Here is a 72,089-nt window from a genome sequence, read left to right as displayed (position 1 = left end):
CTCGGATTGATAGATACCTAGGTTGATGGGCTTAAGACTCAAAATCCCTCGGTTTTGTGCTTAACGGGTCTATATTTGATGCTTTTGTATTTTGGGCGTATGAGTTTTGGGTTAACGGGTTCCTGCTTCAAGATCGATAAATCTCGAGGTGTCTGTTGATTGGTTTCATAGTTTCAATCCGCTGAATACGTTATTAGATACAAATAAGTGTCGAATAATGAGTATTTCACAGGTTTCTCGCGTTTAACGATCATTTTTCCTCTTTTGGGGCTAGTAATTCGAGAAAAAAATTTCTTTCTTCATTTTGGCAAGACAGATCTCTTCGGAATTTATTCAGAATCAACCCCTCATCCATTGGTGTCGATGATCGGTTGGAAATTCAGGTCTCTAGAGAATTTTCAATCAAAGAATGTGATCTGGCCCCACTGTGCGTGCGCCGCTCTCGGCGCCCGCACGGAGCGACACGGAGAGAGAGAGGCGTCACGGGAATCATATTTAATGTAAGGAAAGCAAATTTCCAGTAGATCCATACGCACGCACGCACGCACGCACGCAGTACGCGCATTAGATATACGCGATGTAATTACGATCCGATTTCCATTTTATAATCGCTGCTCGTCCGTACGTCCGCGAGCGAGCGAGTTGAGGAATTCACGTCTATCAATCATTAGATTCGATATGTACGTCCATGAGAGCGCCCTTGATTATGGACATTAGCAATTACGCGGTAAATATGACTGTGTACGTGTGTGTGTGTGCGCGTGCGCGCGCAAACATATGTACGTGTATTTGTGTACGTGCGTGCGAATACAATTTACAGTGTACCCAAAATATTCATATCATCTGAAATGCGTTGACATTAAATGCAATTTTATTCGATACACAAAATCAGCTAATTGAAGTGCGCGTTATATATTAAAATGGTTGACACTGTAAATGTATGAAAATTAAAACAAGCCTTGTTTACGTGTATCGTATCGGGCTCGTGTAATCACGAGAACCGGCGTTAATATTCGCGACAAAGAGAAGGAAGAAAAGAGGGAGAACGGAAAAGATATAATATTAATTTCGCGCCGATTATCGCGCTATATTTGATGCGTCGTCCCGCTAATGTCCTCGAGTGATTTTCTCGCTCGTCGCAATAGCATTCGAGGACCCTCGCGGTCGCGGGACTGGAGACAGAGACACGACGACGGAGAATAGAATGTCGGCGGATAGCATCTGCGTTAAGTCCGCGGGCAAAGATCCTCTTTTTCGCGCGCAAGGCGCAAGTCTCTTACGATATTACGGCGGCGAAGTGCAGCCGTGAAATAGCCGGCAGCTACCGGCGCGGCGGCTAACGTCGTTGTGACCAAAGAAGATTAGACGACGGAAAAGTGCCCATAGGACTGCATCGTGAAATGTCGCTATGTGCAATTTTCAGCCGCGAACCGACGCACAGTGGTTCGAAATATTCGAAATTTGTGAAGAAAAATATTTATTTGATAAGTATTGTAAATTTATTAATACTTTATTTACATTTATTACTATAAAAGTAGGGAACTTAAATGCACTTGACTGGAAAAATTGTAATTCTTTTTAAAAATAATACCGCATATTTAACTGAACTGTAACATATAAGATATATTACCATTATTATTATCATAATAACTAGATTATTTTTATCTCTTTAGCGGTATCTCGCGCGAGATAGCGCTCCCCGCAAGAGAGACGTCGCGGGCGTGAGCGAGACGGCGCGAGGCCGAGAGAAACAACGCGATATTAGCGCGCGTCGGCATCGAAAAGTTGTTGTTACTTGAAAAGTTGCTAGTAACTGCAGCCAAATTAAAGTTACCTATTTCCTTCGAACATTATATTAAATATTTATAATAACTTTTTTCATTCTTAAGCGTTCCTTCATTTCGTACGGAAAATTTAGTTCGAAAATTGTTCAAGTTTTCAGTACTCTTATTATACATAGTGTTGTAATGCATTTAATAATAACACAGCCCCACAAGAAAAAAAGTCGTCGGTCAAGTAAACCTAAAACCGGACAAGTAGTATATTCTTATGTATTTTGGTCCGCTGAATTCGAATCCGAGGTCAGAATTGGACAATTGCTAGCTTTATCGTCCCTGACTTCAGAAAACTGATCATAACTTTACTTAACAAAATTAAGCTGTATATGGTTGAATTCAGCTTAAAAAATGCTACAATTCTTGTCATTGCAAAAATTTTCAATTTGCAAAAATAAAGATGGTGGGAGGGGGATATAAAAATATATAATATTTTTAAGAAATCCAACTACACAGTTGTGTAAGGAGCGTCAGAAACTATTTGCGCTGCGCGCGCAAAGTCGACGAGACGTCGCGTTCGCCAGGCTGTATTTGTTTTTGCCCTACAGAGGGAGAAAGCGAAGAGCTGTCCCGAGGCGGCAAATCGCGCGCGGGCGCGTTGTGTACACAATTCTTATAATCGTGAGAAGTATAATTCTTTGTTAAGCGTCTTCAAGTGAAAAATATGTAATACGCGCGGCGAGTTTATCCCGCTCTGCGCTCGCCGCTTCGCTCCCACTAATCTTGCTTAACGCTAATCGTGATTTAACCGATTCGCCGTCTCCTCCGACATTTCGTTTGTGCAAAGTGTCCGTTGAAGTACGGTTACAGCGGCATCTGATGTTCGGCGGCGAAAACCCTTACGCTACGTCGTTAGGAGCTTCTTACAGATCTTACGCTTCCTGCACGGAGTGATACCGCGTATATGGGATTTCTTGCAAATCCGCTCATAAAAAAGGCGTGTTATCCGGTCCGGGCCGAGCGGGATCGACTCGAAAAAGTAGTTTCATATATCTGTCTCGTCCGTGCTTCTTTCGCGAAATCCCCCGTAATCGAAAACTGGGCTGTAATCGTCCAAACGGAACTTGTTGAGTTCGCGAACGGTTAACACATGCTCGTATCGACGCGAGTTTTTCTTGTCATATCTAATCGGCCACGTTTTTTGTTTCAGATCTGTTTGCACGAGACGATCGATCCCGAGTCTCCGGCATTTCGATGAGTCGGAGAAACACAAAAGTTCCAGGAGGCGAGTTTCTTCGTCGGTCTGCGCACGAAATCAATGCGATTTACTTGGTTCGTAGATTTTCCCACGCACACTGATGCACATGTTTCATTTAACATAACGGAATATTTGACTCCGGGCCATTCGTTCTCATTTACAATCCTCCGATTGTTTCGAGCGGTATAAAACGCCTACCGAAATTGCGCTCGAGAATCGCATTGTTACACACGAAATTCGTGACTACCAACTTTGCTCGCGATAAATTTTGCAACCGTCGCGTTCACCACTTTAATGTTTTACGCCTGGCAGGTCATAATGCCGTCTCGAAATCGCGGCTAAATTCGCTGCTCATTATTTCAAAAGTTTTAATTTCCGCAAAACAAGAGCTTCGTTAGTCAAAATATAAACGAACACGTGATATCTTTGCCCGCGCTCTCTCTCCTCTCTCTCTCTCTCTCTCTCTCTCTCTCTCTCTCTCTCTCTCTCTCTCGCTCTCTCTCTCTTTCTCTGTCTCCCCCACGGTCTTGACGAAGAAGCCTATTTACGATTTTTGCCGCGCAATTCGCAACGCTTCAACATAGTCTCGAAGCTTTAAAATTGACTCCGAATCCTCGAATCGTTAAATCGTTTAATCGGTAAATTGTCAAGCGCCGTTCGAAACGCGACCGCAGTCGCGAGCTCGGTTAATAGTTCGGTGAAACGAGGAGCAATGACGACGTGCGATACACGCTCTAGGGGCTTGCCCCTGGACTTGAACGTCGGAGAATATCAACGTCGGAAGTGAGTGTTCGGTTTCAACGCTCACAAAGCGTTGTATTACGCAATACACAGTGTAGTTTGGCCGTGCCGTAAATCGCATTGATCGCCGACGAGAAAACTCTCATCGTGGTTGTCATGAGCAACACGATACCGAGTGCGACAGAATCATTATGTCGCGTGTTTGCGATGCGTAAAAAAAAATAGAGAAAAAAGAAAAAAGGACGACAGCATCTAACACCTGATTGTTTCAAACAAAAAACATATATTATATGCGGAGAACAAAAGGAGAACAACATGCGCGCGTCGTATAAGCGCGTTGTCAGCCTTTTCCTTTCTCCTCTCTCTCCCTCTCTCTCTCTCTCTCTCTCTCTCTCTCTCTCTCTCTCTCTCTCTCTCTCTCTCTCTCTCTCCTCTTATCTCTCTTATCTAATTGTATTCAGTTGTAACAAGACAAACGGTGGACGCGCAGATGTATATGAGAAGAATGAAACGTTCGCTCGAGAGGCGAGATATTACGTAACGCACTCAAACCGCCCGCGCCGGATGAGATCGCGCGCGCGTGATACAATACGTGGGAAAAAAGAATTAAACATAGGAATATGCGATATGCGCGCTGAGAGAATTATACTTCTCGCGTGACGCCCCGCCGTTACGTAGCGCAGCGTAAAATTGCGTCTAACCTGTATTTTACACGTCAGCCGTGGCTCTATAGCGTGAAATGTAATTGTGTCCGCCGGCTAGGCTATTACTTATACTAGGAACGTTGTGTGTGTGTGTGTGTGAGAGAGAGAGAGAGATTGAGAGAGAAAGAAAGGAAGAGAGGAGAGAGAGAGAGAGAGAGTGTGTGTGTGTGAGTCTGTGTATTGGACGCGCGCGCGCAAGTGTGACGGAGAGATATGCGGCATAAAGCACATAATACACGTTATCGAATAATACCGCGATTTAACGCGGTCGGAGGAAGAGGAGGGTGAGGAGAGCGACGGAGAACGATGGAGAGCGACGAGAGAGAGTCCGCGGGCTGGCCGTGAATGAATGAACGAAGCTTCCTCTCGTCTCGTGGTCTCGTGTCATTGCGAGCGTGTCGGGAATACCAAAAATAAACGCAAAGTACAATTAATAATAGAACAACGAGCCTCTCCGAGGTGGTGTAACGCGTGTTATAATCCGTCCCGTTTGCGCGTGCGCGCCCTACGGTGGCATATGTCTAACGCATACGATCACATAGGGCTCTATTAGCGACTTCGCGAGCGGGGTTTTAAGTCGAGGGGGAATTTGCATTCGGAATAATACGGCGGATGATGAGGCGACGGAAACGCGACATAAACGAAACGCGACGAAAAAAAATAGAACGATATGCGATTGAATAATTAATCGCCGCGAAAACGCTCGCTTCCTTGAAAAAGGAACGATGTTTCAACTCCCTCCCTCCCTCTCTCTCTCTCTCTCTCTCTCTCTCTCTCTCTCTCTCTCTCTCTCTCTCTCTCTCTCTCTCTCTCTCTCTCTCTCTCTCTCTCTCTCTCTCTCTCTGTTCTATCTGTCTCGATGTCTCCCTCCTCCGAAACGTCGCTGTCTGCGAAATGGGAAATTGTCGTCAACGTTGCGTACATACACTCGGTTTCAATACGATCTGGACATGTTTTTCCTTCTGTTTCTGTTTTCGAAGCAGTTTGGAATGCAAGCGCGGGAGTGTTCGTTTTCGAATGTTCCTCCGGTGATAAGTTCTCTCGGCTGTGTTCCGAATACCGGATACAAAAATGTGTCCCAATCATGCCGAGATTGAATGTATATACGTGTCAGGAGCCTGCGAAAGTTAGTCGGATTTTTCCGTTGATTAACACGCTTTGATTGTTAAAATATTCCTGCCCTTTATTATCACAATGATTATTGTTTGTTATGAATGCTACTTATTGTTATCGTTAATTGGCGTGTTTTTTCCTTATCAATTATTATGCAAGGGAGGTAATTGAATGATTCTGAAAAAATTCAATTATGTACATAGCCAATGGCAGGTCGAGATGAAATCCGCGGAATCCGGATGAAATATGCGCGAATCCCAAATTACATTTATTTGACATTTATTTACCATACGCAAACAGCAATTCGATCATCAGTGTGCGCTTTTGTACACTTTCGCAAACTCTTGACGCGATGCTGGCAGTTATCCCCCTCCCGCCACCCTTTCGCCCCTGCGTCTCTTGTAGCGCGATTTTCGCGTCGGAGAGAATCGCATCTTCTCGAGAGACAGATAACGGCGCCATTTCGGAAATATCTCGCGCGCCGGATTAGTCGGCGGACCGCACGCTCCGATAATTAACGACGTGCGCGTGTGAGAATGTTTTCAAAGAAATTCCAAAGCGTATACACCCGCGGCACATAAGAGACATAGCCGGTGGCCAGCGGCCGACTGTTTTTAACCCTTTTAGTGCCGATCGAAAAAATTGTACCTAAGCGAAAAATACTTAAACCAAGTTGATGTAATTTAGTAAGGTTTGAGGAAAAAGTATAAACATAAAAGTAAGAATGATATTTACCAAATTCAAAAGGAACATATTACGAAATAAAGGGAGAATAAATTAATGCCGAATGTATTTCAATATTTGTTAAAAATTGTACTAATAACGTTTATTCAAGATCATTAGGAAAAATGGAAAAATCAGTTATTTTTTATAAACAGTATTTGCAAATAAGAAGAATCGTCGTTTGGTTATAGTTTGATGTAGAACACGTAGTATTGTATAAAGCATGAATACTGCATTTTCAATTATTTGTAACAAAATTACTAATATCAAAACACAAAACTAAATGATAATCCCATGATGCACAGCAAGCATCAGGAGCATCGCAGAATATAACAGAAAGTTAAATCCATAAACAATTTTTTCAATTCGTGGAACATCTCACATAAGACTTCTGAAGAGGAATTCGACCATTTATAATGTTTTCTAAATTTATTTCGAGACAGAGTTCTCTCGCGATACGAATAGTAAGGCGCATACGCGATCGACATGCGATCGTCGTTGGCACTTTTTGCTAACAAGTATTAAAGTTAGCAGGTATTGCTAACAACGATATATCGTTGTTCGACACTATAAAGGTTAACCGGAGGCGCTGTTCTGAATATGTAATTATGGGCTATATATATACAGGGTGCTAAATTTCAAACGTAACATGTAAAAGGTCTCGAAAACTATGAAAGTTATTAAAAAAAGCTAAAACACGTGTTTCATGATTTCGAAGGGGAAAGAGAATGGCATTATCAGTTTTTTATTTGGAGGGCATTTTGAAGGGCAAGGTCAGTTGAAGGTTAACTTACTTTCTTAAAATAGAAAGCCCAATTTTTTATTATATCTTCTTTTTCTACCAATTAATTTTAACAACTTTTGTCTGAAACATTTTTTGATCTGCCCGATATATTTTGAAATATTTAAGGAAAACCTGGTAATTTTTTCCACATTTAACTCTTGCTAACTATTCGTCGAAAGAAAAAAAAAGTATTAGACTTTTTTATTTTATTTACTATCAAGAATATATTATTATAATAGTGCCCTAACTTTTGTTAACTTATCGACTTTTGGCAATTTCAAAATTATTAAATTAACAAAAGTTAGGGCACTATTATAGTAATATATTCTTGATAGTAAATAAAGTAAAAAAATCTAATACTATTTTTTCTTTCGACGAATAGTTAGCGAGATATCGTAAGTTAAATGTTGAAAAAATTACCAAGTTTTCCTTAAATATTTCAAAAAATATTAGGCAAATAAAAAAATGTCTCAGACAAAAGTTGTTAAAATTAATTGGTAGAAAAAGAAGATATAATAAAAAATTGGGCTTTCTATTTTTAAAAATTTGACCTCCAACCGACCTTGAAAATGTCCTCCGAATAAAAAACTGACAATGCCATTCTCTTTCCCCTTCGAAATCATGAAACACGTGTTTTAGCTTTTTTTAATATCTTTCATAGTTTTCGAGATATTTTATCTGTTACGTTTGAAATTTAGCACCCTGTATATAATTGTAATACCCGGTAATTGTAGGCTCGCTCGCGTGGCTCTCTCTCTCCCCCGCCCCCCCCCTCTCCATACGTATGCGCGTTAAGTGAAATTTAGATGAAGCCGAGGAAATTGGTCCGCGAGCAATAGATACCGTTCAGTCTCGCTTCAGTCTCCGTCGGAACTCGCCGCGAGAACGTGTCAGATTAGCGCGCGTCGCGCGGCCTTCCGCGCGGCTGGTCATCAATCCCGCGCGTAGAATACACGTTGCAGCGAGCGCGGTGTCAGATTATGCCAGAACTCGACCCCGGTTATTCTCCCCGTCGCCTCCTGGACGTGTTCTACCGAAATCTCGTAAATCCCGCTCGCGTGCGCCGTGACAAAGCGTGGCGCATTAGCGTACGCGCGAATCTTCCGTCGACGACGGAATCCCATCGTGCGATCGCACGCGCGCGGTGAGCTCGAGCAAATTTCAGGAAATAATTTCATGTCCGCAAGAATGTTTCTTACTGGGAGTCTCTCTCACACTCTCTCTCTCTCTCTCTCCCTCTCTCTCCTCCGTCTCTTTTTCCCGTCGTCGCAACCGCTCTTATTAAACTTCAGCCGCCAAGGCGACCACACGACGTGGTGGTGCTCGCGGCGCTCCCCGGCAACCCTGGCGGCTTTGGAGAAACAAAAAGTCGAGCCACTTGCTCGCGCTGATCGCACGACCGCCTCTCCGCGGTGCGACAGGCATGCCGCATTCTTCGTCCCACGTCGCACAGGTCGGCTCTTTAATTAAAAGTCGGGGAATGTCGTTTTCGTACGTCGAACAGCGATTCCCGCTGTGAGCTCTCGGGGCCGCTACGATTCATTTTAATTTCGCCCTCCTCTCGTGGAACGCGCACGCAGCGGAGACGCGCGATATCACGTGATCGAGCATCATTCATCATCCGAGTTGATCAACTTCCCTGCCCTTTTTGTCACCCTTCCCCCCTCCTCTCTCTCTCTCTCTCTCTCTCTCTCTCTCTCTCTTTCTCCTCCTTTGAATTTCTAATTCCGCTGACACGGAGGTCGCGAGGCGGAACGTTTGCGTTAAGCTGGCAGACTCGGACAAAAGTTCGTGATGAGAACTAAAGTGAAATTAAGATTAAGGATTAAGAGGCTAATCAGATGCTGCTTGGCCGCTTCTCGAAGGAGAACGGAAACGCGTCGGAACGATCAGAAGCGCGAAAATCCCAGCTTTCCAACGAGCCCTCTCTCTCTCTCTCTCTCTCTCTCTCTCAGACCTCTACGACCCTTAGAAACGAGAGGAGATATCGGGCTGCTTCGAGCGGATCACTTTCCCCTCGATTCGATCTCTGTCATAGATATTAGTGGTGCCAGCTTAACAATTGCGTGTCACCGGCCCCTTTCCGCTTCCGAGCGTAATCCTGCGTACGAAGGTCACGTGGTCGGCCGAAGCGCGTGATTATGACGGAGCGACGGCCATTCGGCCGCGGACCTTGGCGGAATAATATTCGCGTCTCGCCGGAAACCGTCGTCCTCGCGATTTCGTCGCCGCACGAGGTAGAAAAAAAGGCGCGCAGTCGAAGCGACATTAATCACGCGATCCTCTTACTTCCCCGACTACTCTCGCGGAGTCGGAACGAAGACGGATGTAGTTACTCCGGAATTAGGCGTCACCACTCCGGGGCTTTCCGCGGCTGCCGGCCGGAGGGGGGGGAGGGGGGGTGGGGTGAGATCCGGCCCCGGCTCTCTCAACGACACGCGGTGAATTTCTCCGCGGGACAATGCCGACTGCGAGAGAGATACCTTCCCTCGTGCACGTGCAGAGATATCAACGTGTGTGGAAGGACGTCATCCATCCGTCCGTCCGTCCGTCTCGTCGCCGCTTCCACGGGTCGATAGCCGCGTTACCGTGCACGCCGTGCAGCGCAACACATTTATCCTCTTCCTCTTCCTCCTCGCCAACTTTTCTCCTTCTTCTTCCTCCTCCTCCTCTCGTGGATGCATTCACTGTTTCACAATTTTTCCGCCGCCGGGAAGCAGAAATGGCGGGCGGGGGGCGCAGGGCCGGAGGGGGTGGGGGAGGGGGTAGGGCCGAGGGGCAGGAGACGAGGGGGAGGAGGAGGAGGAGGAGGAGGAGGAGGAGGAGGAGGAGGAGGAGGAGGAAGGGTCACGAGCGTCCGCCTTTATCGCGGAAAACGGGATTAAGGCGCGGTGGAAAGCGGGCTTCTGTGGTTTTCCGTGGGTTAGACGGGAGGATAAGGAGGATGGATGTAGGTCGTCCCGCGCGAATCTACCATCTCGATCCACCCTCGACGAAATAGCGAACGGTATGGCGGCTATATTTTTCAGTTTTTGTCGCGCAGACAAAGCAAAACGTATCTCCCTCAGCGCCGTGGACGGGGCAGAAACGCCGTCGTGTGCGATCATTCGAATGCCGTCGAATGATCGTTGACCGAAGTTGGCGCAGGCTCACCGCAGGGAGATCGTCGGCGATGTTAATACCCGAGTCGACATTTTGATCCTACTTGCGACCTCGATATTCCACTTAACGCTAGTTTAATACTCTGAAAAGCCCGTATCAATCTCTTTTGATTGTATTTAACCTACAAGTTCGCCGAGAGGTCCTCCGGGGACTCCCGGAGCGGCAAATTGCGCGTCTCCTGTCATTTATAGACGCTCGGTAGGATTTTCCTTTCTACATAAGTGGAATCTCCGCGCAAGTTGGTCCTCCGCAATTTATAGATGTCGGACAAGTTTGGGTCAAAATTTATCGATTCGCGTGTCGCGCTTACGTCCGACCGTTTGTCACGATTCATCATCGTCGCCCACGTAATCTCGCGGAAAAATATTGACGCTTGTGAGAGGCGAAGTTTAGCAGAGATTGTACAACACTTGCTATAATTTTGCAAGCTTTCTCGTAATTGTAACAACGAACGGTATAAAGGAAAAAAAAACATACATATCTCGTGCCCCCATTTTCATCACGTGCGATGACGCGAACGAAACATTGCAGTAAAAATTAAACGTGAAACCCATATTCCTTTTTACAATATCTTTTTACAAAGCCAGATTATCAGTATTGTCCCATCGGTATCCCAAACAGTATATCAGATATCAATATTGGTGTCACCCCGAGCCGGAGCTCAAAGGGGCACGTTTGGATCTAAACGCGCAGCCAGAATACGGAGCGATGATGATGATGATGATGATGATGGTGACGTGAGCCCGGCGGAAAACGACGTGAAACGTGTTTGCGCCGCAGCTGGCGGCGCTGAAGTCGTAGAATGGGCGTGATAAAGCTGAAAGTGTCGGCCACAATGTGGTGAAATGGGGAGCCACGAGGAAGAGCCGCGGAATTGCGGTTGGACGGTATCGAAATATTATGCCTGGCGATACGCGCGCTGTGTCTGCGGGATATTTTTCCTTTTCTCCTTTCATTCTTGTAAATTTCCACAGAGAATTCACGTGGATCTCGTCGCGACGGGCGGCGAAAGCCCGATTGAAATCTGAGCGCGCGCACGTGCAACGTAAGCCGGAAAGAGAGTGTATCGTTAATACAATAAAAATCCCTCGGGCCATTCGATCGGACGGTGCGCGGCGCTCTCTTTTGTAACCTCTGATCGGTTGTGTAATTGGAGAACTCTATCAATGTCCCCCGGATATTAAATTACGCGTCGTTCGCGCTCGCGACGAATCTTTAACGCACACCACCCTGCCGCGCGAGTTGTCGCTCTCGAGTTTTCGCAACGTGCTAATAATCAATCTCCGCAGAAACTCGGACGAAAAGACGCGCGCGTGATGTCAAAGGCGCGCGAGACCGTTTTCTTTTCTTGGCGAGCAGTTTATTCTCCAGAAAAGGGACGGGACGGCAACGAACATTAACCGCACGGAGAGAACACGATTGGCGAAAAATGCCGGCTACTTTGCGCGGCTGTTAATTTAACGAAAATAACAGCGTAGCGCGAAAGAATCGTAAATTCTGCGCACAGTAAAATTGCGGTCGGGAAGGGTCGAAGGGGGCGGGGAGGGAGAGGTTATAAACGCGGTGCGCAATTTAGCGGCAAGACGCGCGCCGGCCGAAAATTTTCAACTCGCCCGTATCGGAAAACGAAGAAATGTCCAATCGAAATTTCCACGATAATATATATATTTTCCGCGTCGGCAGTTTCGCGCGCGAGAAAGCTCGTGTAATTGATCGTGCAGCGCGTTGGCGCAACCAGCGCGAAAATATCTCGCGCCTCTGGAACGACCCGCGGCCGTTCTTTCGCGCTTAAATCTCGCCCCTTCGTCGCACGTGCACGCGCGTTACCGTTTGTATAATAGGGCGAACGATACAATCGTCGACGTCTTCTCTACCGTCATTGGCCGGGCGTACAGGGGGCAGAAAGATTTCATTGCTGAAGAGAGCAATTTCTCGGTTCACTTCGCTTTCTTCAGCTTGATGTTATCTCCGACAAAGTAGATTTTTTTAATACTTTGGCGTGTGTATAGTTGTTCTCCGCTAATAGACCGAAGGAACGTTGTTCCCACAGCCCCTGCCAATGACAATAAAGATATCGATGATAACATCGCTCGCCCTAATTGGTAAAGTCACATGTGAGTCATCGAGACGACGACGACGACGACGATAATAGCGCGCTGGCAGCGCGCAGGTCGCGACGAGCATCGCGAGCGGACTCGTCGCATTGGGCTGACGCACCTCTTTAATTCAACGGATCGTGAGGGCATATGGTAAACGGGGAAATAATGGGACGAGCTCCCAACGGGGCAAGAGAAATACGAGCGAGGCGTGCGCAACAAACAGCTCCGCGAGGCCGATGGTTAATACTCTTCGATCCGCTCTTGCGGAGAGACGCGACGGGGTGCACGCTTTCGTTCTCGCGCGTTTTGCTGCCGCGCTGCTTATATTTTTCAATTTCTCGCGCCCGCCGCTGCCTCAACGACATCACGCAGGAGCAGGCAACGAGAACGTGGAGACGAGGGAAAAGAAGAGAAAAGCGTTCTCTCTCCACTCTTCTCCTTTGCCATCTTCTCGTACCCTCCTCTGCTGCTTGTTCAAACATCTTCGCGCGCGCTACGCGAGAGAATGCCGCTCGACGCCGGTCCTCCCCGCGATAGCGACAACGTCGTCGCGTGACGAATTGCATCGCCGCCGTCGTATGAAAAGTCCTAAATTATCGGGGTAAGCGCAAGCTGTACATGTGACTCCTATAATCCATATATATTATCATATGTATTCCAATATTATACAGTGTCTTAAAAATATACCGGAACCCCCGGGATAACTTTGCAGGATCAAGTTTTCATGAAAAACTTTAAATACAAAAGTTGTAGAAAATCGAGTAACGGACTCGATGGTGGACCTTGAATTTGACCTTGGCCGTGACCTTCAAGGTCATTTGAGGTTGCGTTTTTTAAATGGGAACCACTATTTTTTATTACACTGTTTTTCTTTTCTACCAATCAATTTGAACAACTTTTGTCTAAAACATTTTTTTATTTGCCTAATATCTTTTAGATATTTGAGGAAATTTGATAACTTTTTCCATATTTAACTTACGATATCTCGCTAACTATTTGTCGGAAGAAAAAATCGTACAAGACTTTCTTGCTTTATTTAGTCTCAAGAATATGTTGTTACCATAGTGCTCTGATTTTTGTTAATTTGATGATTTTGAAATTTCCAAAAATCAGGACACTATTGTAACAATATATTCTTGAGACTAAATAAAGCAGGAAAGTCTAGTACCGCTTTTTCTTCCGACAAATAGTTGGCGAGATATCGTAAGTTAAATGTTGAAAAAGTTATCGAGTTTTCCTCAAATATCTAAAAAAATATTAGGCAAATAAAAAAATGTTTTAGACAACAGTTGCTCAAATTAATTGGTAGAGAAAAACAATATAATAAAAAATAAGGGTTTCCATTTAAAAAACGCAAGTTGATCTCCAAATGATCTTGAAGGTCATGGCCAAAGTCAAATTCAAGGTCACCATCGAGTCCGTTACTCGATTTTCTACAACTTTTGTATTTAAAGTTTTTCATGAAAACTTGATCCTGCAATGTTATCCGGGGGTTCCGGTATTTTTAATATACCCTGTATATGTGGTATATAAGTATATAATTTTTATAATTTTATTGTTCTACATGTAATTTGCATTGTGATATATTATGTATTTATGTATTGTAACATCTGTAACAAAATGTATTGTAACATGTATTGTAACATCTGTAACAAAACTAGAAGAAATATCTTTTTATACAATAAAGGATTATATACAGATTTTTCTTTTATTATCTTCCCCCTCCCCATAATATCTTTACTTTAAATATCCTATGTTAGAGGAAAAGATAAAAAAAATTTCTTTAAATTATTTTATTTCCTCGATTTTTATATTTTCCTGATACATATAGTCCAATATTCCCGATGTAATGCAAGAGAAGTATTTTGGTATCAGGAGAACATAATCGGCAAAGAGATATTCGGGATTTCTGGCGGGAAACAGGAAATTTCCATTTTCTCGATTTCGTATCAGGAACACATGACAACTGAAGAGATATTCCGGACTTCTGGAATTTTCTCATTTCCTCAGTTTTCTCATTCTCTCAGTTTTCGGACTTTTGTATCAGGAACACATAATAACCGAAGAGGTATTCCGGACTTCCAGAATTTTCTCAGTTTTCGGACTTTTATATGAGGAACACATGATAGCCGAAGAGGTATTCCGGGCTTCTGGAATTTTCTCAATTTCTCAGTTTTCGGACTTTTGTATCAGGAACACATAATAACCGAAGAGGTATTTCGGACTTCCGGAATTTTCTCAGTTTCTCAATTTTCGGACTTTAATATTAGGAACACATGAAAGTCGAAGAGGTATTCCGGACTTCTGGAATTTTCTCATCTTCTCAGTTTTCGGACTTTTGTATCAGGAACACAAAATAACCGAAGAGATATTCCGGACTTCCGGAATTTTTTCAATGTCTCTGTTTTCGAACTTTTTTATCAGGCACACATGGTAACCGAAGAGGTATTTCGGACTTCCGGAATTTTCTCAGTTTCTCAGTTTTCGAACTTTAATATTAGGAACACATGATAGTCGAAGAGGTATTCCGGGCTTCTGGAATTTTCTCATCCTCTCAGTTTTCGGACTTTTGTAGCAGGAACACATAATAACCGAAGAGGTATTCCGGACTTCGGGAATTTTCTCAGTTTCTCAGCTTTCGTACTTTTGTATCAGCAACACATAATAACCGAAGAGGTATTCCAGACTTTCAGAATTTTTTCAATGTCTCTGTTTTCGAACTTTTTTATCAGGAACACATGGTAACCGAAGAGGTATTCCGGACATCCAGAATTTTCTCAGTTTTCGGACTTTGGTATCAAGAACATATGATAAGCGAAGAGGTATTCCGGACTTCTGGAATTCTCTCACTTTCTCAGTTTCCGGATTTTTGTATTAGGAGAACATAATGACCGAATAGGTATCCGGGATTCTGATCCGGGAAATTTGAAATTTCTCACTTTCCCAGTTTCGGACTTTAGTATTAGGAACACATAATGACCGAAGAGGTATCTAGAATTTCTGGTGGGAAATTTGAAATCCCAACTTATTCTCTACCGAATTTTCAGATTTTCGTATTAGAAAGATATAAATGGAAAGGTAATATAAATAAAAAATTTAACTGATTCAACAATTGAACGTTTTTTATTGTTCTTTACCTTCTTTAATACAATATTATATATGATATATATAATATAATACATTATGTGCGTGTCTCTCTCTCTCTCTCTCTCTCTCTGTGTGTGTGTGTGTGTGTGTGTGTGTGTGTGTATGCGTGCGTGATACAATACAATACCAAATTTTCCAAAAGTAACGGACCTCCCCACCTATCTCAGAATCTATGCATTATAGGAAAAAATGACCCGAACAAAAGTTTTGGAGTTCATAAAGTTCTGTTTTTTTGTGACCTCAAATTTGACCTTGACCTCGACTTTGAAGGTCAGTTGAAGGTTCACTTGCGTTTTTTAAAAACCTTCTGAGAACCTCTATTTTTTATTACACTGTTTTTTCTACCAATTAAGTTGAACAACTTCTGTCTAAAACATTTTTTAATTTGCCTAATATTTTTTTAGATATTTGAGGAAAACTTGATAACTTTTCCAATATTTAACTTACGATATTTCGCTAATTATGAGCCAATAAATGAGCCAATGAAAAGAATTTTAAGATATGATAAGTTTCTCGGTCACGTACATTTAAAGGAAAACGAAAAATAGTACAATTAGATTATCGTACAATATAAATTTAGAAATTTATGCACAGATGTCAGAATATTTGAGATGTCTCAGGGACACGTCCCAAAGACGTCTCTTTTGTTATAAAAAGAAAATATTGCAGACACTATGTCTTCTTATTCGCAATACTTACGACGGCTATGGTTTGCTTGCATCGAGGAGCCAATACGGGTCCAGCATGGCGGTCATAATCCAGCCAATCGGCAAGTGGAACGCCGCTTGCGCTTTTCTGATATAATTTAGGGGTCTAGTTGCACGTAGCAAGCCAGCCACGAGCCGGCACACGTGCCGTTGTAACGATAATAAATCAAAACGATCGGACGCGGGCGGATGCTCGCCGGTACGCAAAGCAACGGGCGATAACTTACGATCAGGGCAGTAATCGGGAAGAATGATCTCTGCCGAAGGCGGCCGCCGGGACGTGCGCGCGCGAGCCCCTGGAGCAGCGTTGACCAAGTGAGATCTATTTTCGACAGCGGCCCGGGCACGCCTCGCCTATTTTTCTTTAGACGCGTTTATGCTCCACACGTATGCTATATCGCGCGGCTCGATGGCGAGGGCGGCCGCACTAATATTTTCGCGTCACTTAGGGGCGGCGGCGCGAAGACGCTTTATAAATTTTGGCTCGATCCCACCTGTCGATTTCTTCGCAATCGCGCCGCGCGGCTGTGTAAGTATCCAAAGACAAGCGATGACGAAGGAGGCGACCGACGTTCCGATCAATGCGCGAGGATATTTCGAGGAGGGAGAGCTCGGCATTTGTAACTGTTATCGCCCGGTGAGGAAATTACAGTCAGGAGGGAGAAAAGGCGTTTCTGCGATAAGTACGATAAAATTACTTACTCTCTGTAGAAACTTTAAGAAAATGTGCAAATGATTGTATCTCATAACTGTAATTGTTTTTCATTTCTAGAAAGCCCCACCGCGCTGGTGACAGTACTTTTTTTTTTTCTTGAAACAAGGAGAAGTGCAGTCAACGCGAGGAATGACTATAATTTTAGCGACGTTTATCGACTCAGGGTTTACTCTCCTCGTACGATCGGAATTTGCGTATTAATCGTTGAGGCCGCGCGCGCGCGCGAGAGAGAGAGAGAGAGAGAGAGAGAGATTCCGATTGATAATCGCCGAACGAGCTTCAACTTGAGAATAACGAACTTCGACGCGCGCCGCGCGACCGGTAATTCTTAATGAGACGCTAATGATTCCGACGAAGGATTCCGTCTGGTAGTTCTTGAGAAACTCCACCGGCGGAGAGACTAGGCGGGGGACTAATTGTAAGTAGTAGGATAGATGCGCGCAGAGTCACGAGCGGAGCGCGCGCGTTATTCATTGTTTCGCAAAGAAGCTGCCGGCTGAAATTCCTGAGATAATACCCGTGTGAGAAAAGCGCGGCAGGCTAATTTTGCATCGCTCTTGCATCCTCTTTGAGGAATTATTTGTCGCGCGACACGGAGGGGGGAAATAGGGAGAGACGGAGAAGAGTATGTATGTGTGTGTGTGTGTGTGTACGTTACAATCGCACAATCGGGATAATCAGGAAAGCAGTCAATTGCCAGATTGACGGAAGGGAAGAGAAAGAGAGAGAAAAAGAGAAAGGGAAAGAGAGAGAGAGAGAGAGGGGGAGAGAGAGAGAGAGAGAGAGAGAGAGAGAGAGAGAAGGTGAGAGTTCATTAAATAAATCTACCGCGTCGCGCAACACATATATATGATAATATACACATTGTGACGTGGCAGCCGGAAAGGCGCCCGTCCCAGGCCGACCTTTCGGCCCTTAGGCGAGACTTTCGGGGGGGGGTGTCGCCTTGCACTCTCCCCCGTAATAATTAGTGTCAGCAAGCGAAGCGTGCAGGTGGAACGATCCCGCGTCCTCGAGCTCTGTGCCCCTGGACCTCCCGCGCCGCCCATCAGGACCAAAGGGACAGGTGGAGGAGAGAATAGGACAACGCTCTCAGCTGGACCGCCACCCCAGGTGAACGCAATCTTTTTGCACTACTATTATCGGTTCCGTATCGTTGTGAAAGGTTCTCGCGACCGCTTCCGTTGTCCACAGGCCTGCAAGGATATCGCGCCGAACGGTCGGCGTTCCCGTGCTTGGCGCGTGAACGCCGGCTAGACAAAGCCAGCCTAAACACGGAGACCGGGCGAGCGTGAGCAAGAGAGAGAGAGAGAGAACGAGCAAGAGAGTGAGACCGAGCACCCGTCCCGCGGATCGAAAAACAAAGATCCGCGGAAGGATTCCCGTATAGGGAGATTACCGAGGAACGGGGAAAGACGGGTAGCACGAGACAACACCAACGGACAAGAAAGCCTGTAGGGAGAAGGAAATAAAAAGAGGAGACTCCCATTGTCGCGCTCTCTAATATCGCCGACCTGCTTCCGAATATTACCGGAGAGTTATCGACTGCCGTAAAAGAAAAGAATAAGGAGATTGGTGAAGATTGGCGTTCGCGAGTGGAGGACTCCGGACGTAGCCCCCGCCCTAGAAGGGAACGTCAGTGGCAGCGCTGCGCCAGAGAGAGCGTGAGGGGGAGAAAGGAGGAGGACCACGTCGCCGGGAGGTTCCCGAGTTTGTAAGACCTTCCACCTGCGTTATTATTTCGGTGTCGCGACCGTAAAGAGTCTCGTCCAAGTTATCGGCGTAGCGCAAAATCTCGAATTCGCGAGGGCAAAGCGGAGTGTATCGTATCGAGGGGTCGGACCGTTCCGATCCCCGAAATAATAAAGCTGAAGATAGTCGAAACGCGCCTCGTCATTCTTGTGTTTTCCCGGTCGTTCCCGACTTCCGACGAACCCTTCCCGTCTACCGACTTAAATATCGAAGAGCTACCGGTCCCGTCGACTTCGCGTGTCTCGGCCCTTTGGTGAGGTGTCGCGTAGCGTTGGTGAACGGTGCAGCCCGTTGCACCTGGCGCCCAACCTATTTCGTGAGAGCTAGGTTGGCCGAGACGCGCGGACCGACGGCAGTTTGCCGGCGGCGAGCGAAAATCGCGTCGCAACGTAACGTAGGAATTTGATATTAACGAAATAATCAACGCGTGCTTTTATACGACCGAGACCTAATATTTGCGGAGAAGTATTTGTTCGGTCGTTCTCGTGCCGGGTATCGCTTGTTCCCCGATATTTCTATCGAATAGCATACCGATGGGGCTTAATCGTATCGCGGCGCTATTCAATATTCCACGTAAACATAGCATCGCGATTACATAATGCAACGGCGCTGCGGCCAATAGTCGGGGGAAATGAAAATATGCGGGGGTGTGGGCGGTCCCCCGATGCCGCGAGCCAAAGACGAAAGCATTTCACCAGACCGGCCAGAGCGTCCGAGAAAGAGAAAAAGATCGAGAGAGAGAGAGAGAGAGAGGAAGAGAGAGAGAGAGAGAGAGAGAGAGAGAGAGAGAGAGAGAGAGAGGGAGGGCGTGTGGGAAAAGGGAGGCAACGCTTTCCGAAGCGAAGCCCGGAGTTGCTCGCTCATTTTCCCGCTCGACGTTACACCATAGTGAAGCTAACCGAAGCGCAGGAATTTGTTTGAACTCTAACAAGGAGCAATTTTGCCCGAATTTTATCGCAGTAATCCCCGAGAGAAGGATCGGGAGGCGGGAGGGGAGCGCGCCGAGCGGCTGCTGCGAGAGGCAGAAGGTACGCGCGCGAGCGCCCGCTCGTTCTAAGTAAATTTCTCAAACGCACTAACTTTGACGGAATCCTTCATCCGGCTGCACTTTATTACACACCACTCGCCGAGACGTTACGCATTCGCCGCGCTTTGCCATTTAATTAGCCGACGCCGGGGTGTCGGGCGTACACGCGCGACTGGGTCACGCAGTTTAATCTCCATGCCAAAGCTCGACACAGCGCTGGACTGTCGCGCGTCGAGTAATTTCGGAAAAACGGAAGCTCTGTTGAGAAGCTCCGGGGAGGACGGGGGGAGGAAGGGAGAGGGGCAGAGGAGTCAGCCGAGCGAGGAGGTGCGAAGCGAACGCGTCTTCGGCGAAATCCAATAAAACCACCCCGACCGCCAAGTCCGCTCGAGTTTCGCGCAAACATCCGCGATATAATTATCCGGGGCGCGCTCGGCTTCTAAGTTTAACGCGGTATTAATTCGCGACGCGGTTCAAAATGATTCCCGAGTTCCGCGCGAGCGAACGCACGCGCGCGCACATACGTGTGTGTCGCATCGAGTATAATAGCAGTCATTATGCGCGCAGTCGGTGCTCTCGTATCGTATAACTGTATCTGTAAACGTGTAAGGAGGTAATGCACGTCGGACCTGTCGTACGCAGCACGCGAGGTCGGGCTAATTTAATGCTGTACTACTGTAGCGCGCTACCGCTCGCTCTTGCATTCGCGTCATCCTCAGCGCTACGCCGCGCGCGATTTCGTGCCGCGATTTTCACGATACATTTCCCCCGGCTGCCGAATCGATAGCTCCGTTCCTCTCCGGCGACGTGTGTGTTTCTCTCTCGCGCACTTCTTCCGCGTGGTTTTCCTCGCGCGAAAAGGAAGGAAAGCGATGCGTATAGTCTGTTCAACAAGAAAGTGTGGGTGATACTTTTGTAGAAAATCGTAGTAGCACCATCTACCTTGTTCACCGTTGTTTGAATCTTGAAACTATCTTCTTTTGCGCTGTATACACCAAAAAGTTGCATTGAGTAGTTGCATTGAAAGTAAACATTGTTTTAAAAATAAGTGTAAAATATTTGAAGCGTTAGGAGGCGGTGTTTCTTATTAATCATTCTAAAGGACCCAAATTAACAATCGCAGCAAGCTGCTAGAGCAATTAAAAAGTCAGAGGCTTCCGTAAGAAAGTGAGTAAACAGATTTTAAAACCGCTGGAAATGTTGACGACCTGCCAGATAGAGGGCTGTCTCATGCAACGACTCCGAAGCAGGACAAAGCGATCTTGTGTCTCCTTCGGACGAATCCAAGTCTTATCCTGCGTTAGGCCCAAGTAAAACTCCGCCGAAAAGGTCAGCATATCTCGCTCTTAATACCAGCAGAAGCCGTCTGCATGTAAATGACGTGGTATCACCACATTTCGGTCCACCATGAAAAAACCGCTGCTGTCAGAAAAGCTCGAAAATGGCATAACTATGATGGATTGGCCGGTATTCTCTCCAGACGCAAATCTCATCGAAAATGTGTGGCCGTACCATAAGATGAAACTTAAAGAAAAGCGTGTCTTTGCTTTGGAGCAGCTATGCACAAAAATAAAAACAATATGGCATTCTTTATTAGAATAGGCCGAAAATCTGGTCGAAAATATGGTGCAAAAACGGTGCCAAGCAATAATTGACAATGGAAGCAACTGGATCAAATATTAGATAATTGCGCATTACGAAAAATCTTATATTTTCGTTTAAAAACACAACTTGACTTTATCTTTTATTCTTTTCAGATTATCACCAACACTTTCTTGTTGAACAAACAAGTATATCTCGCCGCGGTTCCGCGCCTGCGGAGGGATTGCGCTTCTTCCGCGGGTTTCTCGGCGCCCAGGAGCGGATCCGGGCGGATTCCGAGATCTCGGCGATCGGGAAGCGACCAAACGGATATCGGTGCTTGTTCCCTCTCTTCGCGCGGGCTCTTTCCAGACGTGCAGATTCTCAGGGATTATTGCAAAGGGAGGACGCGAGCGTTCACACGACGCGCGCTCGTCACGCTCTTCGGTTATTTTCTTACAAGATGGACGATCGCGAAATATCATTCTCGTTTCTCGCTGTCATGAAGATAAGCCTGCCGCCGCAATTTCGTCCCGACTTATAATATGTATTCATAGTCTCACTATGGTCGCGTACCAACATGGTTCAAGGCTGTGCGATAACACTATTTCCTACGTACACACGTGATAGTGGAATGGATGGCTTGAATCGAAGCAATTTCTGGCCGCGAGTTACGTCAACTTTCGGTGTATCGCGCGCAAGTTCCGCACGTGACGCAGCCCGGAGATCTCGCAAGATCGAATAATTCCGGGGAGGTTTGCGCAACGCGACAAGGATAGCGTCCCGATAGCGATAGCTCTTACCTTTCCGTCTGTCGACTTCGCGATGTCCCGCGATCGGAATCGTCGGGCGCGAAGAACAATGGCGAATTCTCCGCGAGAGAGGGACCTCGACGTGTCAACGTTGAAAATTTTACGTATACTTTGATGAGCGACGCAAATCGATCGCAAGATATTATCTCGCAATCAACTTGGACCTGATTGAACTTTTGCGTATTTGACACGCGAGATTCAACAATACACATATCTGGATGCATAATTCGCTTCTCGTTTTTCCTCCCCCCTCCCCCCCCCACGCGCACTGTTCCTCTTTTTGTTTCCTTGCTCTCGATGCCGCACGCTGATGTGTTTCGCCGATCGTTCCGCGACTGAAGGATCCCTTTCGCGTAAATAAACGAGGATCAAATAATGACGAAATAATCCAAAAGCGCCAGACGCGACAACAAAAACGAAAAGAAAGAGACAAAGGAGAGGGGGGGAGAAAAGAGGACGGGAGATTCCCTGGCTGTCGAGCTTCTCCAACGTGGAGAAATCGACTTGAAATTTATCAAAGTGAGTCCGTGTGGCTGCAGGGACATTCCCGCTGGTCGTGGAATATAGATTGCATAATAAAAGAACATCTGTGGCTGAAAGTGCATTCGGTAGTGCACGCAGTGATATAGGCGTCATTAGGTCACATTTACATACATATATGATCCGTATTCACGTATAAAAATCGAACCGCGCCGCGCGCGAGTCCACTTTTGTGCACGTATAGCGCGCGCGCGCGCGTGCCTTACGTGTCTCACATATCAGATGATGAATCACCATGCAAGACAAAACGCGAACAATCATCGTGCCGAGGTCGAACAAAGGATTCCATTTACAAATCATAATGGCGTGCCGGCTGCTGCTGCTTGATAAGTGCCGAAATTGGTTGAATACCGTCCGTTTCGAACCTCTGAACATCGTATATATCCACACACACGCACACACATATACAGGGTGTCCCATTTTAATCCGGCCGGCTGAATAAAATTCGAGGATGATATTTTCCAGAAAAAGATGTCAGACAAATGTTGCTCAGTTCTAAGGGGGACATTCGATGCTATCAACGATTTTGACCTCGGGTGAAGGGTTCAAGGTCATTCAAGGTCAACTTTTTTTTCTTAAATGGGAACCCCTATTTTTCACATCGGCAATCGATTCTACGTAAAAAAGAATGAAACTTTTGTCTGAAGCATCTTTTTTTTATAGCGCAAACTAATTTCACTTATTCAGCCTCCAAAATTGAAATTTTCAAACTTTCTGAATTTTTTACTCGAGAATGGTGGGGTTTGGGGGGAAATTGCAGAAGACAAAAAGTTCTTGGAATGCTGCAAGGAATTCACTCGAATTTTCGAGTGAATTCCTTGCCGAGGGTACTGGACATGATGAGATAAAAGATTTTTTCCAAACATTGGCGGAAAAAGGTGCACGATCAACTATGCGAAAATTCGAGTGAATTCCTTGCAGCGTTCCAAGAACTTTTTGTCTTCTGCAATTTCCCCCCAAACCCCACCATTCTCGAGTAAAAAATTCAGAAAGTTTGAAAATTTCAATTTTGGAGGCTGAATAAGTGAAATTAGTTTGCGCTATAAAAAAAATGCTTCAGACAAAAGTTTCATTCTTTTTTACGTAGAATCGATTGCCGATGTGAAAAATAGGGGTTCCCATTTAAGAAAATAAAGTTGACCTTGAATGACCTTGAACCCTTCACCCGAGGTCAAAATTGTTGATGGCATCGGGAATGTCCCCCTTAGAACTGAGCAACATTTGTCTGACATTTTTTTCTGGAAAATATCATCCTCGAATTTTATTCAGCCGGCTGGATTAAAATGGGACACCCTGTATATATGTTATGTACATATTAATGTACTATTAATACATCTCTCTCTCTCTCCCACGCGCGCTCGCGCCATGTACAACGGCGAATATCGTTTTACTATCGGCACTATGGCGTGCCGTGGCGAAAGACAGTGCACGCGCGCGGAGAACGCTACCGACTTCATTCGCTCTCCGCTCCCAACGGTAATTACTAGGAATTACTTGTAACGAAAGTGGCTATAACGAAAACGAATGCGAAAGCGGAAGAAAAAAAAGAAATTTGCGAAAACGAAAGATCTACTTTCTTTCTACCGAATGATGACTGCAAATGAGTAAAGTAGTAACTTCCCAGACAACACAATGTCCAAAATCGGGACATAAGACGTCTTAAAAACGTTCTATATCCCGATTTTGGACATTGTGTTCTCTGGGTTATTATTTATTTTAGTTAGATAAAATACAATAAATAAAATGTATTCTTGCAATGTAACACAGAGATAGATCAGGTATAATGTCATAAAGAAAAGAAAAGTTAATTTCACAACTACCTTTCTAACGAAATTAATAAAACAAAATAAGATAAACATTTAACTAGTAGACAATAAACATTTTAACTAATAGAAAATAAACATTTTCTACTAGTTGAAAAAAGAAACAATTCAGAAGCCTAAATAAAAATAACTTAATATAACTTTTCCTACCAATTCAAAATAAAATAAAGCTCTTGGTTCTTACTTCTAATTAAGAATTAACTATATCATACTTTGGTACTTCTTTCTTTGTTCAGATTTATCTAATTATATTCAAAGTGAATGAAACATAAACTGCACTCCCCGCCTCCATCCAGTGTGTCCCCAGCAAAGCTGCGAATCCCGCGGGCTGGACAAAATCTTTCACCAAAACTTTCGCATAACTGCGATAGCGAAAGAGAAAGCGAGAGTCTAAAATGATGCGAAAGTCTCGCTATCGCGTATGCGAAAGCGAATATTCGTTACAACCCTAGTAATTACGTCCATGTGATACGACGACGCGAGATTTTCGCCGCGGAGCTTCTTACGGCCGAGATCCCCTCGAAAGCTCAAGAGCACGGATCAACAGCTCGTTACGTTTTACGTCACGGCCGAGCTGCGAGAGAATGCTCGGCGGGCGAAATCCTCCTTATCCGCGAGAGACGCGCGTAATTCCTCCCGCGCCACCGCCGAGTCCATTTCGCCGCGGTCATCGCCGCGGAAGAATATCTGAACATCTGGGGGTGCTACCTTGCTAATCCGAAAGTTGGCTCATTCGGAACTTGGCGATAAGGAAAAAGAAGCATATGAGCGAGCGCAAATAGCCACGGGCCGAGCTGCGCTCGGCGAGACTCGGCGTGCGAGGGTGCACAACGCAGGTTGCGGGGACGCGCGCTAGGGTTGAGGCGCGAGTTTTCGCTGAAAATAAAAGCTCTCGAAAGGCCGCTGGAATCGACCTCTATCGATTACCTCGGGACACGCCGCGCGGTGCTCATTAGGTCGCTACCGTGCCGTCAAAGTGGCGTTACCTTGGTGCGCGCGCGTTATAGAGAGGCAGACCGAGAGAGGAGAGAGGAGGAGAGCGTACGTGCGATGGGTATAATTCGAAACGCAAACGACGGGCCACTCGCTCGCTCGCTCGCTCGCTCGTTCGCGCCGGTGCGAGCGAAAGAGTTCATTGTGTCCGCCGAGGCATTATGAATTTTTTAAACTCGACGCACCACGCTCCGCCGCGTCGTCATTAACGTCAGCCTCTCGTGATTAATCGAACGTACGTATGGATAGGCGGTTTTTGTCGCACCGGAAACTCCCCGGCCGAGCGTGAACCGACGATAGTAGGGCATGGGGAGAGGGGGGGATGCAAAAAGAAGCAGCCTCGCAAACGTTCGTGACGTTCTCAGATTAGTCGCGGACGCGGCTAATAGATCGCGACCGCCGTTGTCGCGTCGGGTATTTCGGTCACGTGGTAGCCGAGAAGGGAAGCGGAACGATCCATCCGGCGAGAAAGAGCGAACTCGAGAGGGTGAGAGCGCAGCAGGGGCGGAGGAGGATAAGTGGGAAAGGAAGAAAAGAACGGAGAGAAGAAGCGGGCTGGGAAAAAGTGGACAGCGTTAAGACGCGAATTCAACGCGAATAGAATTAATCGACGCGCAGTCGCGTTAAGGAGAGAGAGAGAGAGAGAGAGAGAGAGAGAGAGAGAGAGAGAGAGAGAGAGAGAGAGAGAGAGAGAGAGAGAACAAGAGACGTCACGTTGTCCTTGTCCGTAATGGACGGAAAAAGTGCCGCCGGCCAGGAATCGAACAAAGCCCGCGGGATTAGTCGCGACTCGTAAAGATGCGGCGCTTCGTGATCCCGCTGAGAATATCGCTCCATCTTTATCTCTCTTTCTCTCCTTTTCTCGCCGACACGGTTTAAACAAGATACGTCTAAACGCGCTCGCCAAACTACGAGACAGATCGACGCGAGCAAACGAAGCAGTGAGCGGCAATATTCGCGCATCCGCGAGGTCGACGCACTTTGCATCGCGTTTGGGTGCCGTCAGTAGTACGAAAAACAGCAGAGTGTTGTGACTCGCGACTCCTACTCGAGCGGGACACGCGCGGTACCGGAGAAAGAGCACGCCCTATCTCTGTTATCACGCCGGAGAGGAGGAACTTGACTTTTCGCTGAGAGCGGCTCGGTTTTTTCGCGATCGCGACTAGACTTGACTCGACTGACTTTAACAAGTCAGCATCAACAAGGCAAAGGCTCGCTCACGCGTCGCGCGGCACTTCCGCCTCCGCCGAGTATTACAAATCGCGGCCGGGATTTCGTAGGGCGAATCGTACGACTCGCCGTTACACAAGCTGAGCTCGCCCCTTTCTCTCCCGCGCTTTCTCTCCGCCGACGAGAGAATCCGGAACGCGCGTGATTTCGAGGATAAAAGACGAATCGTCGTCCGTCGCCGGGCGAACGAATTATTTCACCGACCGCGATAAAATTGCGATTCCTCGTCCCGCTTCGTCCCGCGCATACAAAGGACGCTCCGCGAAAATCGCGCTCTCGATCAGCGTCGGATTCTCCGACGTTCGGTATCGATTCATCGATACTCGCGAATTTTTCGCTCCGGCCAGAAAAGACGGAGTGTCGAATGTCTCGGCGCTATTAAGCTCCGTTACTCTCGAAAGTTCCTCTCCTGATCCGCTGCGCGAGTCTCTTCGGGATTAATCTTCCAAAAAGAGAGCAAAGATATAAAACGCAAAGATAGCTCGGAATTTATTCGGCGGAGAGGAGATTTGATACAGCGCTCTCTCTCTCTCTCTCTCTCTCTCTCTCCCCCTCTTCCTCTCGGCAAGAACGCTCGCGCGCGCGCAAATGTGAATATTCGACGCGAAATTTTCCGGTTATTAAAATTAAATATCGCGGTAATTAAGTTGCGCGCGGCACACGCGCACGCGTTGCATTTTCTGCCGAAACAAAGCTCGCGCCAAATTAATGGCGAACGCGAGAGTGTGCGACGCGACTCTCCAAAGTCGGTTCGTGAGAATTTCCGACGTGCGCACAAATGCATACGGTCGCTTCGCGGCTGTTCTTTGACTTGGTTAAAAACTCCCCGCGTTCGGAGTAAAATATCGTCGGGGAAACTTGCTGCTCGCCCGCTCACTCGCTCGCTCCGATCGCGCAGTTTTGATCAACACTCTCGTTGGTACGAGCGTGTATAAAACGTGAAAAATTATCGCCGGCGGAAATTACGAGACGGAGGCGGCCTTAGATTTACCGCGCGCGTAAAGCCCTCCTAAAAGCCCAGGGAGAGAAAGAAGAAGGTTAGGTACAAATAATTAAGAAAAATTGCCATGTCATCCGTAGAAGGAGTTAATAGGGCGGAGAGGAGTACAGGTTGCGCGCGACGACTATAAGTTTGCCGTTTAAAAAGGATAAGGAAAAAAAGAAAAAAAAAAAACGCTTAAAAGCGCCGCGCGATGCGGCTCGCGTCTGGTCGAGCCGACATTTGGTTCTTGTTGAGCTCTATAAATTAACACTCCCACGAATTAAATCTCCATCTCTCAATTCTCTGGAATCTACACATGTCAAACAATTGAGGCCGCAAATAGGGCCAAAATAGACCCAAAAAGAGCGAGCCGCGGCAGCTCTCTTTCCCTGCCCCGGGGGCGCGTAATTAAATTTATCACATCCCCCGGGAATTTAACCGCGGCCTGCTCGAGCGAACTCGCGTTTTCATGGTTTAAAGAAGGGAAGATAAAAGCGATGAAAAAGAAAGAAGAAGGGAACAACTCGCTCGCTAACTACTTTCCGTCCGACTTATACTCCCCCAAACTGCCCTACTCTCTCCGCTAAGCAGTTATCCTTTCTCGCTCAGGCCGCTTTACTTTCTCTCCACGGCGACCGGCTAGAGAACTTTAATTCGATTCGCTCCCTCCAATCCGATCCACGGCCGCTGTGTGTTGCTACATATTTCGCGACGGGGACTGTTTCGCAACTGCGAGGACGCGGCATAAGCGCGGAGGGCTTTCGAGAGATCCCGTAGTATTTACCTTCTTCGCGATATCGCTTGTACTTTTAATTAAATCTATCCTCTCGCCGAGAGGGGGCCGCTCTCGGGCCGTTAACTCTCTCGCGACATTAAATCCCCTCGAACTCGCGCCTCTCCCTCTCGTTTCGCCTTCAGCGTCATTCATTAATTTGTGCCTGTTTACTTTCGGGTTCCTTATATTTATCTCGGCGTTTTTCCCGCCTCACCGCTGCGCTTTTCATCTCTGCCGTTCGACCCTTTCGCCGCGTGTCTCAGGATAAGACTGGATTCTCATTATCCGTTTAAGCGGCGGCGGCGGTGGCGCGGGCGGCGGCAGCGGTGCACAAAGGTCTTCTCCGTCGGCCTTTCGGCGAAATATTCCTCGATGCTTTCGCATCGGAATATCCGCAACGCAAGAAGAAAAAAAAATCCGACGAGGAGACGAGCGACAGACTCCTGTCCGCCGTCGCCTAGGGCGACAGTGAGAATCCGGCCTTATCCGAGTGCCGTGGCAGCTGCTTCTCGTCGGGCGACGTTTCGCGGGGCGACGTTCTCGGCGTTTCACCTGGCGGAGCGCGTCCCCCCGGGAAAACTTGGCGGGAAGCACCATCCGAAGATCATGACTCGCCTTGTCCCTAAGAGCAAACAACACACGCGGCTGCGAGCGAGACCGCAGCAGCGCCGCTAATCTCGTGAAGATCGCACGACCGCGGGGAGCCGGGCGGAATCGATGCGCGCGATGCGAGTCGACGCTGGGGTTGTTCTCCCCGAACTGGATTTAGGGGCGGCTGATTGGAATTCGATCATCGGGTCAAGCGGCTATGTCGAATTGGAATGCCTAAACGCGCGCGGCTCTTCTGCGCTAATCTGTGTACATTCGAACGCGCGTTTTGTCACGTGCTTACTCTCCTCTCCTCTCCTCTCCTCTCCTCTCCTCCCTCCCTCTCTCCCTCTCCATCTGTTTCCGTTTCGTCGCTTTTTCCGCCATCGACAGCCTCGCGCCTACCCTACACCCGCTCCTCTCTCTCGCCGCGCAGGCTCTCCGCGATGCCTCTTCTCGCGTGTCTCCCTTCGCCGCTCCAACATTCGGATGAATTGGAGATTGAAGATCGCGGACTCGGGACTGGGACTTAATTATAGTCGGGATAAAGCGAGCCACGCTCGCGGCACTGGCTGATTCGTCGGATCCTGATCTCTCGGCCACGATCTTGCCAATCTCCAACGTGAAGTCTAACGTGAGCTCAGCGACGATATTCGAGCGTCTCTTGTAATTCATGACGTTCAACGTCATAAATAAGAGATCCTGGAACGGGAGCCACCGCGGCCGCAATGGAATCGCGGTGAGAAATGATCCGATCATAAACCGCAGCGTTGGGGACGCGCGAGAGTTGGCGACGACGAAGCTTCCGACGCGCGCCGTTTGCCGCCGGGAGCGCTTCGAAGCGCCGCATAGTGGGGCCAGATGACATTTTTTGGTTCAAAATTCTCTAGAGACCTGAATTTCCAATCGATCATCGACACCAATGGATGAGGTTGATCCTCAATAAATTCCAAAGAGATCTATCTAGCCGAAATTTTGAAAAAATTATCGTTTCAGGGTTCATAGATTTAGGGTTTGTCTTAAAAGTTTCGAGGCTCGAATTTAATGTAGTATAGCTGAATATTCAACGTCGAGTATTATTAGATTCTCGAGCTATGGCTAGTTTGAGTTTTTGGACTATTTGGGGCTCTTAATAATATACGGCTTCATGCGTCTATGAGCTAAAAAGCTCTCGGATTGATAGATTCTTAGGTTGATGGGCTTATTAAGGGGACCGGAGGGTCAGATTGCTGAAAAATCGTGCTGGTTTTTGATAATATTTTGTGACGAACTGAATAAATGTGCAAAAATAAAAATTTTAGGTATTATAGTTAGGTATTATAGTTATACAACATATGAAGAGTAGAAAAATTTTGTTTATTAACAAATATTCGTATAAATATACGATATATATAGCTGAAATATACTCTCCTTTTTTTTCAAGTTATTGTTTGTGCAGTAATATCTTGGCTCTCGGTAGTCCGATCAAAGCGAATTTTAGCAAGAAATCTCGAGGAGGCTTATCATTATCCGGTGAACCACTTGAAAAGAAAATCGAACAGAATTAACAAAATGGCAGCTATTATTAGGAAAAAATTCAAATTTTTAAGTTCTTTTACAATAAAAAAATTAATATCTCGAAATTAAATATTTTGACGGGGTTGTCCATGGTTCACCTGAGAGCCACATTAACAAATATTATCGCTTTAAAATTTCAAGTCGATACGAAGCTCAGTTTCGGAGAAATCACTGCAAAAAGTTGAACAATAAATTTTCGAGAAAAACGCGTTTAAAATTTAAGTGGACGTACATTTATATGAGTATTTGTTTAAAAATAAAATTTTTCTACTCTTCATATGTTATACAAATATATGTAAAGTTTTCATTCTTGCACACTTATTCAGTTCGTCACAAAATCATTATCAAAAACAAGCACGATTTTTCAGTAATCTGACCCTCCAGTCCCCTTAAGACTCAAAATCTCTCGATTTTGTGCTTAACGGGTCTATATTTGATGCTTTTGTATTTTGGGCATATGAGTTTTGGGTTAATGGGTTTCTGCTTCAAGATCGATAAATCTCGAGGTGTCTGTTGATTGGTTTCATAGTTTCAATCCGCTGAATACGCTATTAGATAGAAATAAGTGTCGAATAAAGAGTATTTCACAAGTTCCTCGCGTTTAACGATAATTTTCCCTCTTTTGGGGCTAATACTTCGAGAAAAAAATTTTTTTTAATTTTGGCAAGACAGATCGGTTGGAAATTCAGGTCTCTAGAGAATTTTGAACCAAAGAATGTCATCTGGCCCGTCACTGTGCGCCGTCCACCGTTACGCGTTACGTCCGCCGGCGGTCTCGTTTATATCTCGTTGTTTGTTATTAGTCTCGCTTTATAAGCGCCACGCCGCGCCGCGCCGCGTGTTTCCGCGAGGATCGTCGTAAAAAGCGAAGTGGCGTAACTTTTAATTGCTCTCACCGGTGTTTCGCGTTCCGCGCGCGCACCGTTTCTCTTCCGCCGCGCGATCGCGCACCTCCTCTCCTCCGACGGCGGCCTCCTCTTCGAGGGATCACGAATGTCTTGTGCTCCATTCGGCAATTCTCCGCCAACTCTCCCGCCCCGTCCCCCCTCTTAGAGCCGGGCGTTTCCAATTTCCAGCTAATTAATGCGGGATGATTATTACGTGCAAGAGAGGGAGAGACTCGCGCTGACGGACGGAGAGGAGGGGGAGAAAGGGCATGGAGGAGGCGTATCTCTCTTTTCAATTTCCGAGGTTGAGTCCTGATGGGAAACGGAAACGCGCGAGTTCCGTAAAAGGGATCGGCGCGCGACGCGGTATATTTTACCCATCGACTCTCTCTCTCTCTCTCTCTCTCTCCCTCTCTCTCGTATTTTGATCGCACTCCCTGTCTCTCCGTTCCTCACAGTCGATGATTGTCACGAGCGGGCCGCGCACGTTCGACCGGAAGTCTACGCGGATCCACCGAGGATTTGTCAAGTGAATTGAAAGGGCGCTCGCCGGAGATCGCGCGTCTCACGAACCAAGTGAATGTGCTCGGCGGAATGAAGAATCGGCCGTGGAGAAGCGATCCGCTCTCCACGTATGTGTGAATGCTTATGCATGTACATGTTACACATGGTTACGCTCCTTCCGACGAGAAGAAGGAAATCAGGTAGGAAAATCCGTTCCCGCTTTGCTGCCCTCCCCCGGAAGCATCCCCGTGCTTAAGATCGAACGGCTTGAGTTCTTTCTGCTCTGTGTTTTTACAGCCGGGAGGGTTGTTTTTCCCTTCGCCCTCGACCGCGCGCGCGAATGTCTGCGTGTGCGTGCGCGTTCAGTGCCCTACGCCTTCTACATCTCGTCTCTCACTCTCTCTCTCTCTCTCTCTCTCTCTCTCTCTCTCTCTCTCTCTCTCTCTCTTCCTCGTAAGACATGGAGGAGTCCGCTAAAAACAATAAATCCACTCGCGTACGCGCGCGCGAAGCACTACGATATAAAGATATTAGTTTCCCGGCAGAGGGGGAGGGGCAAGAGAAAAGAGAATCTCCCGCGATCGAGGTAATGAGCAAAAAATCAAGGCAAATATTTTCTCAGACTTGAAAGATTGAAACGGGAACGGGGCGTTTCGCTGGAGAGGAAGAGGAAGAACTCGCAGGAGGGGCCGGATGAGTCGATTCAAGACTTCTTTGAAAGTCGGGCGGCCGATAGTCGGAGATCGGGCGGATGATTCTCGCACCTTTTCGGCCGAGCGAGTATCGACTCGCGAGTTCGCACCGGTGCTCGCAAATTAATTTCCGAGGGAAATCTAGCGCGAATATCAATCGTTCCGATCCGCTGGCGCGGGGCGCGCGCGCGCTCCGGAGGGCTCGAGACGTGGAGGAACTGCCCTCGGGGGCAGCGATCAATTGGATTCAGGGCGATTCCGGACGAAACTGTACGGTTTGCATCGCAACATCGCGGTTGCATCGCGCCGCGCTGATGAATGCGAGTTACAATGCCGCGACCGAGATGTATATCTCAATAGCCGCAAAAACCACGTGCCGCTGAATGGCGCCTCATGAACTCGCCGTTCACGTAGGACGTGGAGAAATCGCGTTCCGTGGTATCCTATTGGATTTGATAAATGACCCGGGCCCCGTAAGTGCCGAAGTCATGGCGCACGGACGACGAGGTATTCGCCGAAGCAACTTTTCAACGAGGGGCGGCGAACGAACGACCGCTCAAGAGAGAGAGAGGGGGAGAGAGAGAGAGAGAGGGGGGGGAGAAGGAAGGCTGAAACTCTAGTTAGTAGACAGCTCGTAGAACGCTAAAAGGCTTTCAGAAAAGGAAGGTCTTGTAGAATGGCAAGCGGTGACATCGACACGCTTCTTCGGCAGAATCGAACGCTCGTCGTCGTCATGTTATCTCACTCTTAGTTAATTTCTGCAACATTTTCGCAAAGCGGAGAGAACGAGAGCAGAAAAAAGAGAGAGGGAGAGAGAGAGAGAGAGAGAGAGAGGGGGGGGAGGGAGAATGACAGGGGTGAGAAGAGGGGAATTGGAATGTGCCGGAAGAATTCGCATCGGCTGATAAATGAGCATCGAGCAAAAAGCGTCACCTTCCGCGGACGCGGCTTCTTATCAGTGGCGCTTACCAAGTGCTGGCAACAACTGCTCTCGTAGAAACGAAGAAATCTCGCAAGAAGGACGATCGCGCATAAAGATACGGAAGAGAGATGACGGCGGAGCAATCTCTAGATGGAAGGATAAAGCCGTGGGCGGCCGGGCTTCGCGCGAAGGACAATAAAAGCGACACGACGGACCGACGACGACGACGACGACGACGACGACGACGGTCCGACGCTCCCGCAATTATCAATGAGGAGCCCGCGGGCGCGTCTTCCTCGCGGCCAGAGAGTAATCGCGCGCGATGAAACGGGCGGCAAGCGCCGATTCCCCTCTCGTTTCTCATCTTGCAACCAACGCCTCCTCGCCGATGAATTTGATCGATCGATCGCGAGCTCGACGAGTCACCGATATCAAGCTTGCGCGCGGCGGTTCCCTCGTCGGCGCATATTGATCTTCTTTACCCGCCGCTATCATCCTCGATCACGGAGAACCGCGACAGGCGAACGCTCGTAGCCCGATGTTGTAATCGCGACAGCGGTACGCTGCCGAGGCTGTCGGTAATGCTGGTGGTAGTAGGAGCACAGAAGAGAATTGGTGTTGGAGAAAGAGAGAGAGAGAGAGAGAGAGAGAGAGTCGGATGATCGGCCCTTTCAGGAATGTCAGATATTAAAATACCGCGGACTCTCACTCGTCCCACATCCCAGTAGGACAACCGCCCTGTGCCCTCCGTTTTACTTACAAACCCCTCCTCGCGCCCCGTCCGCCCTCTCCCGCTCTGACCTACCGACAAACTGACAAACCGACCTACCGTCCAACCGCTTGCTCGCTCGTTCATTCGTTCGTTCGTTCATCTGCCCGTCCCTTCTTCAGCCCGTTTCCTCCGCGGCTGGCCCTACACGCGCACCGCTACTTCATTTCGCCCGGGTTTCCTCCGGAGAATATTTCGGCGTCCGTGGCCGAGAGCCGAGCTCACCCCAGCGCGTTTCCTGTTCTACCCCCCCCCTCCCCGCTATCCCCGGCCACCCAGCGGCGGCGGCGGAGCGTCTTCTGTCGCCGTCGCCGCCGCCGCCGCCGCCGCCGTCATCGTTGTCGCCATCGTCGTCGCCATCGCCGTCGTCGTCGTCGTCGTCGTCGTCGTTGTCGTTCCGGCCCGGCGCCGCTTATGAAATCACGTATACCCGCAGCGTGTAGGTACGATGTATTCATGAGCCGTATTCACGCGCGAATATTAAATCGTTCGCCGCGACGTGCCGCGGTGGTGGTTCTACTTATATACGAGGAAACACATATGGGCGCGTCCATCGGCGATTCTGATTCTCCTCGGACACGTCGTGAAAATTTAACACGTGTTTTTTTAGCCTCGCGTTTTCTCGGGCCTCGAAGGAATCGCTCGCGGTGAGATTGATTGTGAGCGAATATATGTATCTCTTGGCGAAACTGCGAGGTATAAGACGCACGTGTTACACATTTTAGAGCTACGTACGACGTGTTTCACGTTTCAATACCGCGTGCTTGGATTTTCCAGATACGTCCTTCTCGACGTCCGCATGCCCGACGTACAAGAATCCAAATAGTCGCTTTCGAAACGCATCGAATGTCACAGGAGCTTTATCTAGGAGCTATTCCCGCATATCTCGCGCTCTCCGAGACATTCGCCCGCAAAAAAATCACCGAATTTCTTCCGAGGGGTCGCCCCTCGGCACCTAAGCGCGCGCGAGGAAAAGCGCGTAAAAAAGCCACGCCATCCCGATTTTCTCCCGATGTGTATCGCGCGACGCACAATGGGATGTTTGGTCTGAAAAGCTGGCCAAAAGTCAATTTTCTTAAAATTATTCCTGTTCTATATGAATAACTGTCTTACAGCTGACAGTTGAATATCTGTGGAATAATAGGCCGCTATGCTTTTGTTCGGTCGCGATAACAAGAAGCAGTTTAGTTAGCCGGAATTTAGACAATTATTCGTATTGCTCGCATCAATTCTCAGCGCTTTATAACATACGATCTTCGATCAGAATTTTAAGGTTCTTAGAAGTGGCAGCGCGAAATTTTTCGCAATGAATTGTTTCGAGAAAGATATGAAGAAACGTTTCAGACTATATTTATTACAATTGAATTGTTATTCACGTAGATATACGATTTTGAAAATAGCATTCAATAATGTATCTTTTTGCCTTCTCAGTGTCAAACTCGAAGGATTTAGTTAAACTTCAGGTTCTATCCCTGTTACATTTTTTGGATGAAATGAAAAAGTAATCTTTCCGGGTAAAATATCAGAAAGAATCCGCGGAAAACCGCGGATGTAATTTTAGTAATTACTTTTGTTTCCCTGAACGTAAATTAGGTTTTGTCCAAACGTTATTTAGACATGAAGTTTCCTTCTGTTTCTTTCTGCTGTTTTGTTTCTTTTTGTAATGTGGATATAATCAACAGACTTCTACTAAGTTCTGATCCGTTACTAACAAATATGAGACCCGTACCAAGAAAGAAATCTAAACCATTTTTAAAGGAAACATTAGATATGCTTCTTCTCACTGACCTCACACCAAGAAGAAGAGATATTTCAATGGATGAAAATGGTTGATTCTGAGGATGAAATACACTCATTAAATGAAGAAATTTGGAGTTTGTCCAGTTGAATACTTATTGATGTGCAATATTATGCTTTCTTAATTATTAAAATATTTTTACATATATATTTGCACGTTGTTTCATGAAAACTTATACGAAATCTGTATAATGATCATATACAGGGTGCTAAATTTCAAACGTAACAGATAAAACATCTCGAAAACTATGAAAGATATTAAAAAAAACTAAAACACGTGTTCCATGATTTCGAAGGGGAAAGAGAATGGCATTATCAGTTTTTTATTTGGAGGGCATTTCAAGGTCAGTTGAAGGTCAACTTAATTTTTTTAAATAGAAAGCTCAATTTTTTATCTTATTTTATATCTTCTTTTTCTACCAATTAATTTTAACAACTTTTGTCTGGAACATTTTTCTATTTGCCTAATATTTTTTGAAATATTTAAGGAAAACTTGGTAACTTTTTCAACATTTAACTTACGATATCTCGCTAACTATTCGTCGAAAGAAGAAATAGTATTAGACTTTTTTACTTTATTTACTATCAAGAATATATTACTATAATAGTGCCCTAACTTTTGTTAATTTAATAATTTTGAAATTTCCAAAGGTTGATAAGTTAACAAAAGTTAACAAAAGGGCACTATTATAGTAATATATTCTTGATAGTAAATAAAGTAAAAAAGTCTAATACTATTTTTTCTTTTGACGAATAGTTAGCAATATCGTAAGTTAAATGTTGAAAAAGTTACCAAGTTTACCTTAAATATTTCAAAAAGTATTAGGCAAATCAAAAAATATTTCAGACAAAATTTGTTAAAATTAATTGGTAGAAAAAGGAGACGTAATAAAAAATTAGGCTTTCTATTTAAAAAAATTAAGTTGACCTTCAACTGACCTTGAAAATGCCCTCCAAGTAAAAAAAATTGATAATGCCATTCTCTTTCCTTTTTGAAATCATGGAACACGTGTTTCAGCTTTTTTTAACATCTTTCATAGTTTTCGAGATTTTTTACCTGTTACGTTTGAAATTTAGCATCCTGCATATAATTAGTAGCACGAAATTTAAACCGAAATTCGTCAAAAGATAATTTTCGCCAACTTTTTGGTACAAACATTCCACTGTGCGACGACTCGCGCGAGGATGAGCAATAATGCGATTTGCACGGCACGCAGTGTTCGCAGCCACGCAGACATCAACGCGTTAGCGCAGCAGACATCTCTTCAAGTCAGAGAGCCCCGCCGCGTTCCCGAGCGAACGTCACCGCGCGTCGAAAAACAGAGCAACAAACAATCGTATGAAACTTACATGTGCAAGAATCACTCCTGCGTCACCGACACTCTTTGCGCCACCCACTTTGGCATCCCCTTCAACGAGAAAGCGGCGCTCGGAAAGCAGCTCCTGGAAATCGCGGCGAAAGGAAATTCTCAACCCCCGCCTTCCCTCGAACTCGACCAGGTAGATGGAACGTGAGATCCGCGCGGTACTTGAGTCGAAATCGCGCAAAAATTGAACCCCCCTCTCTCTTTTCCTCTCCGTGGCTCCCAACACATCTTCCTCCTCCCGTCCGCCGGACCTCTTATTTTCGCGAAACTTTAGCCACTCTTTTCGGCAACGGCAGCGACGAACGCGTCCTGTCTCGGGCGAGGCAATCTCGCCTGAGATCGGGCGAACGTGAGAGAGGAAGCGATTCGCCTCTTCCGAAATTCGGATCTCGCCGTGGCAAAGCGTCGTATCCGAGGAATTCGGAGCAACACCTCCTCCGTTTGTGGATCGATGAGTCCCGCGAGATCCGATATTAAGGACTTTCGTCGGGCGGGCGTTGCGAAGCGGAAGGTAGGCAAAGGCGACCGGGCGCTGGTTGCCCTCAGCCGCCACTATGACTGAAGTTACTTACACGAAGAGCTATTTGCTATTTACGAGGCGAAACTTCAATATGAGCATCTATGCCTGAGTATAAAGCAAATAGCGCGCCGGCGTAGATGTACGCACGCACGCACGCACGCACGCACGCACGCACGCACGCACGCACGTACGTACGTACGCATGCATTCGTGACGTATTATGACGCAATAATCTGGCAGCCTCGTCGAGTTTGATGAGTACGGTATTGCGTGACGTCGCGGGGGGATGCCGCGATTCGATTCCTAGTGCCTCATTAGCGACGCGTTTCTCGCAGCGAGTTCATACGATATCCAGAGCCACTCCCGATAACACTCGCTGGCCGTTACTCTCTTTGACACCGCCGTAAATCCATCGCGACTAATAAGGCGAGAATCGAGTGCACGCGGGAGGGGGGGGGGGTTATTGAATAGCGGGTTGTATCACGTGACTGGGAATGTAGGCTAAGAGAACGCACTCTTGCTCGGGTTTTACCAAATAATATTTTTTGCTTCCTAGACATTTTTTCCCATAGTCCCCCAAAATGTTCAAATTTACATATCGGGATTCGCAATAATTTAAACCAAGTGAAAAGCCATACCATCTTCAGATGTGTCGAGTATGTTCTACCACTGTGATCAAAAAATATCTGAACTTTTTTTAAAAATCGCGGGTAAACTGTAAATCAAATCCGTTTGTTTTCTTAAGTTGGTACTCGTACACATGTCCTTCACATTTGGTGAAAAAATCATGACGTTCCTTCAAACCGTTTGAAAGTAGCAGTTGTTTATGTCAGTGAAGATTGTTGTATACGGCGATTTTTACGATGTCGAAAAATATGGAGCAAAGAATTTGTTTGAAATTTTGCGTTGCGAACGAAATTTCGTTCACAAACGCATTCTAAATGTTGCAAAAAAGCTTATGGCGATGATCGTTTATCGAGAACAAGTACGTTTGAGTGGTTTAAGAAGTTTCAAGAAAGACGAGAATCCGTTGAAGACGACCCACGCTCTGGAAGACCATCAACGTCAACGGATGACGCTCACATTGAGAAAGTGAAAGAATTGGTGCTCGAAAATCGTCGATTGACTGTGCGAGAGATAGCAGATGAAGTTGGAATATCATTTGGATCGTGCCAGCACACACAATCCGTAAGAAACGACCGGAATTGTGGGAGAACAACTCGTAGATTTTGCATCACGACAACGCACCATCGCATACCTCGACACTTGTGCGTGAATTTCTGACAAAAAACTCAACGAATGTCGCTCCGCAAGCACCGTATTCACCAGATATGGCCCCCTGCGACTTTTTCCTGTTCCCCCTACTGAAAAAACCATTTCGCGGACAGCGAAGTCGAATCGATTGAGGACATGAAAGAAAAATCGCTGCGTGAATTGAAGGCCATATCACACAGTATAAGAAGGAAGAGCAGTATAGGTTCACTCAGCACAAAATGCGAACTCATTGCGAACGGTCGTTTGTCGCACATGACCGAACTGCACGACCAACAATATGGCGGCCAATAGCTGTCAAAATGTGTAAGTGTAAACAACGATTAAACATATGACCAAATTTTTAATATAATATTGTTGTTTCATTAAAATCAGTAAAATAAATGAAAGAGATGGGTATAAATATTGTATAATAAACTGCAAATGTGCAAATTTAAATTTGCAAAGTGTTAAATTTTGTTTTAATCAAAATATGTCCCCTTCAAAACAATATAATAATGCAATATAAAAAAAAGGCGGACTTCAATATCATTTAGTTTTCGAGATCTTTTATCTGTTACGTTTGAAATTTAACATCCTGTATATATATATTAGGTCAATCGGAAAGTTCCGTCCGTTTTTTTGCAAAATGTATGGCTTCATTTAAGGAACAAAATGAAAAAGTACATCAATCACAAATAATGTTCATCGTTAGCGATGACTTTTTTCCGTCTTTCATAAACATCCATCTTTTGTAAACCTTTCCTAGGGCATAATTTAATGCTTCTGCAAGTTGCTTTTGCGTTTGACATGGGTCTCTTCGTCCACCAATGCCTGCAATTCTTCGTCTTCGAATATTCTTGACCGTCCAGAACGCTCCTTGTCCTCTACATCAAAATCACCACTTTTAAGGCATCGAAACTATTCTCTGCATGTTTTATCGGCAGGAGCATTATCACTATAAACTTCTACAGACATTCGATGAGCTTCAGCTGCAGTTTTCTTCCAATTGAAGCAAAAGATTAACACTTCGCGCAAATGACGCTTACTTGGTTCACATTTCGACATTTTCGATGCAGTAAAAAACAACGTTATTGATCCAAACGTATACCTTTATGTTACTGAATATTATTGCCAGATATCAAAACAAACCATTAAACTTCGTTTAGACATTAGAGGTTAACGACAGTTCTAGCTACTTGCCGCCAGATGGACGCAACTTTCCGATTTACCTAATACATCTTTCTATATTATAATTAGTAATATGCTATATATTATTAATTATAATATTATTAACATATTATATTAATAATAGTTCATATTTTTATATTATTTTATAATGTATATTATAGATTTGACAGTAAATATTGGAAAACAGTAATAAATCTGTTTTAGCTGCTATTCATTGTCATTCAAATTTAACCCGCGCATAACCAATAACATGGCGGTCTTGTAGCACCTGAGATCAAAAGCACTGCCACCGAGTGAACCTACTGTTCTTTCTTATACTGTGGCCAGACTGGCTCAAACGCTGGCATATGTGCGTTGCAAGCAATGGGGACTACTTTGAAGGAGATTATAAGAATTTTGATGATTGAATTGTAAATTTGATTTTTAAAAATAAAGTTCGGATACTTTTTGATCATAGTAGTTTGATCTAGTACGGTACTCTTCCTCAGAGCGTGGAAATTTTAATATCTTCCGGGAAAGTATTTAGACGCCCAGGAGGGATTCTCGACGTCGAGAGCAAAATAAATAACGCTGTTCCATCAGCGATAGAGCGTGGACGTTAAAATAGGAAGTCCGACGGTTGTCTCGTAACTCTTTCCAGTTGCGAGCATTCGGAGGTTTCACGCGGCCAATTAATCTTCCCAAGTACGAGCGAACAATGGCAAGTATTATTTTGAATCCGATAGCGAGGTAGCGAGTCGCTCTTCGATTTCAGTGTCACGCTCGATTTAATTTCACTTTGACTTAATTTCAATTTCACGTTGCGCTTGATTACGGGAGGCAGATCCGAGGCAGGGAAAGTGCGAGAACGCGCAGGTCGCAGCATTCGAGTGAAATTTTCGGCCGGGATCTCGCCGGAAAATTCGCCCGAAGAACGAAGAGCGAGACAGACGCGAGGCGGGGGAGAGAGGACGGGAGATAAACGGGCCATCCTCTCTTGACATATATACACCGCATGTAAATGGCCGAGGATATCCGAAAGGAACCCTCTTCTTGGTGTTTGTCGCGCCGTCGAATCGCGTTAAACGCCGCCTCCGCGGTGAATGCGCGAAGCCGCAACGGTGAGTCGCGCGCGCAAACCGCGAAACTCTCAACTCCAAATGGGATATTAATGTCCATTGTCAACTTCCACGCTGCGGGGCAGCAGCAGCAGCCTGCGGAGAACAACCAACTGTTTACAGGGCGACGTGTAGGACGAAGCGGGGAAAAGGCTCCGCCGGTTCGCCGCGCGCGGCTCTATCAGCTCTCTCTCTCCGGTCCCTAACGTAGACAAAGTCCGCGCGTTGCTCTGCGGTGGTCCCACGACCCATCCGAAATTCACGGTTTCGCCCCGGGAGAAGCGCGGAAACTAATATCGTGAACTGCACCCACTCACCGCGATGACGGAAAGTGCCTAGCTGTAACTCCACCGGCGAACGAACGAGGAGACATAAAAGATGCATGACCTTCAGGATGGGAACGCTGATTGGGAAATTCACCGTAACTTGAGAGTTCACGACCGATCGCGATCCACTCGCACTTTTTCTCTCTCTCTCTCTCTCTCTCTCTCTCTCTCTCTCTTTACCCTACTCGCGCTCTTTCGCTCCCTTGGGCTCAGGTCGATTTACGATCTCGATTGAACAAAGAACGGAGAGGCGATCGATCACAAGGGAGCATTTCTTCGAGCCAGTCAAATTCCGGCGGACGTTCAAGTTCTCTTACGAATTTTCTTGCGAAAATCGACGTGTACATACGTTATTTGATTTGATTCCGAGGCGGACAATGAGAATGCGCGATTATGTCACGAGGAACCAGTGATAAAGTCAGAATAATGAAGCTATCACGTCCAGAAAGATGAAAATAGATATCTCAGAAATATAAGGACAAAGTGTTATGCTTTTTATATTTTTACCTTGCATAGATATGTGCAATACGGATATAGAGTGAGTGCGATGTAACGTGACGAAAAATAATTCATCCGATCTGTTTGCAAAGTCAGCCCGCGACTTAAGATAAAGAAAAATACCTTCGGGCGTGATCGAGTTGTCGGCTTACGCGAAACGGAGATGAACGCGTAAATATTTGAAGTACGTGCGCTTGCATGCCTAAAGTCACATCCCCATCCGTGCCCGACTCTGCCTTTCCCCGGCGAAATCATCCGGGAAATTTGTTTATCCACTTGCACATTCCGATCGCTCCTATTCGGGGAGTAACGTCTGTCTCGTCGCGCTTCCCCGACGCGCTTTTCATAAATTTCGCGCTCGTTTACCCGGAGAATGCCTGTGAGAGAATTTCGGTGGCCTCGGCGCGCCTTCTCGCGAGCTACGCGTTCTCTTCTCCATCGCCGGAGCGTGCGGGGAAACGGAAGGGGAGTGGGGGAGAAAGAGAGAGAGAGAGAGAGAGAGAGAGAGAGAGAGAGAGAGAGAGAGAGAGAAAGAGAGAGACGGTGTAGATACGACTGTCGCATGGTGAGAAAATGCGCAGACATCCGCCCCGAAAGAGAGAGAGAGAGAGAGAGAGAGAGAGAGGGGGAGAGAGAGAGAGAGAGAGAGAGAAAGCGTGTGCTACTTCGCATCGATTTTTCTGTCCGCTCGCCAATAACGCGCGCTCGCAGTCAGGAATCCGCCATCGCGCGCGCCACAATCTCTCGGCAAACGATTCGGCTTTCTCGCGAAAGCACCACTCACCCACCTCCGCTGACCTCTATCGTTTTTCTCCTGCTCTGCGCCGTTTTCCTCCACGTCCCGTCAACGTGCGCGGAAATATAATGCGAATGATCGCATAAATCGTTCACCGCCGTGTCGAGTGCATTGTTATTGAAACCTATGAAGTAGAGGAAGGGGGAGGGAAAAAGGGGTGAAAAAGGTAACACAAGATCGAGAGGAAGAAAAAGGAGGGGGAAGTAATTTTCTTACACGATAAGGAACACGCGCGAGCAACCCCCGTTACCCCCGAGAAAGCCCCGGGATGGGGGAACGTCGCGTCCCGACGTCTTCATTAAACTTCTCAGATCCGGACGTTGTGTGCATTCGGCACTCGCTACTCGCCGCATTTCCGTCTGATAACCACGCGTTGAAGCCGACTCTTACTATGATCCGTCTAGGGGATGAGATGCGTCGAGGCATTCTTCGTCGCTTTCGCATCGGGACATTTATTCAGTTATTTCCGACGCTGTCTCGATTATTCCAATGAAGAAAAGGAGGAAGTGACCGAGATTTGACGGACAACAACGCGAATCAGCCTCTCACCCGGTTCACGACGACGAGCCTCGTCGTAGCGCCTTCTGGGCGCTGCGACTTCGTCAAGTGAACAGTCCGCGATATTTCTCCGGCTCGTGTCTCGTTACCGCGATTTGCGCAGACAGATATATATCCGCGGCTCGCCGCGCGCCGTCGACCTTACGTAGCCACGAGTAAAGCGAGAGAAAACGAGGGACAGAGAGACAGAGAGACAGAGAGAGAGAGAGAGAGAGAGAGAGAGAGAGAGAGAGAGAGAGAGAGAGAGAGAGAGAGGAGGGGGTTGAGTGGGGTGGGGAAAAAGAAAGAAGGCGAGCGGGATGAAACTGGAGAGAAAAGCGCGTCGTCGGCTTGCGTGTGTGTGTGTATGTGTGTGTGTGTGTATGCGTGCGCGCGAGCCGCTCCATATTTCTGCCACTGATCCTCTCTCACCCCCCCTCGCATCCCCCTCCCCGACCTTCTGCTACCCTACGTTCACCCACGTCGCTTATTACTTTCATTATGACGGATAAACTCGCGATACGAGTCGGAGTTCTAATCGCGAGCAGCCCTCCCGACGGCGCAGCCACCTTCGCGGACAAGTTTGAGTGGCAGGACAGCAAATACGTCTCACGTGCTGATTTTCTGTTTAATAGGCGAGAGGGGGCATGGAAGGAAAGAGAGTTCGCACGCTGTTCACCTCAGGCTGGCCTCGATCCTTATTAAAAGATTCCCGGTAATTCCGCGAGCCTGCACGACCCGCAGGAGCGGTTACGTGGGCCGAAATAGCGCGCGTCGTCGTCGGTCGGCGAACGGAAACGGAGCCGCGCGCGCGAGATGGTAATCGGCGGCTTTCCAAGTCTTTTGTAAGTTAATTCCCGCCATATCACGAGACACAAAGAGATTTCACGCGCAGCGTGAACCGGAGCGAAACCGGAGCGGAAAACGGAGAAAGGCTTGCCGCGAGACCGGCAAGATTATGCGAGAATAAGATAAAAAGAGAAGAAAAGGGGAAAGAGAGAACTCTTGAACGCGCGCTCAAGAGCGGATTTGCCGATTATTTCTCGACCACACGCGTCCTCTCTCGTGTTCCTCTGCTCTCTTTCTTTCTCCCCCTGTTTCGGCAGGAATAACGAAAAGCTGCGGAGAGCAACGTCAGCGGTCGTTCGCGCGGAAGGAAAACCGGCTCGCGCTCTTCCATTAATAAAAATTGCGAAATTGAGCGGCCGATCGATTTTCTCGTAGCCTGTAACAAAGCTTCGATTGATCCGTGCGCGAAGGCGGTGTTTGTTCGCTTCCACTAGATACACACACACACACACACACACACACATGTATTCCGCGCGCGTTCACAGCGGCGCTCGGTGACGCACAGGCTCGGAGGGCGGAAATAACGAAAGAGCCGCAAACTGCAAAACGCGAAACCGAAATCATGCTACGCGGTGGCATTTATCGGAAATTACCCTTTGCAGTGATGCGAGCGTAATGTGACGTAATGTCACGTCGCGTTGTACAATAACTATGAGCACGGTTTCGCGCGGCCGCAGGATTTAGAAAAGCCGGTCCGCGCGCGCTCGCATTGAAAACAGAGAATAATCTTATTATTCTCGGCGTTGCGCTAAAGTATCGGTTATTATCGCGGGTCTCTCGCTCGCGAGAGACGGTAATTCAGTACGGACGATCGAGCTCGCGTGTAGTCGCGCGAAGCAGCGCTTATCGCCGCCAGGATCCCGAGATTTATTTCTGTTTTCCCGGAGCGAGCGCGCAGTCGCTCGCTCGGTACGCTCGCGCGCCTTACTTGCCGGCTGGCTCCCCCCGTCCTCCCTTTCTATCCCTCGCTCAGCTTCTCCGTGAACTTTTTCAGAATCCAGCCGCGAGTTACTTATCGCTAACGTCTGGAATTACACCCAGGACGCCAACTTTGCCACTACGGCGTTCGCCTGGCGATTTAATGCACTTGCTTTTCCATGTTAACATGACGCGCCGGTCTTCGGGGATACGCGCTAACGACCGGGCCGCCCGCCGACGGAGTCTCGCGGCGGCCCCGGCGTGTCGCGCATCGCGTATGCATAACCCGCCGCGCTTTTTCGCTTACGGAAAATAGCGCGGACCGTTATGTTAATGTCTGCATTTACTTGCAGACTCGCTCTCTCTCTCTCTCTCTCTCTCTCTCTCTCTCTCTCTCTCTCTCTCTCTCTCTCTCTCCCCCTCTGTCCCTCTCTCTCTCTCTCTCTCGCGGCGCGGCGCGGCGCGGCGGGGAGTGCGAACGCGCGTCCACCGTAATTGCCGCAAAAACATATTCGGCGTATGAGATAATGTGATGCTTCGGCAACGAGAGGCGAAAGTTTGCCACAACCAGCGCCGGGCCGCTACGGAAGAGGCGGGAGGAGGGGGAGGGGGGATGTTGTGCGTGGCTGTAATTCGCGCGCGAGTATCTCTTCTTGCAATGTAACTCCATTAAGAAGTCCGCGGCCGAAGGGACTTTGTGCGATGTTCGCGCCCAGCGGTGGGAGGAGGGGGGAGAGGGGGGAGGGAGGAACCGGGCTTTTATACATACACAAGGATATTAAAATTGGACGAGCAGGATGTCAAGTTTTCTCCCTGGGAGCTATTTGAATGCCAAAGTACTAACACAATGAACTAAAGTTGCCGTAGCGCGAGTTTCCTTTTCTCTATGCGAGAAGAGAGAGGGAGGGAGGGTGGGAGGGGGCTATATGTGAAGTAAAGAGACGCCGCCGGCGTTAATTCTTATTTCACAGTCCGTTTGTGCCCGCGCGAAGCTAACTTTTCCTGCGAGTGGACACGGTGGATGTTACGGCTTTTCAACCGCGTGAATGTAAGTCGCGTCACGCGATGTTTGTGTCTTTCTTCATCTTTGTCTTCTTTGTTGCTTCTTTTGCGCGCGCGCGCGCGCGCGCGCACGTTGTAACGTACCTTGGACAATTTCAACGGAAATTCTTCTGCCATCAAGCTGCGCGAGCGCAGACCTGTTCGCCAGCGCAGCGACGTTTCAAATTTGCCACCAGGCGCATCACGTCCACAGATATTCGCGCATCGCCATTTACTAATCGACATCAATCAATTATTGTCAATCAACAGTCGCGGGGTACGAATATTTTCAGATGCGACGCACCTCGATGAGAATTCCAAACGTCACGGTGCCGGGGAACGCTGCTGGAGGCGGATTTACAGAGTTTGACGTATCGCAAATTTCAAAACGGTCTCAACCAATATTTTTTTCCGGATGCAGTTTGGTCCAATGAGAGAACTTGTTTCCGAAAAGTTCTCGGCAATCTCAAGTACCCCCCCCCCCGTTTGCCGGTGAACTGCGTCCAAAAGAACGTCGCTCCAGCCGTTTGGCAAGCCAGCGCGCAATGGGAAAGGGAAAAAAGACGCGCTATACCCGGCACGCTCGTTCGACGCGACGCGATGCTGCGCACAAGAGAAGTGACCCGACGACGGATCGATGCAAAACGGCGACGCTACGTATCGATAGAAAACGCGCCTCGCGGCGGTGCCGCGCGCAAATTTGAAGAGAGAACGCGTGAACTGCGCAAATAACAGCATCTTCGTTAATTTTTCCGGCAATGCGGATCGTTACCGGCGGTCGGATAGTCAAAGTTGATGATGCACAGATGTGATGAGATCTACTTCTCTCTCTCTCTCTCTCTCTCTCTCTCTCTCTCTCTCTCTCTCTCTCTCTCTCTCTTTATCCGCGGCAATTTGACGAGAAAATTTTACTCCTCGCGGAGAATTTCACTTCGGCATCGGTAAGCGGCCAGTCGTTTACACACACACACACACACACACACACACACATACACACACATTCTTTCCTCTCGCTCGCTCTCGCGCGCGCGTTTTTCCATGACAAAGCGTTTCCCTAGTTCAAACTTTAAAAGGATCCACGGTTTGCTCTACTCTTCTGCTCGGACGTGGTGCATTTGCAAGAGGAGGAGAAGGAGGAGGAGGAGGTTGGCTCAGCTCAGTTCAGCTCGGGCCGACTCGACTCAGCGCGACGCTCGAGTGTGCGCCGCGCCGTGTATTTTTGAAGGACGGACTTTTCAGAAGCCGGAACTCGCAGGTGGCACTCTCGTGCGCGTCCCGTCAATTCTTCGCTCCATCTCTCGTGCGCGTCCCGTCAATTCTTCGCTCCATCTCTCGTTCCCTCTCATGACGTGCCCGTCATTCATATCTTAACCCCCGATTCTCATTCTTGCCGTCCGTCTCCATCGCTCGTTCCACGCCTCGTCCTTTCGTCGACTTCGATCTCGAGCCTGCCTGTCGCGCGTACATGAGCCAACGAGCTTTCCGTCAAACGCGCAAGATCCTCGTGCCGATGAGACTGACGTAAAGAGAAACGGGGAAAAAATTGATCTCCCTGTCGAGGCGTCGAGGCGGAAACGTCACGGTTAAATGATAAAAAAATATTATAAATTGATTTTAGCAACTGCCGTCTCCCCTCGCCCGCCCTCACGCCCTCACTACCTCGTCCTCGTCGCGGGCGAAATCTACTTGTTTATCGGAAACTACCGCCGCTACGTTTTACGACAGGATAAGACCCGGCCCGGTAAAGGATGGCCACTGATTACCGGCGGGCTTCTCCTTAATGATGAAGAATAGCCCGCGGGCTCGCCTTTGCGTCTAATCTCTCTACAACGCGGATACGGCGAGGCGCACCCCCGCGCTGCGTACGCGCTTCGTACTCGTCGTCAGGGTGGAAATGACGGCGGCGGGCCCGACGCGTCGTCTCGCCGGCGATTTAACGAGATTCTCGCGCGGGGAAGGCAGCGGGGAGCTTGTCGCTGGCGAAAAACCGCCGGATGCGACTGAAATCGCGAACCGCGAAACGGTCGTTGGTTCGCCGGGACGAGAGTTCGCGAGAGAGCGGCTGAAAGTGGCGTCGCAACAGTGGGGCCAGATGACATTCTTTGGTTGAAAATTCTCTAGAGACCCGAATTTCCAACCGATCATCGACACCAATGGATGAGGTTGATCCTGAATAAATTCCAAAGAGATCTGTCTAGCCGAAATTTTGAAAAAGTTATCGCTTCAGGGTTCATGGGTTTAGGGTTTGTCTTAAAATTCGTTGTCGTTTAAATTCGTTTAAATCGAATTTATTCAGAATCAACCTCATCCATTGGTGTCGACGATCGGTTGGGAATTCAGGTCTCTAGAGAATTTCGAACCAAAAAATGTCATCTGGCCCCATTGCGCGTCGTCGGAAAGATCTCGGCGGAGCAATCACAACGCATCCCTTCAGCCCGCTACATAAACACGCGTAATCGTCAAAGGCCGGCCACTCGAGCCAAGGCAGGTGGTGCCACGTTGTAGCTCTCTTGAAAAGCCTTTATCATTCCGAGCGAGATGTCTACTCGGCCGCAGTTCTCCAATTTGATGGGATTCATTACCTTTCTGTGATCCGCGCAATATTCCCGCCGCGCCGCTCGTGCATAATGCTTAGTTAGCCGTAAATAGCGATAGTGAGCGCCGGTTGGTGGGAATTTTGCGCAATTCATCCGGCCGCGCCAAATTAACTTACGTCGGCAGCACGGAAAGAGTGCGAGCTGACTCCGGCTCTCGCTCGCTCGCTCGCGAGAGAGAGAGAGATACAAGCGGCCGGCGGAATAATAGCGTTCGCTTGCGCGCCAATTAATCAAAGCGGCGGTCCATCGAGCGACGATTCGATCGTCCGGCGCGCGCTCAACGCGTTCGACGTTATCACGCGGTCTGCCGCATCCGCGCGATCTGCGCGCGGAAGGCGGCGTCATAAATTACGCGCGAAAAACGCGTACGGCCGACGACGGGGCGCGCCAATAGCGCGAGCTGAAGAATATACGTGCATTCGGAATCACGCAATTTTTCCACGGCATCCTCGGCGAGATCGATCGTCTCCGTTGAGCTCTCTCGTGCGCTCACGGGGGAGATGAACGCGCGATGGTCAACGTGTCGGCAACGATTGTTTCGCCGAGGGAGAGAGACGCCCCCGGTTGCGTTGCAAATATGCCGAGTTCGGTCTCCCGACGACGCAGTCGCGAAAATTACGCGCGCAAAACGAAAGATAATTACGCGTCGGCGGCGAGGGCTCGCGCTCTCTGTGTGTGACTTTGGACAGCCGATCAACGGCCGGTGTTTCGTGTCGGCCCGAATTCAATCACGTTAACGAGGTATCATCGGTGATGTGAACCTGAGAGAGCTTACCTTAATTCGTCGCATTCCCCGACGCTCGCGCGCGCGCGCGGTCATGCAGCGTGAGCTATAAAGCGCACGGCAGTTACAGTTACTGAGTGGATGTAACATATTACACATGTATATTAGTTGCCCGTGCTCGGGGGCGATATGTACTCTCGCTCTACAGAGATCCGCTTAATCGTCAATGTTAATTAATTCGTCGCAGCCAGGACACAGACTGCCGTACCGCGCGCTGCCGCATAATCCTTTCTCCGAGTTCGCCGCGCCGAGAGGATCGAGAGAGACAGAGAGAGAGAGAGAGAGAGACAGAGACAGAGACAGAGAGAGAGAGAGAGAGAGAGAGAGAGAGAGACAGAGAGAGAGAGAGAGAGAGAGAGAGAGAGAGAGAGAGAGAGAGCGGGATGATTCCGGCGGGATGTATCAAAAATTATGCAATCGCGCCGGGAGAAACGCACTCTCCCGCCAGGGCGGTGGTCGCGCAATTATTCCGTTTCGAGTGGCCCGGCTTTTTCATCGAGGTCTCGCGCAATTTTCGCAGTTTCCTCTCACTCTTCCTCCCTTTCTCTCGCGTCTAATGGACTCGTCCCTCTCGCGCGCGCGCGCGCGCGCCCACATCCTCGTATACTTCGCCGAGGCGGCGGTGGCGGCGGTACACGTGAAATTCGATTCGATTTAATCAGACGGATCAGCGGGTCGTCGTTTCGCGAACATCGTCTCTGACCATCCCAGTCGAAGCTGGCTGTATTCCGGGCTCTCGAGGACGCGTCGTCCGCAAGCACCGGCGGCTGTATATTCGCAGATAAGACGGAAACACTGGAATTATATATATCGATCCTTCTGCCGATAAGGGTATCCTCCAGCTTCTAGCCTCGGCTTCACGATCTGCCGCTGCTCACACTACAGCCCGAGATAGAGAGCGAGAGAGAGAGAGAGAGAGAGAGCGAGAGAGAGAGCGAGAGAGAGAGAGAGAGAGAGAGAGAGAGAGACAGGGAGCGGATCCCGGGGTTTTGTTCTCCAGCCGGCATCGATCGCACGCTTCGAAGTCGTCCTTTATCCAGGAAGGGAAAGGATCTGGTAATGAAGGAGGGCCCCGGCGGTCTCTCCTCCTGCCCCTTCACCCTGCCCGTCCCGCGGTCCTCTCGGTCGTCGTTGTTTCCTCTCTCGGTCACCCATCCCGTTCCGCGCCGTTCCGTGCCGTGCCGCCGCAGCCAGAATTCATCTCGGCGACTCTCCGCAAACTTTCCAGAGAGTAAACTTCACCTCGCCGATTGTGGCCTTACGCCAGAGAGAGGATATCCCGGCGCGCGCTGCATAAGCGAACGGGCGCACTGGTGTTCGCGAAGTGCCGTTAAACGATCCGACAACCCGAGCAGAAGATCCGCCGCTTTTGTCCCTCCCACTTTCTTTTCTTCCTCTTCTTCTTCTTGCTCTTCCCCCCTTCTCTCACTCTCTCTCTCTCTCTCTCTCTCGCCTCCCCCTCGCCCCCTAAAAGACTCCGTATTTCGCACTCATCCACGATTTTTCTCACTGAGGAATTTTTGTGGCCGGGCCACGTCTCGAATACGCCGAGGAGCGGTGAAATATTTGGCGCTCGCGCGGGCTCTCGAGGGAAAATGTCATTAACCAACTTGGAGTTTATTCAAGAATCGGTTGCGTCAGACAGTCCGGGTCGCGTCTTTATATTCACTTTACATTTTATTCTCTCGGCAAAGCCCCCCCTCCCTATAGAAATTTCCCGGGATCTTGCAAGACGCAGCGAAAATTCCGCGTCATTGTCAAAACCGTTCGATACCGTAAAAGTGCGCCGACTGTAAAGGAAGAGCGCGTTCTCGACGGTATCTCTGCGTCGAGAACCATGCTGGGGGTACAAACGAGATTCCCAATTGATTCGCCATCGAACAACCAATGCAACCACTGCAACAGATTCCCGGCTATTCTAATCGGAAGCCATTAAGCGATTCGCAGAGATTACCCGTTTTCACGACTGTCTGAAGCAACATTGTACAACGTTCGACAAGGTGTTTCAGGCCACCCGGGTCACCCGACTTTTTCGTAAATACGATTTTAGAGAAAAATGTTTCAGACAAAAATTGTATGGCTTCCAAGGATCTATTTCCTGACGCTATGGATTTGACCTTCAGATGACCTTGAAGAGTCTAGTCAAGATCAACATAAAAATCTTAAATGGAAACCCCAATTTTTTATAACACTGTCTTTTTCCACCAATTAATTGGAACAACTTTTGTCTAAAACATTTTTTTATTTGCCTAATATTTTTTTAGATATTTAAGGAAAACTTCATCGATATTTTCAATATTTTCAATATATCGACTTCTTCAATATTTAACTTACGATATCTCGCTAACTATTTGTCAGAAGAAAAAGTAGTACTAGACATTTTTACTCTATTTAGTCTCAAGAATATAATTTGGCAATAGCGCCCTGACTTTTGTTAACTTATTGACTTTTGGTGGAAATTTTAAAATCATCAAATTAACCAAAATCAGGGCGCTATTGGAACAATATATTCTTAAGACTAAATAGAGCAAAAAAGTCTAGAATCACTTTTTCTTCTGACAAATAATTAGCGAGATATTGTAAGTTAAATATTGAAAAAGTGATCAAGTTTTCCTTAAATATCTTAAAAAATATTAGACAAATAAAAAAATGTTTAGACAAAAGTTGTTCAAATTAATTGGTGGAAAAAGGCGGTGTTATAAAAAATTGGGGTTTCCATTTAAGATTTTTATGTTGATCTTGACTGGGCTTTTCAAGGTCATCCGAAGGTCAAATTCACAGCGTCAGGAAATAGATTCTTCGGAGCCATACAACTTTTGTCTGAAAAATTTTTCTCTAAGATGTCGCATTTACGAAAAAATTGGGTGACCCGGGTGGTCTGAAACACCCCGTATAATCAGAAAAGCGTCTGCAATGTTTTAGTGAAGGTTTTAGCGAAGGTTGAGAGAGGAATAAAATTCTAACGTAAAATAAAAACCAGGGAATATTGGCGAGAACAATCCGAGTTTCCCATTTTGAGGCGCGTACTTAAAAATCCGCGTAGATTTCGAACTAGACGCCTGTTAGACCTTCTCCACGCAAGAACGTTCTCCTCCTGATTGTTGCAACGTCGATTTCCTCCCCGGGGATAGCGACGCGCACTTGGAGTTTCGTTATCGCATGTAACGAGCTGCGGTATTAGCCTTCGCATCGCGCGTTCGAAACGCAATGTACTGCAAGAAGCTTCGATTATCGTCAGCTCGTTCATCATGTCTGGCCCTAAACGCCAACTGTCCGCCGACCGAGGGTGCGACGCAGCACCCACATAACCCAGCCGGCAAGAATCGCTCGAGAAATTTTGAATCGGACGCACACTGACGGATAATGGACGCGATTTATCGACAGGCTGAGAAATTGAAGCTTGCGACGGCGTGTTGAGCTAAATTACGTTAAAGACTAACACGCGGCCGCGGCGACGGCGACGCCGATAATATTTCGTCTTAAACGCATTATTGCACCCTGCCGCTCGATCGTGCATCCGATCAAGCGGCCTTGACGATCCGCCTCGTTGGGCAGTCGTTAAAGTTACAATCGTCGAAGTTGTGACTCGTTGCAATTACAGTCATTGTTACTTGAGGGACAATGTCCTATCATCTCACCGAAGAATAATAATATCTTTCTTTTTTTAAATATTTTTTCTTCATTTTTAACCTCTGATCATTCTGATCTCCTCAGAACAACAGCCAAACTATGTTGCCTCGTCATGACATCGCGATACGAATAAAATGAAGAGAGATACACGCATATTCGACAGACAGAGCTTAACCCTTTGAGGCATAGTGAGGTAAGTTGAGGTAAGTATATTTAGCATCTATTTATTCTCACATTTTCATGAAATATTTCATATTTGAGGGATTCTTGTCGGGTTTTTTGCGTTTTTTAGCTTCTTATATGATATGGGAACATACATGAAAGGTTGAAGTGTTTTTCATAAGTTGTCCATTTATTATAAATAAACAAAGTGTGAAAAATACACATTTTTACAGAAAAAAAATAATTTTCCACGAACTATGAGTGAACTTTTTGCTCAAAATCAAGATTTGGGGGATTTTTGGGTCGCTGATTACGAATCTGAGGTCCAAATTCTAAAATTTATTTTCCAAGATAGCGGATCATAAAATTTTTATATGATTAGCTGAAATTGTGCTTTGGTTAGCTTTGAAGATCGTCGATTACGAATCCCAAATCTCATTGTTCAAGATTACAGATTCAAGTTAGCGGATCATGGAATTCTAATATATTTACCTGACATTATCTTCCGGTTAGTCTTTCAGGTTTTCGACTACAAATGTGAGGTGAAAAATGACTTTAAAATGGAAATTGTAAATGTTGATTTTCAAATCAACGCGAATCATAGAATCCCTATTTGATCGGCTGATATTGTACTCTAATCATATTGTTCTCCATCGTTTTGTTCACTGATCGTGAATCCAAGTTCGAAATCCAAAGATAAACTCCCAAACTTATGGATCGAATTATTATAATGAAATGAGCTAAGATCCTGCATTGATTGATTTCCCGCATGATTGATCACGATTTTTACGTCAACAGTAATCAGCGACCTCGATAATCCCCTCGTACAAATCCTTCTCAAGATTGTCGAAGTTTTCTCTTTTTTGGCCACCATCTTGAACTTGCTATTTTAATTTTGCTTTAATTTTGCAAATCTGGTAACAGATTTGTAATCAGCGACCCCAAAAACCCCACAATACCCATTGTCACCGAAATAAACGCGATTTTTCATTTTTGCGTCCGCCATCTTGGACCCGCCATCTTGAATTTCGAAAATCTCATAACGGATTCGTCATCAGCGACCCCAGAAACCTGCGTATATAAACTTTCATGTGATTCGGATTTTCTGAAAAATACGTGCCTCAAAGGGTTAAGGTACAACGCGACACCGGTGTCCTCCCCTCGTTCCTATCTTACGACTCGCGCCATTCTCGGTACATTATACGTACAATAATTTACGACCAATCGCACTAAATCACCGGCCGTATCCTAAACAGAGCGTACAGGACCGCCATAAATTGCTCCTGGTCCCATACATATATGCATACGTGCATGTGTACATACGTATGTGTGTATATCGAAACAGAACGACTCTCCGCGGCAATAATCAGCGATAAGCGTACTTTCTGCACCCGCTACCTACTTTCCCACCAGGTCCGACAGGGGTTGAAATTGAAATGGGTCGGCGGAGGCGCACGGCCGGAGTATACGTGACCACCGGGGCTAAGCGAAATTCGATCATCATGCGAGGAAAAGGTAGATTGGATGAGACGGTCGAGGCAGGAGTGCGAAGGGGCGAGCGACGCGGCGGGGGATGGCGGAGGAGAGACAGGAAAGACTCCGCTCTTTCTCTCTCTGCCTTTCTAGCCGTTGGAAGTGAATAACGGCGAAGGAAGAGCAAAACGAAGAGGGTCAATGGAAAGAAGGAGAAGAGAGGAGAGTGCTGAGGATACACGGAGACCCCGACTTGGCAATTGACTCCAGAAATCGGAGACGACCGAGTTGCAGTATCCGTGAAAATGGCGGACGACGCGTCGTTCGCGGCGAATCGTGCGTAGAGAACGTCGAGATAACGTAAATTCCAAAGGAAACCCCACCTCGACGAGCTCTCCTCTCGACTCTCCTCCCTCTCTCGCTCGGACTATCCTCTCGTTCGCGCGCAACGATGGACGAACGACATTCGGAAAGTTCGTAGCGTAGCCAAAAGTACACCTTTGAAGCGTTTTCCGAAAGGAAATCGCGGAACGCGCCGCTACCTTCGAATGGCACACCGCTCCATCGTGACGTTTGAAGTGGTTCCGCGAGCGCTATTATTGTGCTTCGCGAATAATGCTATACGGCGAGCAATTATTTAAATTACTCGGAAGAATAGCCGTCGCGCGCTGTCAGAAACGTTCGAGCGACAATTCGCCCCGCTTCCACCATCCACCCCTCAAAAAGTTTTACGAAGGGAATGGTCCTTTGCTCGCGCGAAAACGGTGCTAAGAATATTATTCATCTCTTGCGCCGCGTCTCATTAATTATAGAAAATAACTGTTTATATCCTATTATATTAAAGTCTCTTATTCTCTTCATCATCCCTCCTTTTCCCTCTGTTTCTCTATTCTTTTTTATCCGTCCGTCTATCCGCACCGAGAAAATCTGCATTCTCGAGTGCATTTTTTCAGACCGATCTACGCGTTGCGTTGTAAATTAGTGTTGAATATCGAATAATAATGTTTACTTTCACGTTCATGATGGAGAGAACAAACGAAAAGGGGCGAAATGATGAGGACGAGACAATTTAATCCACTCAGTGCAAGTGTTCAAAATATAACAGGATATTTCACATTAATCGTGATATATTAACCTTCTCCTGACTGGATCTCTCAAAGTCGAGAGTCTAGAGAAAGGGGGAGAGAGAGAGAGAGAGAGAGAGAGAGAGAGAGAGAGAGAGAGAGAGAGAGAGAGAGAGAGAGAGAGAGAGAGAGAGAGAGAGAGAGAGAGAGAGGAAGAGGGACTGAAACTTTTTTAATTCCGCCGAACATATGCCGTCCCGCTCGCGATACGGCAGTTAGCGTAACCGAGCGTAATTCAAGTTACGCGAAACTTCATACGTTAAGAATATCCGACGGTCGAGAATCCATTCTTATGCACAAGAGGATGTCTCTCTCAAGTTAAGAGAACGCTCTTGGCGCTTACTTTAGAACGGAGCAGATTCCGCACACAAATGGGAAAGTTCTCGAGACGAGAACCCGATTTTTCGGTGTCTAGTTCTTTCCTCGCCTGCTTCGCGCAAAGCATACAAAGATAAGAAGAGAGAGAGAGAGAGAGAGAGAGAGAGAGAGAGAGAGAGAGAGAGAGAGAGAGAGAGAGAGAGAGAGAGAGAGAGAGAAAGAGACAGAGAGGCCGAGACAACGATCACGCGCGCACTCGGCGCGCGTTTCGAACGAATTACGACGCTTCTTCGGTATTAATTCGTCGCCGTTTAAGCCCGCCGTGCTCTCCTGTCCATCTTAATGCCGAGCTCGTGCAATTTGCATCTTACACGCGTATCTTGGCCCGTAACTGGCCGGGCTCGTGGGCGAGGCGCGACGGAAATTGGACATTATCCGTTTTATGGCTACTTGCAAATAGTTGCTGTACGTGACTCGAAAATGCCATTAATCGTATTACGCAATTTGTCATTGCACGGCCACCGTCTTGCGATTCTCGGTTTCGTCGCGCTGGCGAATGCATGTCAATGCGAGGAGGTGCTGCTCCTCCTCCTCTTCCTCTTCCTCCTTCTCCTCCTCTTCCTCCTCCTCCTCCTCCTCCTCCTCCTCCTCCTCCTCCTCCTCCTCGCCACACTACAGGCTGCGACGTCTCTTCTTTCTCGTCGTCCTCGGTAGGACTATAATTGAATGACGCACTGTGGGATGTTTGGCAAAAAGTCAATTTTCTTAACATCATTCCTGCTCTATATGAGTGACTGTCCTAGATAGTTGAATATCTGCGGAATAATGGGTCGCTATGCTTTTGTTTATCCGCGATAACACGAAGTTTGGTTTGGTTAGTCGGAATTTGGATATTATTCGTACTGCACGTATCAATTCTCAGCGCTTTATAACATACGATCTTTGATCAGAATTTTAAGATTCTTAGAAGTAGCAGCGTGAAACTTTTCGTTTGGGATTGTTTCGAAGAAGGTATTAAGAAACGTTTTAGACTATATTTATTACAATTGAATTGTTATTCACGTAGATATACGATTTTGAAAACATCATTCAATAATGTATCTTTTTGCCTTCTCGATGTTAAATTCGAAAGATTTAGTTATACTTCAGAATGTATTCCTGTTACGTTTCTTGGATGAAATGAAAGAGTAATCTCAATAAAATATCAGAAAGAATTAGCCGCGAAAAACCGCGAATGTAATTTTAGTAATTACTTTTGTTTCCCTAAACATACATTAGGTTTCATCCAAAGGTTATTCAGACATGAAATTTCCTTTTGTTTTTTTTGTTCTTTTTTTCCTTTTGCAATAAGGACATAATCAACAGACTTCTACTAAGTTCTCATTCGTTACTAATAAATATGAGACCCATATCAAGAAAAAACTACTTTTAACTATTTTTAAAGAAAACATTGGGTATGCTTCTTCTCACTGATCCCACACCAAGAAGAGGAGATATTTCAACAGATGAAAATGATGTCGATTCTGAAGATGGAATACACTCATTGGGTGAAGAAATCTGAAGATTGTCGCGCAATATTATGCTTTCTTAATTATTAAAATATTTTTACATATATATTTTCACTTTATTTCATGAAAAATTTATACCAAATCTTTATAATGATCATTTATATATATATATATATATATAATTAGCACGTTTTAAACCGAAATTCGTAAAAAAATCATTTTGGCCAATTTTTTGGTACAAACGTCCCACTGTGCGACGTCGCGAGCACGCGATAGCTCCTGCTCTCCTCCTACCCTTCGCTTTTCGATATTGTATTTATTTGAACCGCACGTCTTGGTGGGCAAACGATCCTCTATATCAATATCCCGGAACTGTTTCGCAATCTCGATCGACGCAGCGTCGTTGGGAGACATTTCCGAGGAGTCGAGTTTGCAGCGCATTCGTACTACTGTGATCAAAAAGTATCCGAACTTTATTTCTTAAAAATCGCGGGTAAACTGTAAATCAAATCCGTTTGCTTTCTTAAGTTGGTACACATGTCCTTCACATTTGGTGAAAAAATCATGACGTTCCTTCAAACCGTTTGAAAGTAGCCGTTGTTTATGTCAGTGAAGATTGTTGTGTACGGCGATTTTTACGATGTCGAAAAATATGGAGCAAAGAATTTGTTTGAAATTTTGCGTTGCGAACGCAAATTTCGTTCACAAACGCATTCTAAATGTTGCAAAAAAGCTTATGGCGATGATCGTTTATCGAGAACAAGTACGTTTGAGTGGTTTAAGAAGTTTCAAGAAAGACGAGAATCCGTTGAAGACGACCCACGCTCTGGAAGACCATCAACGTCAACGGATGACGCTCACATTGAGAAAGTGAAAGAATTGGTGCTCGAAAATCGTCGATTGACTGTGCGAGAGATAGCAGATGAAGTTGGAATATCATTTGGATCGTGCCAGCACACACAATCCGTAAGAAACGACCGGAATTGTGGGAGAACAACTCGTAGATTTTGCATCACGACAACGCACCATCGCATACCTCGACACTTGTGCGTGAATTTCTGACAAAAAACTCAACGAATGTCGCTCCGCAAGCACCGTATTCACCAGATATGGCCCCCTGCGACTTTTTCCTGTTCCCCCTACTGAAAAAACCACTTCGCGGACAGCGAAGTCGAATCGATTGAGGACATGAAAGAGAAATCGCTGCGTGAATTGAAGGCCACACCGTCTGCCGCGTATGAGCGATGTTTCCAGGACTGGATCAAACGCTGGCGTATGCGCGTTGCAAGCAATGGGGACTACTTCGAAGGAGATATATATATATAATATATATAAGAATTTTCACGACTGAATTGTAATTTTGACTTTTAAAAATAAACTTCAGATACTTTTTCATCACAGTGGTATAAAGCATCCTGCGACACGCTCGTGTCCTTTGATGAATCGCGCGCGGCAAAATTCGGATTTGTGGAAACGCGCGCGAATCGGGAATTGCGCGAACGAAACTGTCGACGGCGCGGCGGATGAATGATTAGGCGTCTTAGCGCGCACTTCCTTCCAGCACCACTTCCAGCGGTTCGCCCGAGACCCCTTCATTTCGGTATCGACGAGTTCCTATCGCGAATGCTCGCTTGCGCGGATTTCCGTCGCTGCCTTGACGTCTACACGACGACCCTCACATTCGTTCATTCCTCGTTTCCCCGAAGATGACGACTGTGCGTGCATGGCACGCGATTCCTGACCCTTCGCGCATTTAATTCCACGCAACTTCATCATCGAGCTTCAAGTATCTTCCGGATGTAAAACGCTGATCTCACGTTGCAGCTGCGCGTTCATTCTTTAACACCGCTGTTCGCAAACGAGGAAAATGTACGACATGCGCTTCTGCCTCAAACGTTAGAAATTGCCGGCCCAGACAGCCAGCCAGGGTGCGCTCGCGCTTCCCAGGAGGGCGTGTGCGGGGTTGGTAGGGGTGATAGATGCGTCATCCGCGCCTTACCGGCGCGCGCGATACACGAAATTTCATTAAAATCGAATTGTAATCAGCGGACGGATGTAGGACGCCGGCTGCTACCGGTCGATGCCTTACCGCAACGTCGAATCTGCTGCTCACGTGTGTGTGTGTGTGTGTGTGCGTGCAGGCATGTAGCTGCGCGCGTGTGTTTGGCCGTTACAAACCGTATTAATTACTATTACAAACGTCCGCGACGCGCACCACGTGCGGTAATGCGCAATCACATCAAGTAACGCAATTACCGCGGACGTCATTGATGCGCCAATACGACACGACGTGTCCGCGTGCGCGCATGCCCGTGTGCCCGTGGTGATATGGTTTTACAATTATCGTTGATGATATTTGGATATTATGCGTTATATTGTGCGTGCGTGCGCGCGCGCGCGATCGGGCTTCTTCTTTTTACCCGACTCGGTTAGCATTACGTTCGGCGGAACCGATTACAAAGCGGCGCGGTAATTGGGAACGAGCGCGTGTACACACAGAGTCGATCTTCTGCAAATTTAATCGTTCGCAATTTGCGCGGACCCGTTCGCCACCACGTTTATTTTATTTGCGTCATAGAGAGAGAGAGAGAGAGAGAGAGAGAGAGAGAGAGAAAGCGGGAAGGAGAGGCGAGTGAGTGCGGGGGAGCGACGACGGCTCGTGCCGCGGCGCGAACTCGGATCGCCGGCGATGCGCGAGTAAACTTTTGTATCTGCGACACACACACACACACACACACATGTATGCACGCGCGCACGGGGCGTTATGCGTTTATGCATGCAGAGAATGTTGCGTGTATTTTTCTCTCTGCCGTGTAAATTTTTCCTTCTCCAATTTGGTTATGTTCCTTAGCGGCGCTAGGATGTACCGCGCGCGCTCCTTGAATTTTTTTGCCGAGAAATATGACAAGTGTTTTAACAGCGCATCCCAATCTCCGAGATGTACGCATGTGTGAAAAGCTGCGCATAAATTTCGCTAAGGAACACGGTAAGGTAAGTCTTGCTGAAGAACATGATAAATTTTTTTCAAGAGCTTCAGCTCCGGAGATGTAAGTACAGCGCATACGAGGCAAGTGGCAGACGCGAAACGGAAGGACGATAAATTAAGTCGAAACGCGTTCCTCGCTCGCGACACTCCGCGGTGTAATTTTCGTTCAGAAATTCCGCTGTTGATACGCGCATGGTATATAGTCCGCTTCGCGGACAGTACGTCTCTGGCGTGAAAAATATCAAGGAGAGTTGTCTCTGCGTCCTTTTACGGTCGATCGCGACAATTGGTCGTCCCCGAAAATGCTTCGGCACCAAAATCCCGAAAAGATCGCAAAAATTCGCCGCGGTCTCCCCCGGTATTTGACTCAACGAAACACAACGCCGCGTCCGCTGATTAAGACGCGCTGCTCTAAAAAAGAACAAAAATAGGAGAAAAAATACGCGCGCAATATGCGCGGGCGCGCGCGTGCGTTAGTACGAAAGTAACGAAAGTGGGACGATATAACGTACGCGCGACACGATTAGTAGCGTTCGCACGGTTTAATCAAGGCGAGAGGGAGGGAGCCATTTTGCGAGAGATAACGAGCGATCCGTTTAACTTTCGTCTGATGCAAACGCGAGCGAGAATTACATTTTCTCTCCCGTCCTTTTCTTTCCCGTGCGGAGCTTAATTTTTCTGCGCGTCGCGCAGAAGGTACATCCCCGCATCGCGGAGTTTACATTTTAATCACGCATTTTTACAACGCACCGCCACAATAACTATTCTTTATTTACGCGCACGGAGGTAGTTCCGCGCGCGCGTAACCGGCTGATAATTGGGCGAGACGCGTTTTGTGTGTACGATATACGAAGACACGCGCGAGCACAGACACGGTGGCGAGTCGCATCGTGACAAAGTGCAAGCGGAAACGACGGGCGGAGGAGAAGCGGGGGGCAGGGTGTAGCCGAAAGATTGGTCGACATACCAGGTCAGTGGTTTCGCTATTCCGGCTCGAATTCCTTATCGCTTTTCCTACATATTGGCCGACCTTCTTCCGCGGAGCGGCCGGCCCTACTCGCCGTAACTATCCAACTGTGGCGAAAAAGGATGGCACACCGTGGAATCAAAGAAAAGTGCGACAGCACCGAAAAGTCACCCCCTCCGCCGTGTCCTTCGCTCCATCGCTTCTCTTTCCCGGAGAAATATTTACCGACCGGGACAAGGAGGAGGAGGAGAAGGAGGAGGAGGAGGAGGAGGAGGAGGAGGAGGAGGGGGAGGAGGAGGAGGAGGAGGAGAAAGAGCGCGGTCCGAAACTCGAGTCGAGAAGCGAGGAGAAGTGAGATTTATTCCCAGAGCGAAGAAAACGCCGGCGAGAGGGATATTGTGTCCGCGCGGACGAATTCTTCCGAGGGTTCTGTATCAGTTTGTCGGTTCGGTGACAAGCCCCGACGACGATCAAGGGCGGACTGGCCGCGTCAGCCCGACAGGGTAAATCCCCGAAGGGGGGTCGCGGTGATATTGAAAATTACGCCGACGGGGAGGAGAGATTTCCGGCTGGCCGGCTGGCTACGTTACTTCTTCGGAACAAGGCGCGTTAAATTTAAGCCTCTTTAACGCACGTTGTGTGTCGTAATTTATTACGAGGGGCAAAAAGGACCAAGGAGAAAAAGGTGGACGCGCGCGGACATTCGTCTGGATAAGGTAGAGTGAGGAGGGAAAGAAAGAGAGCGCGATGATGCTTTCCAGAAAGCACGGGGATCTTTTCTGGGAGGGCGGGAGGAGGGGGAGGGAGGAGATGAAGAGAAGATGAAGATGAAGAAAGAGAAGCAAAGGACGCGCATCGTACGTCATCGGGGACGCGCAGAAACGGTAACGGGATTACGCAAAACGCGTCGCGTCGTCATTGGAACGCGTTCCATTCGCCGAAGCGATGATGATGATAACAACGACGATGACGACGACGACGACGACGACGACGACGACGACGACGACGACGATGAAGATGGCGTGAGCGCGCAAGGGTACGCCTAATTTGTTTAAGTAAATAACGGCGAGTGAAACTCGAGGCTAATGAGAAAAGTTAGAAGTGCCGTTGCAAGGTGGTATCTAACAATATTTTGCGTAAATTAAACTCTCCGCTCACTTCCTTCCTCCTTGCCGCCCCCCCCCCTCTCTCTCTCTCTCTCTCTCTCTCTCTCTCTCTCTCTCTCTCTCTCTCTCTCTCTCTCTCTCTCTCCGTCCTCCGTACGGTGTATGAACTAGCGTCGCACGAGGAGACATATAAGTGGCGTGCCGCGAACGCAATTTAACTTTAACAAGCGTATTGAATAAATAATTAGATCTGGATGCGTAATTAAAGCGACCCGAGCGAGCGCGGCCGCTGCGCGCGCACACACGCGAAATATCGAGCGATTTCGGGCGTTTATTTAAATATTAATTAAGCGCTCGATTAGCCAGGCGTATATCAATAGTTGTTAATTATTGCGCGATTAATTTGCGATCCGAGCGATAATTTCGATTCTTTGCGATGCGCGCACACGCATGCACACACACACACACACATACACACACATACACGCGGTGCCAGATGTATATAACACGCCTTTCATTCTGTCAATTAATATTACATGAGAAAAGATGAATCACGAACCGGCCGGAAATTCCAATACAAATAGAAATTCGATAGGTCGGGGTGGGGAGGGGACGAATTAAGGCTGATTCCCACTATCTGCCTAGGCGGCGGTAGATAGGGGAAGGTCTGCCAATCCTCCGTCAAAACATTCCTCAATGCTTTCACATCGAAATATTCAGAGTATCCGTCACCTCGTCACACCTCAATCATTCGTATGAAAGAGAATTTGGCGGAGGATTGACATATCTTTGTTCGCCGCCGTCTGCGCGGAGGGCATTTTTATTCAACGATATACCATAGTGTATCGCGCGATATGTTCATGCCGACGTTCTAGATTTATATTATAACAATTAATTAATAATCTGTTTGAATATCCTTTTTAATTATAGGATATGCAAACTTGCACCGATTATTTCGAGTAATACAAATATGTCCTATATCATGATATTTCCAATATAACGATATGTCCTATGATATATGTTATTGTATTTACAATTGCAATATATTTTATTTCTCTTGATCTTTTATTCTATTGAATGCAACAGCTGACACGTAAATGAAATTTGGGATATGTTTGACATCCATCTGGGATATGTCTGACGTCGTAAAAATATACCGAAATCATCGACTGGAGAAAAAAAGTTTACATAGTACCTTTGTTTCGATTCCACGCGGAGAACTCATGTTTGGGGCAAGAATGGGATATTCGATTGGCACATGAGTCGAACTTTAACTTTGAGTAAAATTTAAGAATCCTAATCGGGGAGGAATATCGAGACTGAAAACAATCTTATACGGCAAATACGGATAACGAGGAAGCGGCCTTGTACAAGGTGTAACAGCAACATACAGATCAATATGACGGGTTGCTTGCCCCTATTCGGATGATAATGCAGAGGTTTCCGAAAGAAGTCACTCGTTGACTTTGTTGACAATGATATTTGCCGCATTCCCAGTTATAACAAATGCAACTAACTTTGCACCGTGTTCGTTATGACAGTTTATCGACCGTTTACCGACAGGAGTCGAGCCTCATTGAATTAGAAAAAATGTTTAAAAAATGGAACTGAGAAATAAATATTACGGAATAAAGCAGAATAAGTAAGAGTAATATTTAAAGAGATAAATAATACAACATATTCCCTGGTTTCGCATAATTTCTTAATTATTTTCTCAAATATTTAACAAAAATGTTTAAAGGTCTTACATACTGTATTTCATCTATATTTCTACGAAAAATTGCTTCTGCAAAAATATGAATGGACTAGAAACGCAGTATAAATATTGGTTGCAATTTAATCGACCGCAACTATCAAGAGACATATTTTCGGTAAATTATAGTCTTGTATCTTTTATCGAAAATTGGGCCTGTTTTTCGAAATGTTTTGCAGCTTGATAGTTGCGGTCGATTAAATTGCAACCAATATGTATATTGCGTTCGTAGTCTATTCATATTTTTGCAGAAGCGATTTTTTGTAGAAACATGGATGGAATACAGTATATAAGGATTTTAAATATTTCTGTGTATCGTTTTTTCTAATTTCCAATTTCTATCAAACTTCCCAACGTGAGAAAACAACCTCTGCATTATCATCCGAATAGGGGCGAGCAACCCGTCATACTGACCTGTATGTTGCTGTTACATCCTGTACCTCGCTTCGTCTTCTCACGTCTTGGTTCGCGCGCCGCACGTCGCCCCTCCTCCGACATTCATATCGAATTCGCCCGGCAGTGCATAATTGACGACGGACTTTTACCCGGTTATTCCCGTTCGGCCGTTCGAGGCCGTAACGCCCGATAATCAGTCCCCTGCATTCTTAAAGCTCCCCGGTCGAGCTCCAGTGGCTGGCTGGGCGGGTTCCCGCCGGGCGGCGCGCGCTCTGCCGTTTTCTAACATTCTCGATAGTCGTGAGTCACCGGTACGCATTACGATTCCACGAGGGTGAAATATTGCGAATTCTGGCGGAAACGCGCCGTATTTCCCTTTTTTCATCCCTTACCTTAGTCCTCCCCTTCCGTTCCTTGCCTCTCCTCCCTCGCGTTCGCCTCCTTTGGAAATTTCCAACTTGCCGCGTTAGTGTTTCATCCTGCCGCCCGCTTCCGCTTTCTCTCGTCCTTTTTACCTCACGCGGTATTTGCCTAATAGCGAGGATAACACTCCCGAAAGTGCAACTTACTCGACAATATACAAGCGTTTACCGCCATTTGCTCGTAAGAAAGGAAAAAAGATAAAATAACGCGCTCGTGAAACCGACGTAACGGGAATGGATATTAAGAATTAGCCCAAAAGATTATCTATTCGCGAATGCGCCGAGCCGCTCGAGCCGCACGGCGGGCTGAGAGTGCAAAACGGTGTAGGAGATATTTTTTCGCCATTTTAGAATGGCGTATAATCTAATCACGAGTCTCGATTCTTTATCTCGGAAATAAAATATTATTTTAATTTTCGCTTTCTTCTAATTGTGTTTTTTAGCAGCAATATTACTTCAATATTACTTTAATAAAGCGATATCGAAGGAGTGTAACTAACTAACGTTTCCAAGGATTCGTCTGAAAAGCGCTCTTTGCAGGAAAAAATAAATTCCAAAATGGAAAACTAGAAAATTGTGAGTGGAGATTCAGATTGTTTTCTTTCTCGAGATAAGCAATCATGAGACAGCGCTCCGACGGAGAAAAATCAAGGATACTCAAAGCGACTCGATCTCCGCGATTTTTGTCAGGCAGCAGACAACGCGGCCGAAGCAACGAGACGGCGCGACGTTCAATCGATGCTCTCTCGGAACAAACTGGAGAAAGCAAGAGGAAGAAAGAGCGAGAAAGGAAAAGGAGACGCAGACTTCAATTATCTGTCGCGCTATACCGCGGCCGAGGAAAATCTCGCACAATGCGCGCGCGGATTCGTTGAAACTACTCGTTCTCGGGGCCGCTATACACCGTTCGGCCGCGAGACAAAAAGCGAGCGGGGAACGACGGCGCTCGCGCTCGAGAACTTTGCGGTAACTGTTATGCATTCTCATAGAGCCGGCACGACGGAGCTCATACGATTCTCGTAAAAGCTCCGGATCCCGCGTTTCCTCGGTACTCACTCACTCTCCTCCCCCGGAGGGAAAGATAAAGAGAGAGAGAGAGAGAGAGAGAGAGAGAGAGAGAGAGAGAGAGAGAGAGAGAGAGAGAGAGAGAGAGAGAGAGAGAGAAAGAGAGGAGAGAAAGGAGAGAACAGCAGGCTTCCTCCATTAGTTCTCCGCCCGCAGCGTGTAGCAGCCCGCCTTGCGCAAATCTGAATCCATAATGTAATCCGTTCGGTCGACGGCTTCCTCGCTACTAATAACGCAACGACCATATCGCTTCATATCGCATCATAATCGCGTCATATCGCATCGACGTTCCTCGTTCTTTAGCCTCGCAGCCGCGAGACATCCATCATCGTGTGCTCCCACGCTCATCCGCCCTTCGATTCCTCCCCCGATCGCGCTCTCACTCCATCTATCTCTCTCGACTCGCTCGATACGTCCGTCAATCCCCCCGCGAAAGTACGGCGAAGCTCGCGAGCTCAGGTGAAGCGGAAACTAGTGTGGCACTCGACAGATCGCTCTATCTCATCCCAATGTCTGGCTTCCGAATCTCCAAGACGAGTCGGATATACCACCACCTCGACACGGATGAACGGCATTTAGAGCGCATCGCCTACTCTACGGCCGGATATCGCGAGAACACGAATAGCGAAAGTGGAGCGGGCGAGGTGATTTTATTAAAAAACGCCCTTCACGTCGTGGAGGGACGGGAAAGAGAGGAGGCGAGGGATGAGAGGGAGGGAAGGAGGGACCACCTCGACGTGACGAGGTCTGCCGCTCGTCGTCACGAAGAAGGCAGCGACCGCGTCTCAATGGGGACGCCGGGATGCCTCTTGTCTTGGAAATTTTTTAATAAAGTACGCGCAACGACGACGACGACGACGACGACGACGACGACGACGACGTGACGTCCGCCGTCCAGACACGGTGAGCCGTGCATCACCGCGAATTATTCCGGAATTGCCGGCGCAGCCGCCAGCGCGAGATGCAGCTTCGCGCCCCGCCGCGATGAATGACGGCCGAGACGCTTAAGGCCGTCTATCATGTCGTCGTTGTCCTCGCGTTCGCTCGTCGTCGATTCGACGGCCGAGTGAGTTTATATTTTTATATTATATATACAATAATATTTTCGGTCCCGTCGCACAGATTTCGCGCGTCTCCTCCGCGACAACCGGCCGAGCGAAACTCTCGACCGCTCGTCAATTCCCGTCTCTCTTCGCGGGGAGTTCAGGCGAGTCCGTGAGAAACGCGTCCGCGCCGGTCGCGCTTTATCGCTCAAATTATCAAGAGTCGTGGGAAATTTCGTTGCTGAACGGCGCTCTCGATGGAGAACGTGCGAGAAACAATCGCGAAATATCGACTCGCAGCGGTTCATTCTTAAACGAGTACGAAAGGCTCCTTCTTCTTCCCTCTCCTCCCTTTCTCTCTCTCGCTCTCTATCTCTCTGTCTCTCTCTCTCTCTCTCTCTCTCTCTCTCTCTCTCTCTCTCTCTCCCTCTCTCTCTCGCACACGAGCATATTAAAGAATAACTCGGGCAACTCGATGGAAGTTACGAAGTCTCCATCATTTATGGAAGTAGATTAAAACTTTTAAGTTTACCGACGTAATCAGAATGGCTACTTGGGCATGCTCGTAGCGCTCCACTCGGAGCGAGGAGCTCTTGAAAATTCGCGAACTTACTCGAGCACGTAAGTATCGTGCCGATCCACCGACGTCTAACAGACGGCAGAAGCGTAATCGGGAAACGAATGTGTCGAGCAACTCGAATCTAATCTCTCTTTCTTACCTTCTCTCTGCCTTCCCTCTCTCCCTCACTCTCTATCTTTATCTCTCTCTCTCTCTCTCTCTCTCTCTCTCTCTATAACGCTCAAACGAGCACAAACGTAAGACTCGCTCCGGCCGCTCGTAAAATATCTGTAATAGTTCTTTTTACCGTAACGCCCTCGGAAAGCTGAGGACCGGAGCGGCGATAAACGCGTCCGTCTCTTTCAATATTTTCTTCTACTACTTCTGAAAATGCTAGGTTTCGTTGGTTTGCGTATATTTCTGACTTCTTTTCTCTTCCATGTCCTTTGCTTCCCGCGCTACAAATGGCATCTCTGAATGCTTCCTTGCTTTCGTACTGCGCGTCTGTGCGCACGCTGCATTAGAAATCTATTTGACGAGCGATAATCTTTCACCGCCGAAACGCCCCGAATAAATGTTGCCCTTTTCCCCGTTTGTAACACGACGCGATTCCACTGCGATTCGCGATCGGAGTGCGACGCGTGCGAGACGCGAGACGAGTCCGCGGAATTCACGATACAAAGCGACGCGGTTCGGCCGAGTTACGTGAGCGTTGAATAATTAATGTAAAAGCGAAGCTATTTACGGCGCAAAAACTGCCGTCTACTCTGCAGGATCGCGTAGCACGCAACGCAGCTTTCGCCCTGAGAACATGGCACGCGCATTAATTTCGAAATATTTAATTAAAGCCAGAACGGCCGCGTATTCTCGCGTGTGTTTTTTTTTTTTTCCTTCAACGCGCCACACCGGTTAATTCTTTCGCCGAGGAACGCGCGGGCCGGGCCGACGCCCGGGGACGACGTATTGTTTATTCAGTTTCGCTGAAAAGAGGCTCCGTCGGCTTTTTGTACGTGTGCGCGTGGCCTCGATTCGCGAAATAAAATATAGAGCCCGCTTATCCAACAGTGAAAAAACAGCGGAACAGTGTCCGTGCTTGCACAACGCCGCGACGGCGAATTGCAAAAGGGACATGGCCGTACTTCTTACGCGCACGCGCGCGCGCGCGCGCTCTCACCCATCAATTTCCGAATTAAAAACAAAACGACACACAGAAAGAGCTGGAAGAATGCGGGAAAGAGAGAACGACGGAGGAATGATGCGAAATTTTAATAACGCGCGATAAAGATGAAAAAACAAGGAATGTGCGTGAACACGGAGAGAACGCAACAAGCAGAGAACCGGGGAGGGAAAGCGGATGGAAAGGGGATGAAGAGGAGAAGGCGGGCAAAGAAAGCTTTTGCGCAATTCGCAATAATGTTCAAACGGTGCTTCTCTCCCCGCGAGATGTACAACGAGATTGGATTACTTCATCGGCAAAGTGACGAAGCGAATCGCTCAAAAAGTAGCTCAAACCCGATGACGTTACTTCGGCGGGCCGCGGCGGGAGACGGCTGTCTGACGGTAAACTTTTTGATGCATCCGCGCGCGCGCGCGCGCGTTTTTAGCGTGCCCCGAGGTAATGCAGCGTTACCGCGTGCCGCGGCCAACCGGTAATTATTTATAAACACCGCCGGGCGAAAGCCGCCGCACGCGGAGCCGCACGAAATTTACTTTCGGCGAAGGCCAGGCGGAAATTCTCTCGGAGAAAAGAGAGAGAGCGAGAGGGAGGGAGACGTTAATGAGATAATTCGCTTGAACGTTACAAGAACGCGGGAGTGGCGCGGTAATTCGAGCGACATTCGCGCGCAAATTATGGGATTCGCACGAAGCGGCGAGATTCTCGCGCCGAGTCATCGAATTTATTCGCCGCACGCGCGGCCGCGCTAAACGCGCCGTTATTATGGTCGACGTTATAACACGGTTCATTATTAACGAAATACAACGTATCAAATAATAACAAACGGATATTTCCCTCGGCCCGCGTGCGTTAAATGTATAATTACATATTTTACCTTTTTACTTCTTCCTCTCGTTTTTCCCTTCAAGCCCGAGGCCATAATCGAGCACGCGGGCGCGAGCGTTCACGAGGGCTCGCATATTAATCCGCTACGTCATTCGTAAGCCGCTCGCGAACTACCGGGAAACTCGCATCCACCCCCGCACGTACACACACACACACACACACACATGTAGTGTTGCTCGCGGAACGAAGCGAGCGCGGCACGATAATTTAACAGGTATCCTCTCTCGTGATTTTCTTCTTTTTTTTTTTACAGGGAAAGGTTTTATAGAGGTGATTCCGAGCGAAAATCCGTTCTAAGTACGCTCATCAAAAGGAAACGAGCGTGAAGCAAAAGGAGAAGGATCGAGGGAGATCGACGGGTACGGGATGGGTGTGTCGAAGGGAGCAAGGGTGGGAGGTAGGAAGAGTGCCCGATACTCAAAGCGAAGTATATGCGAACTTGCTCAAGAGGATTGAGCAGTAGGGGCAGAGAGAGGGAAGGAAGAGAGGGGAGGTAAAGAATGCACAAGCAGATTAACCAGGCGCTTGTCCGTAACATTCGCCGAAGGAGCTAACCTCTCCTTTTTCCTCCCCTCCCCAACCTCTCTTTTTCTCTATCTTCTTGGCTCTCTCTCTCTCTCTCTCTCCCTCTCTCCCTCTCCTCACTGTGCGCTCACGTTTCCTCAACGGCTCGGCCTCTTTTGCCGCTCGTGTGCTCGCTCGCACGCGCGCGCGCGCGCGCGTTCTTTCCTTTTTTCCTCTCGCAAGCTTGACTTGACTTTCGATATCGACCACCGACTCGATTATTGGTGGTGCTCTTTAGCCTTTTGATCGCTCGTAGCCTAGCCACGACAAAAACGGGCGCAGCCCGTCGCGGTCGCTTGTCCACGCGTTCTCGCCCTGACGCACGGTCTGACTCGACCTCGATTTCACTACTGACGCGCGCGCGAGACTCGCCGCGCGTCGCCGTCGCGCCGCACGGTCGCACGTAGCACGAACTTAATATGGCGATACACCGCGGCGGCGTATCGATTTAATTTTCACGGCGAGGCGCTCGGCCCGGCGCTGATTGCCTCGTGAAATTTAATGCCGTGTGCGTAAAGGCCATCACGCACAAACGAGCTTGAAGCAATAAGACGTAAGCAGTAAGCAGATCGACCGATCACGATCGAAACTTAAGGACGCCATTTTGAAACTTGCGAGAATAATTGATTATAATTGGTCAGTTTCTTTATTGCTTGCGTCTTGATGCTTAAGTTCAGCTTGTGTGCGATGGCTTTTAGGAGCGACCGCTTCTGGACGAACGGAGGTTCGTCCGATTTCAAGAGTGGGCAAAAGTGGGCCTCGCGCGTGCAGCGCGCGTCGCGCCTACCGCGGCGTGGAAAATCACTGTCGGAAAATCACCCTGCGATTTCCGCGACGCATTGTCGAGTTTATTCGACCGCAAATGACGTAAATCCCGCTACGAGGCGTTGTCATGTACAGCGTGGCACGAGTGTAATAATGCTTTTAAACACAGTTTCCGCACGCACATGCGTGTACGTGTGTACACGTGAGTGTGTGTGTGTGTGTGTGTGTGTGTCTGAGGAAAATGGCTCCGTGTAAT

Source organism: Harpegnathos saltator, unplaced genomic scaffold (genome assembly GCF_003227715.2).
Source record: "Harpegnathos saltator strain DR-91 unplaced genomic scaffold, Hsal_v8.6 scaffold168, whole genome shotgun sequence".
NCBI classification, from domain to species: Eukaryota; Metazoa; Arthropoda; class Insecta; order Hymenoptera; family Formicidae; genus Harpegnathos; species Harpegnathos saltator.
This window is presented reverse-complemented; position numbering follows the sequence as displayed.